Here is a 72,089-nt window from a genome sequence, read left to right as displayed (position 1 = left end):
GAGTCTTTTTATACGGGCACGAAGTTAAATCGACGTAAAATGCGTTTGGAATCGCGGAATTTACCCTCCAACCTCGTTTTATTGTATTTCCCATCGAAGAACGTTCCGTGTCGCTTCTGATGTCACGCATAACCTGAAAACATGTGAAACAGATCAGTTCACATTTGGAAAATTTATTTAATAGAACTGTAATTGTTTTACGATGAAATTTTCCCCATTATTGTGCAACAGAATTTATTAATTACTGGTAATTTGTAGCTTGTGAGTAGGGATTAGTTATTCAGCAAAATAAGCACGTGGTTAAGGGATCATGGGAAGGGAGATAGCACAGAAAGGTTTCATTGTAGGTCTTCTGGGAGATCCCTGAAGTATTCAAGGCTTCCGAAGGTGTCTTAATCCCGATCTCGACTCTAACCAGAATTGATTAGTTGTAGGTAACTGTGACGTAAAATTTCGCACAATTTCACAAGCAATATCAGTTCAATTCCGGCGGAATATTTCCCCTCCACCACGTTTATTGTATTTTCCATCGAATCGACGGACATTCCGTCTCCCGTTCCGCCACCGTTGTCCCAGCAAATGGCCAATGGTTCGACAATGACTGGGACACACCTCGATCGTCATCCAGGCATTTCAAATATTCATCTCTCGACGCTCTACGGGTACGTGCACCAACGGATTGAAAGCACGCGTGTAGTTCACTCGAAGCGGCCTGTTTTTCGGGATATTAACGAGCGCCGTTAAACGCGTTCCCAATCCCCCACCCTCTCGCAGGGCATTTGTAACCGCTCGTAATTAACACGTCGCGCGCACGAAACAAAGTGATACGCAAATATTTGCCAATTCTCCGGATATGATCGGGTCACGTGGTGTTCGGGCGTTAATAGGGCCCTCGACTATCGATATGAATCTGTCCATATCGATACTGGGACGACAAAAGGGAACATATCCCGTTGTTACGACAATTCCATCGTATTTTCTTGCCCTCCTAAACCCCCATCTACCGTCGTTGCACGCGATCTCTTGCAAGGGTCCAGTGTATATAGGGTGATACAAAAAAACAGGGTTCGTAACTACTGGGGTAGATAGTACTTACCAAACGATGAAAACAGGTCCAAATAAACATGGGTCGAAGAATTAGTGTGAGCCCCATTGAACCATTCAATTTTGTCCTTAGGACATTGACGTATCTTTAAAGACAACAAAGATATTTGAGGTGCAAACGTCAGGTGACTCAACCTGTATGTAAAAAATAAATCCATACAGGTATGATAGCTCCCGAAGCAACACCGTCAGTCGCTTCAATCAAAACCAGAAAATTGTTTATAACTTCGAAAATATTAATTTTTCGACTCACTTGCTCGTTGCTCGGCAAGTACTGCCCACCCTAGAAGATTTGGACACATTTAGTTTATTTTTGTATCACCCTGTACATCAAACTAGTCTCTGTGAAACTTTCATCGCGCAAACAGATCTTCTTATGTCGTCGAGAAAGTACATAACGTGTCGATTTATATACCGGAGCGCACCCCAGTCCTGGTTTCCTGTCGTTTGGAGGAACAGATATTTTCGTTTCTCTCATTCGGAAATTGACTCACCCCCTCCCCCCCTCAGAAGGTTGGGGGATGCAACGCGGGGAAAGACGTGTACCAGGGCCAATGTAAACCGATGTATCTAGGAAGCAGCACGCCCGTCCTGCTAGCGACGATACCAGTTCCCTCTCCACCACCCTCTCTGGCCGGAAGCTTTTTTATTCCTTCGCTCGAATAGTTATCCGAGCTGCTCTAAACATTTCTACGACTCCGTGAATCGAAGATTCAGATGGTTAGAGTAATTTGTAGTTTGCGTTTATCCGACGAACGAATCATGGCTCGATCGTGTCTCGATTCCGTTGATTCTGTATTTTGCAGGTATTCTTACCGAAACGTAAAATACGTAAATATGTGAACAGAAAAGATTATATTTCCGGTATGAAATCGTAAGACTGCAATAGAAGCTTTTGACAAGCTTTTGCTTATTTATGTATTTGATCGGCGACCGAATCTAAAATCAATTCAGGTTCACGGTTCTGAGTCGAGGTCTTTACCGTAGTACTTATAATGAATTATTAGTAATTAAAATTTATTTTAATAATTGATTATAAATTATACAAATTTCAATTGTAAATTAACGTAATTAACATAAAAACACGTTCCAATAGTCCCACTTATTAAATATACTTCTTATACAGTCAGATCGAACCATATGACAGTCTAAAAACAAATATAGAAAGATTAAAAAATACGAACTCAAAGATATACAGAATTATACAATAATGTTCAAATCATATATTCAATCATCAGACAAAAACACCGATTATTATTTTTCCCCCAAACGCCCATCTAGGTTGGATTTAGCATACTTAAGACAAAAATTGATTACTTCAGAAGTTATCATTTTTGTTCCCCAAATGTCCATCTACGTTGGACTTAGGCTACTTGGAACAAAAATTGATTATTTCAGAAGTTATGATATTTCTCCCCAAATGCCTACATACTCGAAACACTCTACAGTAACGAGAAGGGAAAGGGGATGTTAGCTTCGAAGCGCGAATATGTGCCTCGCGGATATTCTGACGCGGTTAGCCCTTTGGTGCGTCAGACGGGACGTTTTGGCGATCTCAGCACAGCCACGAACGTCGAGGATCGACGACACTCGCGCGACTTTGTCCGTCGACCTCTCCCCGGCAGAAGAAAGGAGGAGTTTATAAATATTTCGCTGTTTCGACGCCCTCGCGGGCGACCCTCGCGCAGAAGAGAATAACGCGTCTGAAGAGGCCCGGCTAGAGAGTCCAACTAAACGACGTCGCAACGTCTTTGGGAGTCGACGAATTGTAGAAGATCGATGAACAAAAATCGACCAGGAAGGAACACAGCGACCAATGCCGTGTGACATCCGTTCCATTGAATATTAAAACGGTGACGATTCAAGAACGACTTGCGTGTATACGAAAGTGGAAAGGAATCGAATCGTTGCTTTTGTCGTCGATCCTCGTTTTACGTCACGAGGAGCTTTTGTACTCAGTGGTTGCTGCTTCGTAGGCTGTTCGTGGAATAGGTGACGGGAGACCAGCGGACGGTCGTTCGATACAAGAATTATTTAACACCCCTGGAAGACGAACGACTTTGATGCTATTGTCATTCGTGAAACAACTCCGTTTGGACCTTCGTGCATCCATTACTTCTGAATGCATTTCTGAAGAAATTCCTTTGTGAATTGGCCTTCTCTTTGAATAACTAATTTTTGGTTTTATTCATGTTATTATTTTAATAGAAAAATATCAACAATTTTTTCATTTTGCAAATTTGAGACCCGGTGCAAGTATAAAAAAATTGGAAAAAAATATCACCGTTTTCAGAGATCTTTCCTCTTTTAAATTAATCTTTTCAATTCGCAGACACTCTATAATTGTGGCCAGGCCAGGCTAGTAACAGGAATGATTACAGAATACAGATATATTTACCCCAATTTTTTCATACTTGAACCAGGTCTCACATTTGCAAAACAAAAATATTTTTAATATTTTTTCATTACAAAAATAACAGGACGAATGAAACCAAAAATTAAAAATCCATCATTAAAATTTTAAAAAATTGTTAACACATCAAACATTGACAAGTTTTTAAAAAGTTTTATATGCATATTTATAATAAGCGACGTCATAAACCCCAGTGTATTAATATTTTGGCCAGAATACCGCGTTTTCCAACCACTGTGCAGCAACACACCGCTGACGTTGCCCCCCTATTTTCCCTTCTTCATTTTTAACATGTTCGCCGCGCAGCTGTGACGCGTTTAATTTTAATTAACTTCTCGACGCACGGACACACAATGTAGACACCTACATTTATCGGACACGATCAAATAAAATCGTATTAACTTCTCGACGCACGGACACACAATGTAGACACCTACATTTATCGGACACGATCAAATAAAATTGTATTTTTTTGTATCCTGTTACACTAGAATCCGCTGGAACCGAGATCGTTCAACACAGAAATTGATTCCACGTCGCCCGTACACCTCGCGTCATATTATGGCCTGGTGCATTAATATCCGGGGAACAATTGATCAGAGTTGAGACCCGAAGTTTCACGCAGAAATTAACGTAAACAAGGGTGGTGGTAGCACGTCGTTAATAGTTCATTACTTTCACGCAGATTCAGTCGCGACTGTAACCAGATAATACAGAAAATTTAATATAAGAGAAACTTGTAGTCAGAACAGTTACAGTGGACCTTTAGTTTTTACCAAAAATTTTGATTATTTTACAATCATTGATTTCACTATACACATCCAGATTTAACTATAGAGACCCGATAAACAGAATTTCTAAGCAATCGAACGATTATAGCAACCACGTTGACTTGTTTACTCTGAGTGCAAACGTATTTAGTTTTCTTATAATAGTGTTATTTATATTTGATAAGGTTTTGAGTTTATTAGGTAAATTATTAAATACTCCGATAGTTATTCTTTAACTATTATTATTATGATTATTGTTAAGTTTCCTCAGAGCTTTCCACCGGGATATCTTTTTATTTTACGGTTTCAAACCAAGTAAAGTAGAGGTTTACTATTTCTACATTGCTGGATTCATGAATTTCCTAACCTGTTCCCTCTTAAATTATTTTCATTATCCTGTTTTGCGATTTGCTACCAAATTCACGCGTTCAATGAGTAGGTAGTGAGGCTTCAGGAGGTTCTGGGGCAACAGGAGTTGATAGAGTTCCCCCTTGATTTTCCTAAGAATAAAAACTTACCAGAGAAGAAGCCTAATAGGGGTGGATTCTCGTCTGACGGCGCCCCCAGCTCGGCGTAAGTCGATCCACGAAAATCATCGGGCTGATTGGTCTCTATTTAGCCGATCCAGGATATATCGAGTAAATTCGGTGAATATCAGTTGGAGAAATGGCCGAATTCCTTGGGCATTTCCCCGGTAATAACTCTGACGCAATCACGACTCTGTGCGCGGTGCACGTCTCCGGTTTGGAAAAGGGGAACGGAAGTCGATTACTGAACCGCGGTGGCTGACGGTGGCAACGGCAGCAGTAAACCGAATGCTACACCGTATACGGGGAATCCGTACGTTAGTTTTGAACAGTCGTAACCGCACCCGGAAGCGCCGTGAAACCCGTGTACACCTGCGATTCCAGTATTACGTGACTCGTCCTCCCGATGCTTACGATACGATACGATACGATACGATACGATACGATACGATACGATACGATACCTCCGCAAGGTATGATATACGCTTCATAACTACCTTAGGCTGTTCGAGTCTCGTATCGATCATCATGACGTGATTAACACGTTTCGCAAATTTTTTTTGCAGTTTTTCCACTTTGAAAACATAAAATATTTATTTTCTCCATCTGTTGATAATAATATGATCAATAATAAATCTGTAATCTATCGTTCCGATGGATTTGGTAGTTCCAGTGGTTAACAATTCCCCACAAAGAATATCTCGCGATACAAACGCTTTATTCTCCTCTTCTCCTCCAGTCGAACAATTTCCCACAACTATAATTGCCGAAGTAATTAAATAATATTCCATCGTGTCGGTACTTGATTTCTGTCTCTCCCACGAGAACCTACTCTCGTCATCCGTTTTTTTTCCTCTCCCTCCCTCCAATTTTCTCCATTCATTCCGTTCGTTAGCAGCCGGCGCTGGTTCGTGAAATTTAACAATACTTATACAGGCCCGTGGTTCGTTTTATTTCACTCTCTAGCGCCACCCACTTCCTCGCTCTGTTTCCCTATTCCCTCCGTCACACCCTCTTGTCCTTTATTTTTCATTATACCGGAGGTGTAACCGGCAGGACCTTGAGGAACATTTTCCATGAAGTTATTTCGCCGGCGTTGACCGTAATAAATTGCCCTGTAATTGCGGGTCAGAAAATGGCGGCTGGTGCCCTGGAGGAGCGTGACGACGAAAAACGAAAAAAAGAAAAAAAAGAAGTAGATGAAAATAGGACGAATACCATGGTCGAACGCGTAAATCCGTCGCCGGGCCCCGTATTACCAGCGAAGGAAGTTTGCTTCCTTCATCCCCGGTATAATTAGAAAACTTACGTTTGCCTTGCATATTTCGTCGCGCAAGGAATTCCGTGGCGGCCGTAGAAAACGCTCTACTGCCCCCTCCCTTCTGTCTCTGTCTTTTTGCTGGCGGGCAAACGCGAATATTCGTTCGTTTCAACCCCTCCGGCGTGTCTTTCTATCGCGAAACTGAAAGTATAAAATTCTGTTACATCCCCGCCTGACCGAGTTGTTTGTGCATTCGGAAAATATGCAAATTAAACTCGTTCCAGTTTCTTTCGTATGCGCGGTGATCCGTTGGTTCTGGAGTTCCTTCTCTTTCCCGCCTCTTCTGCGAGAGAAACACAGAGCATCCTCGACGATTATTCGATTTTCAGTGGGGAATCGTTGAATGGGGGAGCGAGAAAGTCGTCGTCGTCGTCGTGGTCTCCAAACACACGGGAATCGGCGCTCCTAAATTCCGGGCAACAAGTGTTTTCCCAATCTTGTTTCTCCACTCTTGTTCACCCCACCCCCAACCCCTCGAAATTATCAACGACAATATTAAGGCGACGCGTATTGGTTCGCCCCTCGGAGAAATGTGTTCAGAACACTGATCTTTAAATACTAACTGGATGCAGTACGTGTATAGTGCCACTTCGTGTAGTAGCAGTTTCTCACTTTTTGCAGCGATAAATTTGAATTAGTGGTAAAGGATATTTTACCCACCGAACGAATGCACGTATGGAACACGGAAATTATTATTCGAAATGGAAGAAGTAATAAAAAGGAAACGTACAGGTGGTCTGAAAAAGAAAATAGATAAAGGACTGATTCAGTTAAATATAAGTATGAAAACAATTTTATTTCTAGCAATTAAAATACATGCTTGCATTGCTAGCTTTGGCCAGAGAATCCCTGCTTTGACGTGGCTTTGCAACTTTCTGCGTCGTTGTGTAACGTCACACATGAGAAATTGCCTCTGTGCAGAAGATGGCTTCAATTCATAACAGTTCGACTATCCATTGGCGTAACTAAAACTTTTTTCTGCGGGGGTGGGGCAGGACCACATTGGCCCCTACCTAGTTACGCTAATGCCCAGTACACCATCCACTTAGTATATAGAGATCAGTGGTTCAGAACCGGAGGTGGAAAAGGTGAAAAACGAGAGGAAGGAAGCGACCTAGCGGCGATTACGCAGCGAGCGAGTTAATTTTATTCGACACGGGCCGAATCCAGGCCGTTAACGCGGCCATAAAATATTGCTAATACGATTATCGATGTAACTGGACGTTTAATATACGCCCACCCACGGAATTATAGAGTATTGCCGTCTGTATTCCGCAGTCCAGGTGAACGGAATTTATTGCCCGGACGCGTTCTGTTTTGAAACGTTAATCGGGGATTTCGGCTTCATTTTCCACTCTCTTTGTGCCCGTCGTTGTACAAGTGTATGCATATATCTCTCCCGGCGTTTATTTAATAATAAATTCCGACACATCTACTCGTCGCACGAACCCCGTGGGTAGTAAGCCGCGGGAGCATGTGTGGGCCAGGGCGTGGCTATTAATTTATCATCTTGCGGATATCGCATTGTTCTCTTTCTCTCGTTCCGTTCTGTACTGAGGATAATGCTCATAAAAGTCCTCTAAACTAACGTAATTTCGGATCCGTTTACAAGTGTGTATGAGAATCTTCTCGAATTTGAAACGGTCACAAGGATTAACTGGCAAGCCTGTTGCGTGTATCGACCGACGAGTGTTGATTGGACAGTTGAACACATCGATGGTAGAAGATTTCGTAGGGGATGGTGTCCAATTTGGACTATAAATGTCGATTCGGCCATAATGAATTGTGGATGATTCTTTTTTGGGTCACCCTTTCTTTAAATTAGATTCATGTTTCAATTTAGGGGAAGTTTTGGTTTACTTTTACGTTAGGTTTAGGTCAAATTTCAATCAACACACGTTCAAAGTTCAAGCTGTTTCTAAAAAACCATGCAATCTGTCATTTCCCCTGAAAATACCCGAGAAAACCGTTCTGTTTACGACTGAGAAACATATAAATAAGATCGCTATGATTTTCAAAGCACGTAATTTACGGTTTCGGACCACTGGTGCGACGTGTCCTGTTTTTCCAACGGGAACCGCTCGCGACAGTACCGCCTGACGAAGATTCTTTTATACAACATAAGTCGTAGATACGGTGAACCGAACCGCCGTGTGCCACAGGGCTCCTCACCTGTTTCACTCTTCATTTTGTATCTATACTTATGCACAGAACGCTCAACGAAAAAAAAAAAAACAAAGAAAAAAAATGCGCGAGCACAATATCGGATCTCGGGCTGATCCGCGCGTGAGTCTTTCTCTCTCTCTCTCTCACCTCCTCGTCTCTGAAGCACGCGCTCCTCCGGTCCAGACGAGGAGACGAGCGGCGCCACATGGAGACGGTAACCCCGTCTCGTAACTAACGATTCCCCGGTAGCCGGCTACGAAAATAAACTATTTATGAATCATTCCGAGAATACACATAATTCCCTGGCTCCCTTCTACCAATCTTCTCCCTTTTTAAACGCCTCTGCCTCCCCTCCCTATTCTCTCGTTCTCTGTCTCTCTCCCATCCACTGACGTTTTCTCTGGCGATCCGCTTCGCGCGTTCGAACTTTATTTCGAGGTACCGTCCCTTACTCCTTCTCCACTTTCCACTCTCCTCGCGGTCTTCCTTTTCTTCTCCCCCCCCCCCCAGCTTTAATTCTCGTAAAATGCGGCATGAATCTTTATCATCGTTCCGATTTCTCACCCTCCCCCAACCTTCTCCCTTCCACGTCTCCCCCGACCAGCAGCCCCCGGGGCGTAAAAACCTCGGCGCGAATGATAGAATATTTGTTCGCGCGTCCGCGATCGCGGTGGCTCGGGGAGAACGGATGCAAATTGTCTTTTGTAAAAAGAACAGGTTCGCGATTATTGACTTCGTGGGATAGCGATGGGATTAAGCGGGCTGCGAGTAGAAATTGAGACAAGAGTCTGCGTTGGTGGGTATCAAAAAGTCTCGATAAGTGCGCGGAAAGAGGTCTACGTTAAATGCTTCTTGCCCAAGTACCGATAAAAGCAGCTATATACGCGTTGCAATATTCACCTGTATTTTATGTCAGTCATTATCTCTGTTTTCTGTATTTTTAATTTCTAATCAAGAAGATAAGAAAGGTCTACTGAATAGAATGTTGAAAATACAACCTAGTCTGTGACAAACATGTTCGAAATAATGTGATGGTAGCGAACGTGTTAATAACTCGGTAAACGAAGCCTCGAAATTTTTGTTCGATTCTTTACTCGATGATAAGTGTCTAACTTGCCCAAATTTATAGAGATTGCATTATTTGTGGAGTGAACCACAGTGATTGATGTTAGTTTGAATCGACGATACATTCGGCGACCGAGGGGTTAATAAGCAGATGCAGCGTGTTTTGTTGCGTCTGTCGAGAGTTCTTTCCACCGTCCCCCCGAGTCCATACTCGCTGGTGCTCTGTATATTTTCTTGGATTACTCAAACAAATCGTAACGGCGGGTTACGATTGTCAAAGACTCGTATCCAGGGAACCTTGACCTATGGTAATCCCTGTTTCATGAAGCTGTTTTTAGAATAGCGTTCTGTAATTTGCAGCAACATTTTCCTCATCGTCGGGGGCTAAATTTTCATCAGTTGCGTCGCGCTGGCACCAAAGATAGCGCCACCGGTCAGGGCTCTACTTGAGCGACTGTGGGAAATAACTGACTCGTTCTATTGCCGAAATGATTAACTCCACAATAATTATTACGGAAATTTGTTTCAAATACACAAAGTTAAGCACCAATCAATTACTTTGATCATATTAAAATTTGTAAAAAATCCAAATAGTGGAGTTAGTCTCTTTCACCACTTTTATTGATTTTCAGAACTGGTTGCTTCGTTTTCGACCCGATTCTACGGAAAAGTTCTTCAAAACATTCAATTGCAACGTCGACTACAAAAGATTCTTACGTTGGTTCACCTTTTTACTATCACTTGACGGTTCGACAATTACAATTGCTGCTAACCTCTGTCTTTCACGTCGGACGGTAAACGTTTTACTGGTAGCATCATCCACGGATAAAGTCGTTCAGTTTCGACGACGTTACCGCTCGGTGGAAACTCGTATCGCCTCGAACCAGCCGCGCACTCAATGAGTAGGTAAGACAGCAACTAATCGAGAGGAATCGAAGGTCAGTTCCGGCTGGAGGACCAAGGATAGTTGACCGATGATCGAGGTCGTTGACACACGGATAAACGATGACGCGTATACCATTCCGATCCACTGGCGACGAAAGCTCTCCACTCTTTAAGCCCATTCTCATTTTGTATCTATCGGGCGGTATCGATCAAACGAGAGAGATAGAATCAAGTGGTACCATTTTGTTACGTACCTATTTCAAGGATCGTCGTTTTTCTACATTCACACGATGAAATTCTCCTTAACTTTTTCTCCTAACGATCATTTGGACGGCCCACAAACGCAAAGAGATTGAAACTCGAGTCACGTTTCGCCGTCGTTTTCGAAATAAAACTCCATTTGGACACGATAACGATCCACGGACAACAGTGAGTACACGCTTGGGTATCGCGGGATCGGCGTAAATCACTCGGATATGGGTCCTTACCGCAGATGTTTTGGCTTGCGCCCTCGTAATTCAAGACACGTAATCCACGATCATCGTTCGCGTGGGTACAAGGCTGGGGTACATCTAGGAAACGAAATTTTCGTCGAGTCCCTTTCCCCCTGTAAACAAACAGAGCCTAGGTTTCTCAAACACGTCGAGACGGTGATTTAACTCGTTTCGTCGTGATAATTGGCGTTTCTTGATGTAAACTTTATTAGCGAACCGATCGTTAGCCGGTTACCGATCGACAGAACGTAAGCCGTGTCGCGTTCCCTCTAGGAACGGCTCCTTAAAGATCGTTTCGCATCCCCGCGAGTACTTTATAGCTGGTTTACACGCGACACACGGATATTTCATATCAAATATATTCCCCCACCCTCGATCGATGCTGGTACACTTCTTGTGTCTAGATTATGCATTAACTTTTCGACCTTGACGACCCTCGGTCGGCCTTGATGGGAGGACCGATTGACAAGAATCACCGATCATTAAAAAAAAAACCCCGATTCTGTGTTCACTCAATCTTGCCACCAGAGGTTGAACGAGTAACGGCGCGCGACGGTGGACACGGGAACACGTTTACGGAGCAGCGCTGGCGCATGTGCGTGCCTTGGCCAACTTCTTAGGACACGAGCGTGGAGTGGAGGGGGATGAAACTCGCGTGTGAGAGGAACGTGGGTTCGTCGGGTGCGTTCGTGTGCGCCACACGGCGTCGGTGTCGATGATTGTCTCTCTTTCTTCATTGGGGGAATTTTATACGTATATACACGTCTTCCTTAGAGTGAGTCGAAACAATTTCGAGTAAATCGCATTTAAATTGGAGCAAATCACCGAATGAACGAAGCGCAAAGCGGGTAGGGGGGTAGGGAGGTTTTCCGGAATGGAATGGAGCTAACTACCGAGCGAACCGTCGTTACAGTGTCCCAATTGTACCCCGCAAATTACGAAATAGAGAGAGGTATACAGGGTGTCAAAAAATAGCTTCGACTCCCGGAAATGAGGGGTTCCTGGAATGATTTGAAGCAACTTTTTCCTTAGCGCAAATGTTATCCGAGGCCTTGTTAACGAGATATTAGCGAAAAACTTCGACCAATCGAAGCCCGAGTCTGCCGGCCAAACTTCCGCGGTAGCGTTGGTTGCACGCTGCGATTGGTAGCCGACCCTACCGCGGGAACTCGGCCGGCAGACTCGCGCTGTGATTGGTCGAGGTTTTTCGCTAATATCTCGTTAACAAAGCCTCGGATAACATTTTTGCTAAGGGAAAAGTAGTTTCAAATCATCCCAGGAACCTCTCATTTCCGGGAGTCGAAGCTATTTTGGGAGACCCTGTATATAGTGAATTCGTGCGATTCCTATTATTAGATCTTTCCATACCATCGATTGAAAGGATAGGCAAGTCGAGCTCGCGGTCTCGTGACCCGCTCGAAATAAAGTCGATCAAAATTAATGCTTCCATTACTCGGGATGCTCTCCTCGTAAACTTGCCGCGCGGTCCGTTGATACGCTGGCATACGTGTTGCTGTTCTCTTTCTCTCTCTGTACCGCGGGGTTCAGCCCTCCGTGACTCGGTGGTTGGCATCCCTTCAAGCCTGGCCTGGAAAGAAGGGTGTGCAATCGAGCTCGCGGCCCGTCCGTTTCGTGCACTGGCGAGGTGAGCGGGGCGGGCGTCGTGGAGCGTGTGTGGTACCTGCCGCGAAACGGAGTAGCATACCACCCCCCTTTGAAAAACGATTATACGCATGCGTACGCCTCGTCCAACTCGCTGTGTGCCCGCCCTGCTGCTTCTGCACACATTCGCAAGTGAATACACACTACGCTAGAGGAGACACGTACGCGTTCTGTCTTTCACCGTTCCACACGTGTCCGTGGGGAAGTGTATCAGCTTGTGTGTGTGTGTGTGTTTGTATTGTGCGTGTAGTGCACACATCGGAGAATTGTGTATATGTACACAAACGCCGGCTAAAAACTCGGGAACATAGCCAGCCAGCTAGCGCCGCGCGCGGCTGGAACACACGGCGTGTCTGGAACTGGAAAATTCGACTAATCGCGCGTATATCCGCGCAAGGCCAATACGGGGGACACCACTCGTGTTCGTCTCTCTCTTTTGTTCCCTTTTTACGTCCCTTCCGTTCGTCAGATCGTTTCGAGATTCGGTCACTGGGGACGTATTGGCGGAATCTAGAAAAACTGACAGAGGGTTTTGTTCGGGAGGTAAGGAAAGCAAAAACGCATAGAAAGGGAGTAAAGAATCGGTGAAAAATGTTAAGGAGGAGCGTAGGGGGGATATGGCTGGAACGAAGTTGGGTGTGGGTACCTTGGATCGCGGTGGGCACACGATTTACGATGGTTTGGCGGGAACGTATTTGGGTCAACGTTTGTTATCGGTCCGTGCTACGGCGGAGAGAGAGAGAAAGCCTCCAGGCTTTTCCAGGACGCGAGTGCACGACGACGGCGGTGGTTACGTAATCAAAGATAGCCGATCGTGCTGGATCGTGACACGTTTCACGTATTTGGGGGGGGGGGCCAAAGGACGTGGCCTCTCGGACGTAGCAGTGATCCTCTGGATTCGTCGCCCCGTGAGGTGTTTGAAAGAGCCTGTTTTAGGATCTACGGGGCGGGATGGGTGGTTGAGAGGGAGGGAGGGTGGATGGCGAGGGGCTGAATCGGCGCGGCGGTGCTGCTGGTAGCAGGACGTTCGATAATGGGGGGTGGTTCCACCTTTCGACTGCTCGAGAGACGTCGAAACTTTCGACGGCGGTGTGTAACGTATACATGTAATCTGTGGATACTAGCCTGACCCGTTGTACACGCCATCGCGTACACTTTGTACACGAGTTACCCTCTCTCTGTTTCTATCGTGCGAATGAGCCTTCGACGCGATACTCCGGACGCGTCCGTTAATTGGATTAATGGCGCAACTTTGCACACGATCCCCCCCCCCTCCAAATTGTACATACATTCGGGCTCGAATCACCGACTCGTGTAACACGAGTGACGGAGCCAAGGTTATCACGAAGTGTGCTCGATGGAAATTAAAGAGCACGAGTGGGTATATACGATCTATATAAGGGGGCTCACGTTTCTTGTAAGTAGGACTCGCTGTCAAAGATGACTCCATAGCTCCGGAAGACAATAAAAAAAATCATGGAAAACGAATCATCTCCCCGTTGTCCAGTCGTATAATTGAACCAGGGTTGAATGATCAACCTAGATACCTCAATAGGTAAAATAGAGATCCTGCTCATACGTACACTAAATCATCAATGAGTGTTCGATGGGTCCTCGGCACAGAGTGTTCAGATGTCATCCCTATAACTGGGCGTTTGATTGGTTCTACGGGGGACCCCTCCAGTGGTGGGGATGACGTCTGAGATTCAGTGTTGAGGAGCCTTCGAACTATAAGTGAATCTTCAAGACTTTTCTTTAAAATGTTGCACTTGATTCCACGACTCGGAATCATCCTACAGGGGTGGTTTCAGCCGAAACGCTTTATCTCGTCGAATCGTGGGGCAGCGGTAAAGAGTCGGTCCCCTCCTCTGTCACGGTGGTGTCCAACTCCTCTTGTCGCGAACTTGACGAGCGAAAAAGGTAACGTTTCTCCTGGTCCGCGGTCGATACCGAGAATAGACCTAGCGAAACGCTGGAAAGCCAGGCCGGCCGATGGCCGAGATTGCCCAACAAAAGAGACGTCGGACAGAAATAGAATAGGGGAAGAGGGAAAAAAAAAGAGCAAGGAAAGTTACGAAGTTTCGACCAGTCGATAAATCTACGTCGCGGCGGCGGTGGTTCTCGGGCCGCGGTAAAGCTGGAATATAGGTAGAGGCGATACAACGATTCTACCGTGGAGGGAACGGTTTTCGAGTGGTGGTCTAGCGACTGAGCGCTTCTCACGGTGACCTCGAGGTTGGTTGTCATTATTTTTATTGCATCCGTCTGTCTAACGAATTCTTGTGAAGATGGAGACGAGTAATAATTACACACCGGGACCGATGGAATGATACACTCCGCCCGTTGGGCGCTTCCGATCTCCTCGGCGTAGTTAGTATTTTAAGACCGTTCCTCTCGTCTCTAACCTTGCGCCTACGCGACGTAACGACGTCGTAATACCCTCCCCATTCCCATCCCGCGGTATGTCGGGGTATAACGAAAAAATTCTCCCGTTTGGTACTACAATACGAACTCGGGGCTGAAGAAAGTAATGGACCTCCAGGAGGTCCCGTCGAATCGATGCTATAGATTGTAAGTATCAGAACCGATGTATTTCCGTACAGATGGATACCGTGAACTCACCCCTCCATCCCCCGATACGAACGACTCCGTTTTAAACTTCCGCTCCGTTCAACTGGAAAATCGTATATACGTTTTTCCTTTAAGCGAGTAATTGCGTTTCGTCGAACGTCCCCAGAACGGTTTTGTTGTCGTTCTCCAAAACCGACCAAGTAGGTTAATCCTTACGATTAATGCCCTTGTCGTCAGTAGGCATGGACGATAATTTACTCGCCAGGAAAGGTATATGCAGTAAATCATCGATGAGTGTTCCAAGACTCCACGGTCAAAATCAAAATTTAGCAGCTCGAATGGTCGACAAACAATTTTAAGGGAAAAAAAGGGGACCCCCTAGTGGTGGGGATAACGTCTGAAAAATTAGTGTCGAGGAGCCTTCGAGCACTCATCCATGATTTACTGTATTTTATACATCCACATCGTCATCGTGGGACATTCTTGTTCAACCTGAGAGGAAAAATTCGCGGGGAAATAAGCGCCCCCATGACACTGTGCTCTATTCCAAGGGGGGTGGGGGGTTAACAGAGAAAAACGGGCAATGATAATAAATCGAGGAGAAGGAACGTCGACAGGGAAGAGGCAATATGGCTGAATTATCGCTAAAATTGTGCACTCGCCAGGTGGCAAGGGGGCTAGCGTCGTGAGAGGAAACGCTTTTCTCTCCCTCGCGTGTCGGTCCAGGCTGGAAAAACGGCGACGGAAAAGCCGCGGAAAGGTGAAACGAGGCGAAAGCTCGAAAAGTCCCCGGCGATTCTCGTCGGTCGCTAATAACCGTAACGACCTCTGGGAACACAACGAACCGCCCCTAAGGAGGACTTGGAGGGCGCACGAGGCCCAAGGGGTGTGGACAGTTTCCGAGAGGGGGGGGCAGGGTGCGCAGCTACATTTACCTCAGGACAAGGTTCCTCGAGATACATACACACGTACGTGACTGCGTGAGCTTTCTTAATTTTTTCTTTCCTTTATTCTCGTACTTGGGTTGCCTGCGGGGCGTCTGAGTGGGACAGAAGCCAGAAACAGTCTTGAGCTAAAAGAAAAAAATAGTAGTTGTGTAACTAATAAATATTATCAGGGTGTGATTACATTATCGTGGAGATTGGACGGGTATTGGTACCCTACAATTTTTAACATGTTGACTTCCGACTAAGAGATTATTCGTAGGTGAAGCTGATCCTTACGATGAACAAGACCACCCTGAATATTTGTCTCTCATTCCACTGCGAATATTTACGAAATCGTTAGCCTGGTAACGTTTAGAGACGTCGTCGGGAACACGAGTAGTAAGAACGTACGGCGGCACGATTATGGTTCTCGCGAGGTCTGACGAGAGGAATGCGGCCAGCGATACTATGCTCGGTGGTTTCGCCTTATTCGAGTGTGCTACCCATGATTACAAAGTTTCCGCTAAGCTCGCTATTCTGTTGTCGTCGTTACGGGGCGAGGAGGGGGAGGGGGAGTAGGAACGCGTTGAATTGGATACGTTAAGTCGCTCGTAGTAGAGGTACGTGCGATAGCTGCCGCGGGTAATTAGTACTTTTACCAGGTGACAGTGGGTATTATTTCAGCGATCGTATCTGATCAGAGAGATTTATGTACTATAACTAGACTGCGGATTTTTATGCAAATATAGATTTTTATGGACTGGTTTACGGGAATTGGAATCCAAGAAGAATTCGTTGTTATTATTCTGTAAGGTTCTAAGTAAAGTAAACATCTCATTAATTTTTTTTGTACATCTTACAATGCTGGGTTTCAGATAATCGTGTATGCTACAAATGCATAAAATCCGCAGTATCGTTATGTATTATAATAGTCTAGTATAGTATCAATCTTTAAGGATTTGTTTATGGAGCCTAGAAACAAGCAGACATTTTTAAAAACCCTTCCGAAAATTTATTAAACTTCTTACTATACTATAAATCCGCGGTTTAATTATAACGATGCGTGGAACTTTATCGTGCGGAATAATTTTCGAATTCGTATTATTTTACGGAACCTCGACACGAATTGCTGGAGTGTTCGGCCTCTATGGAAGAGATCTCGAGAAAATTTCTTTTACTCGTAAATAGAGACTTAAAAGTTGGACCGTTTGCGAATATAATATCGAATTAGGAATAGGATAAAAATAATGAAATAAAAGAAAAACGTGAAAATGTCTGTATTTTTAAGAGAAATATGTTAATTTAAAATATTTCAAGGTATTTTTTTACGATCCCCGGAAAACTTGTAAGGTACTATAAGGATTAAAAAGAAAAGAGAGGGAACATGTAGGTCGAGTTGAAATTTCCATTCACTGGACTAGAGAATCGCGACGCAGCCTTCGTCATTCCCTCTCCGCTCTTCTTCGATCCGCGAGCACACGGTTCGCGGGGACGAAAGGATTGCCAGAGGTATCTTGAAAGGTTCCGAAGAACTTGGATTCGATTCATCGTGAGGGACCGCGCATCCAATAACGTCGATGGACGAGGGTGAGTTCCCAGAAACACAGAGTTGGATTCTTCCTTCAGAGAACCATGTGAGATCCCACATCCCGTTGGAAGACCCCACAGACGATACGATTTGTCGTACAACCGATCGTATAACCTAGGTGTCTTCGACCGTCTGAACGACAGTTTCAAAGTTTGTCTGTTCCTGTGTCAAGTCCTAATCTGTCCAACTCCCTGTGCAACTTGTATCACTAAAGCTGCGTCTAGACTATATAACATAAAGTTCTCATTCAATTCTCTGTACTTCACATCGGCGAATTTTATTCCAAAATTACCAAATTCATTACAAAAGGATAATAAAAGTTACGACAAGAAGAACATATAAATCGAAATTGCATAAAAGTTTCGGCACGTAATTGTTATTTTAGAAGTCTGCGAACGAATGTCTGAGTCACTGTCTGAGACACCAACACTCGGCATCGGTGTACAGAGCCCACAACCGTGAGTCCTGTTGTGATCCTCGTTTGCGGGGCACGGAACGAAACGATCGGAGCGCCGACAAGCGGGCGAACGAAAAACGCGGTTTCGACGACTGTACCACGACACCCGGTATATACGGTGGTGTTCGCGTAACGTGGACTCGACTCCTCCGATATCGAGCGGGAGGCCCAGCGAGGGTTGCGCGCGCGTACTCGCGTACACACGTACATACACGCGCGCGCACGCTCTCGCTTCGCCAGGAAACGTGCACATACGATATGCTGGAGTCTATGTGTGCGCACAGGCAGCACTGCCTCCCACCTTCGCGACCTCTACCACCACCTAGCGGCCAGGTGACTGCGAGGGACGGGGGTTGGAATTTCAGTGCAGGGGACAGAGACGAGAGGTAGGGTGCGCAGAACCGCCTGTGTGCAGAGGGAAACGGATGATGTCGACGGATCCGTTGGCTCCTTCGCTGTCGGCGGGGTGGTATCGAGGGAGGGAAGGGTCAGGATAGAAGAGAAAGGAACTAGAAGCTAGAAAGAGACGAACGGTAGAGAAAAAGAGCCAGCGGCTCTTCTAGCCGTCTGGCTAGAAAGAGAAGAATCGAACTTTGGGGCGGGTGGATGGGGTGGAGTGTGTTGTCGAAGAAGAGGGATATAAGCTACCCCGGTGGAACAGAGACTGTGCACAGGGTGTGGAGTATAGAGGGTGAAGAGCGAGAAGGAGAACCGATACGATCCCATTCGTGGTTTTGCTCCAGGTGGGAGGAAGACGACGACGGTAACGGAGCGAGAACGGAGAATTGGAACGAAAGAGAAACATAGATCGAAGGTGGTGAGGGAAGGAGGACAGAGGATACATTCAATGTTGGGCGATGGGAAAGAGATGGAACACTAGGGTACGGAGAGGAGACACGGAAATGGGAGAGGGAGAGAAAGCAACCGAGAAAGGGGGTTGAAGAGAGATACAGTGGTGGGGCAAGGTGGTAGGAAAATTGTTGGAAGGGGGTGGTGAGAGGAACGGAACGGAACAGGGTTGTTCCAGTGTGCAGCGGGCGGGCATCGCGGCGGGGACGCCGTTCTGCTGCTCCTGTATATCCATCCAGGGTTATATGCACCATCCACCGCATCCTAGCGACCACGACGGCGACGACGACGACGACGACGACGAGGACAGTGACGACGACCGACGACGAAAACGGTAACGACGACGGCGACGACGCCGCCGGGTAGCAAGGAGGAGGAGGAGAAAAGAGGATATCCCGCGACATCGCGATCGCTCCCGCAGAGCGGAGCCAGCGACTGCCTTTTCATCGTGCGACACACGAGAGCAACGTTAGTAAATCGTAGCGTACTATAGAGACCGTAGATGTACGATCAGAAACGTTTTTAACGCGTTGTTGTATCGGTGAACGGAATAATCTACCAGTGACATTGTTCTCTCGGGGAGGAGGAACGGTTCTCGAAGGACAGCGAAGGAAGTGTGGCATAAAAAGAAAATTTTATGGTTGCATAAAACGGGAAAACGTGTGGGGGAAAAAGAAAGGCAGACTTTGAAGAGTGTCACAAACGAAAACCAAGAAGAAGTAGAGACAGAAGAGGGCCAAGGGAAAACAGAGTACCAGAGGTTCGAGTGGCATAGGCAGGGAATAATAGAAACCAGAGAGTGGAAAGGTAGGTCCACTCGTCGGAGGGAACCATCGAAGGTGGAGGAGCATGCGAGAGCAGCTCCTCGGTGTTCCAACATGACCCAGCCTTAGTAGGGTACCTCCGTTGGCGTACACCCTCCGCGCCACGACACGATACGACACGCAGAAGGAGGTGGTGGAGGAGGCGGAGGTGGTGGTGGTGGTGGTGGAGACGGAGGAGGAAACGGCGACGGAGGCCAGAGAGGACGAGGTGGAGGAGGGGGAGGAGGACGGAGACGAAGAAGAAGACGAAGGAGGCGAAGAAGGAGGAGGACGGAGGACTGCTCGCTAACGACGGCGAACGTCCTCGAGGGTGCGATACACCAGCACCAGAAACACCACCGACGACGATGATCGTGACAAGCGTCGAACGGCGTACATGCTGGCGGAGGAGGCGGCGATTCGCGGCTGCTATCCTAGCCTCGGCGTTGTTGGCCCTAGCGATGGGTCCTGCCGCCTCGATGGGACACAGGCCAGCCCCAAACAATCCGATCATTCTTCAGACCAGCACCAGCACCACAGCTACGCCCTGGTCGGTTTACACTGTGAACGGTAGTGTTCTATCAAATGGCAACGAACTCGATCCGTATACAGATGACGGTTACAACGCGACCGTTCATCATCATCATCATCAGAAGGTCGGCGGTAACATGACTGAGGAGAAAGCTCCCCTGTTTCCCGAAGATCTGTTCACGATCGGTGAACGTCGTCGGGGTGCCGTGATACTCCATGTAATCGGTGTTGTGTACATGTTCGTCGCGCTGGCGATCGTGTGCGACGAGTTCTTCGTGCCGTCGTTGGACGTGATCATTGAGAAATTGGAGATCGCCGACGACGTTGCTGGCGCCACGTTCATGGCCGCCGGTGGTTCCGCGCCGGAACTGTTCACATCGATAATCGGTGTGTTCGTGTCATTCGACGACGTTGGCATCGGCACCATCGTCGGTTCTGCGGTCTTCAATATCCTCTTTGTGATCGGTATGTGCGCGATATTCTCCCGTACCGTGTTGTCACTAACATGGTGGCCGTTGTTCCGCGACTGTTCGTTCTACAGCGTCAGTCTGCTGACGCTGATCTACTTCTTCCGTGACAATTATATCCACTGGTACGAGGCGCTGGTGCTGTTCGGTTTCTATTTGGCGTACGTGAGCTTCATGAAGTGGAACCAACCGATGGAGAAGCTCGTCAAGAGAGTGATATACAGGAACAAGGTGACCCGGGTGAGGTCCACCGATCAGCTGATGCCCTCGGTATGTAAAACGGTGTATATGTGTATGTGAATACGGTACGACACAACCCCCGGACAGGGGTATGCGCGACATACATACACAAATTCGCACACACATGATTACAAGCCTCGGGCGCGATCAAACCACACCGATACCCGATCGATTTTTAACTGTCGGACATCGGATGGTCAGACGGCAAGCCGGGAGGCGGTGCTGGGTCATTTTTCACTGAAACTGAATTCGCTTGCTCAGACATTATTAGATAAAGTGTAGGAGATTTTATTATTACATATATGAAGGAAGATTGCTAAGTTTGAACCATGGCACAGTCTGACGAGTGTATATGAGTGTTTGGGACGAAATTCGTAGCTTCCAAACTAATCCTTTCTGTCCTAAGACAGTAATTATTCAGCACAACATGCACACACATTGACAACAATGACGGCCACGTGACTATTTCAGAGAACCGCAAATTTGAAGTTCTAAATAACAACAGGTTTCAATTTAAATAATAATTTTCCTTGTGTTTTTATCCCATTTTTGAGAAGAATCTACCATTGTGCGTAGTTGTCTCGGTTTCACTCTACCATCCGATTCTCACCGATCGTTTTATCATCTCCGAGGTCGTAGTGATCCTCTGTATACTTTAAGTTATAATAGAACAGGATTCGCGAATTGAGGGGGCTGTTTTATTACCGTTTTGTCGTGAATCGAAGGACGATTTACTCGCTGTTCCATCGACCACCGTCGCCGTTTCTTCCTGATAATCGCTCTGTATTTTCAATCGGGCGAAAGAAGCTAACGGACTCGGGGAATCCTCTTTCGGGGAAGAAATTAGAGGTGAAAAACGGGATTTGAACCGGGACGTAAAAAGTATAAACCCAGCTAGTTCTGAATCTACAGTAAATCCCCGATGAATGTTCGAAGGCTCCTCGGCAAGTGAAGATTAAATATTTTATAAATTACCAAGCTCTATCACTGTGCTAAATAAAAAATTCGAGCACTCATTTAGGATTTACTGTATTTTGTGCTTTTGACACACCAGGGCGTCGCTCCGCGCAAGATCTACATCTTGATGAACAAATTCAAGCGAAAAGTACCCGTTGCCCCAATGATCCAATTAGACGCGTTCTATCTACTGGCTCGGTTAATTGGTATACTAGACAGCCTACCTACGTTTGGCATCGATGATACGCGACCCCATCATCGACCTAGCGGAAGCGATGCATAGTCGTCCCTTTCACCGAAAAGCTAATCAAAAACTTCGTTATGATTATTATTTGTTATTATTTATTTATTTAACGAAGAATAAGCTCTTTCGTATACATTGTGCAGGATGGGAAATGAAATCACAAAATTATAAAATGAAGGAAATGAACACAAGAGTACTGATTTCATTCGATTTTCATAGAAATCGATATTCTCATATTTCTGTCAAGTCTTTTCAATAAAAACTTAATTCACTCGTTTTTATATGCAATGTCCATTCACTGGTACGTGTTCGTTTATTGGTGCATCGAACCTATTTCAAATTAAGCTTTTGAACTTCTAAAACAACGATCCGAATCACTCTGCGACGTGTTGATTCGCTTCAGTTGCTTTTCTCTCTCTCTGAGATTTATAGGACGTGTTGCCCCGACTCGAAATCCATTTCAAAGGAACATTTACCTTTAAATTCCACTCTGCTCGTTGCGAATACGACAGACAAACGTAAACGTTCAGTTCGATGATCGTGGTGTACATTCGGATTCCGGAAGTGTACCTTCGTTGGAAGCGAAATTTCGGTCGGCAATAATTTTCTTCCACATTCTCGATGCAACCTTTTCGCGAAGAGTATATCGAAAGCTCACTCCTCCTCAAATCGACTGGCTTTGTCCCTGTTTTTCGGGTTATCTTCCGCGTCCATAGACAATCGGGTCGCGGGAAAGTGGCACGGAGGTTCGCGTACGGTCAGATTAGTGTGCCGATGTCCCAATTCTCGGCCGCCGGAGAAAACGTGTTCTCCGATCCATATTCTCCACTATAAGCACTCACGAAGCTCATTTTGATCCGTTCGGCAGTTCACCAGTTACGATTCCTTGAAAGAAGATTACCACTATATTTGAAACATCTGTGGGATCAACAATTTTAAAAATTTTCAAAAATCCTTCAAGATCTGTTCATATATCACTAAAGACTCCACCAAAATAAATCCTTCTTCTATTCTATAATATCAAATTTCCTAAACTTTAAACTCAGTTTTCTCCGTTTAGAAACTAGCAGAGATACAACAATTAAGAACTAGAGCGTAGATTGGTCGGCCATTGCATCAATGGGAGGGGGGTGGGGGATCTTGAAACGATTCGAGAGAAATTCGATTGCAGATCCAATGGACACTTATCCCCGTCTCGATGGTCGTTACGATTTTACTATTCTTTTAACGTTAACCGAAGTACACTAGGGGGGTGGGGGGTGGAACGAAAGCTTTAGCGGCCGCAATAAATACAGGCTGCAAGACGATTTCTCGAGGGTTGTATCCAACAGTCCTTAAGGCCGATCAATCGCCGCGCTTCATCGGGAAAAAATAAAAGGAAATAGATCCCACCACCCCTCGTCGAGATTCGACGTTCAACCCTCCCGCGCTCGTGGCCACCATCACCCTCCCTCTTCGAATTTCTCTTCCGGGGTCGCGATTGCGGCGAAGCGTGTCCTCTCGATAACCAATTTTCTCCCCTTCGTGTTCCTCTCTCTCTCTCTCTCCCTCTTTGTCGAATTTCGAATCGATCGGCAGCGAAACGCGCGACGACCAGAAGGCCGGCCCCGAACACGTCGCACGGAATGAATCGATCTCTGTTGGGGTCTATTGTCCGGTTAGAGAGGGTTCGCTGGTACGGATGAATCAAAATACCGTTCGTACATTAATGCATAAATTAATCGCTCGCCGAAAATTCCATTTCTACCGGACCCCTTGAACCCCCCTGGCCAATTGATTTATGCTTGTTTACGTTCCGCCGATTGAGCCTATAAATCCTCTGTTCCAGCTGCTTGGTCGACGATTGTTTCTTCGTGACGAATAATTAACCGATTGTGTCCGCTAGGGAATCTGTTCGATTGGAAAAGTTTAATTAAAAGCGGAGAATTATTCTGCGTGGATGAAAGAAACTGGTGGCGATAGGTTCTTTATTTATCGGAGAAGTTCCGCGGCGCTGCTCTCGAGACTGTTCTATTGTTGTGATTTTTTTTTATCACCATCAGATGCACGCCTTAAAACCATGCACATTCTATTTAGTCATTTATTCTTACTTTCAATAGTAGCAGAAATAATTTAGGTGCTCGAGTTGAAATTAACACCCTGTATATCTATCAGTCTCATAATTTTGAAATAACGATTTCAGTGTGTGACCGTTAAAGGGTTAACGTTTCATGTGGAATGTTGAAATGCTAGATCATCCGTGACCAGTTATGTCCCATAATGCAAAACTGCGTTACATAATACTCCGGCACGATTACGTTCTCACTCCTGCTCTGGCCGCGGAGAGAAAATTTTTATTCACCCACTACCAACGGGAGGGTAGGAAGATGGATCGCGTCGAGGGACGCGTCGCGCGACGTTAATTGCGTTATCCAGATCGCGGCTGATAAATCAACGAGCCGAGAACGAACACCGTCGGATAACGCGGGTAAACTTTCGGATGTCTCTCTTTATTATTTCCTCACCCTTTATTATTCTCTCTTTATTTTTAAAATAACAGTCACGACTCTGATAAAATTATCGGAATTCTATACTGTTTTTAGTTGTACATACATCGGTAGAAAGAAATTTTCAAAAAAATTATTTAGCTCCATAAACAAACGTATAAAGTTACAGAAAGAATCGGCATGTATCACTTCGAAAACATCCCTCAAACCTCGACATTTAACAACTATCTGCGACGATCGACAAAGGTTTTGTTCGCCGATATTTTAATTTTATCAGTCCACCGAATACAGATGTAACGAACACGTTTCCGAATTTATCGGCGAGTTTAAAGGGGTCACGAGATTAGATTTGCACCGCGCGTATATCGTGTTCCAGGGTTAATATCGCGAGAACCACCGAAAACCTCGCTCTGTCAGTCAGACCGCGGGCCGTCGAGGGCGTGAAATATAATTCTCTCTTATTGACACTGATTAGTGACCGCTGAAAACAGAAGGCCGTCACGCTAATGACTGCATAATTGTGTGTACAGATAGAGGAGCCCGGAGGCACCCGATCGGAATTTATGCTCGCCTCGACAACATTTAATTCTGTTACGAGCACCGTGTATGTACTGTGTTTGTCTCTTTGTATTCAGGGTGGTCGCTGAATGAACGTAATTCATTCGACCCGCCTGTAACCTTTCCGTAGAAACAATTATCGCAAATTTTCGAAGTGGTCGTTTCGAAACGTGGGCACATCCGTGCTCGAAGGGCGCCAATCGTATACAATGTATCTCAGGTCAAGTAGTACAATCAGGGGAAGGCAGGACATAATTCTATAAGAAAAAATAAGTCGCAAGAGAAAAATAAACTTTTTTCTTATAAGGCTTCGTTTTCGAGAAGAACAACTTCGAAATTTCATCGAGTGTTCCCACGGTGTATTCGTGGTGACGATAAGTAGAAACAGAATGCAACGAACAGACGCATTAGCCAAGTTATATACGATAACTGCGCGCGTATCCAGCAGATTTTGAAATTTGATTATCTCGGAAACCAAGCATCGTAGGAAAAACTTTTCTTTTATATTTTGGACTTGCTTTTGCACCTAGAATAACCTTCTGCCCGATTGTAACCGATCTGAGACACCCTGTACGCGTGGTGTGATATTATAACGATCGAACTGTTAGCAACAAGTCCATCACGTCGGGCCCATTCAACATAGAGAAATCGCACCGAGGATGTTATGTCGTTCGTACGTCTTTGAATCACTGGGGTATCCTGTCGGTGTAAACCAAGGGCAAAGACCCGCGATATTTATTTAGGATTGGTCTGAATGGGACACGGTGTAGCCATCTGAGGGTCGTGAGGATTTGTTTGAACAGGGATATCACGATCACGACGACAATACTTTGACTGCCATGTCATGAATACTGACACGAATATTGCAAGAGGGTCGGATTATTTAAATACCGTTACAAAATTATTGCGTAACATTAATATCGTAATATAATTTAAAACAAGACCAACAGCCTGTGTTAACTAAACGCACATATTTTCGACGATTTATGACTTAAAAAACGAAATCAAGCGTGTCTGGCTAGGTACAGCCTTTTCCACTGGGACAGTCAATATTTTTGGCGGTTTATAGCATACTCACCAAGAGGATTAAACGATTTCTAATCAACATCGGTCCCAAAATCAATCCTATCGGTGCAAAATTAACATCAATATTTACGAGCATTTGCTAAGTAAGTCTCTTCGCCAACCCATTGCATGTAATCTGGAAAATTACTTTAGAAGTATGCATTAATTCAAGGTTGTGAGACAATAATAGATACAGAAGATTCCGAGTTTTGCATAGTAAATAAGTACAAAAGACTCACGGAACATCCGTGACAAAACAAACTTTAATATATTCCTTCGAAAGGATCGATTCTAGGACCAACAGATCGATTAGACATTTTTTTTACTCCTCTAGGCAAGCACTATAAGCCCCTTTAACTCTTCGACCCTTCGTTCGATCAGCCTGTATATTTCCTTCCGAGTTTTTAATATGAAGTCGCGACCTCTACGAGACGGAAGCAATCGAGAGATTAAAGGTCCCGTTAATAAGGACGAGTACATATTCGGGGGTTACAGAGAGAGAGAGAGAGAGAGAGAGAGAGAGAGAGAGAGAGAGAGAAACTCCAAGAAAATCCAATAAGATCTGGAAGAAAGGTTCGTTCAGCGATGCTCGAACCGGCAGCGTTCCCAGGCACATATACCTATCCAGTCTCCACCTCGTCCTCTTCTTCCTCTCTTTCTATCTCCATCTTTTCCTCGTCCTCGCCGGCGGTGGTTCCGCCTCGTGAAATCTTCCTCCTCGTAGAAGTTACAGCATTGCAGTGTGCAGAGGAAGAGAGAGAAAGAGAGGCCCACCACCACCCGTAGTTGAATCGATTCGACAGAGAGGCCCTTCCACGTTTAACCGCCGCCACGACAATATATACATACCAAAATATAGTTAAATTCTTTATCTATATGCTAAAACAGAAAAAATTTACACTTCATAATTATTTATGTCATAATAACACCAAAAACATAAAATATCTAATTTCTCCATCTGATCGTAATAATTTGATCAGCCACTGTAGAATTTCAGGGAGCAGCTCGTTTGTACCTCCTTCCACCTTTTTACGTATCCATGTATCTATACATACACACACATACGTTACATAAAACGTAAATGCACGCCCGACTCGACAGCGACCCACCCGATTGACCGGATCGACTTGAAACGTTTCGAGAGAGAGCTCCCCAGGTGCCCTACAGCTAGGGGAGGCTAATAATATAATTAACCCTCGAACCACCCCCTCCATAACGTCTTTCTGAACTGTCTGGGGGAACAAGAATTACCGTAGGAACTCACGAAACCCCGTTCTAGACTGATTCCGAGAGAAATTCAACGGGATATTGACTCTGATTAGGACTCGGGGAGGCCCAACTAATCGTAATATAGCCTCGGTGTGTATTAGAGGCTGAGTTCTTGGTCGTGATATTATCCAGGGAGTGCTTCATTCCCAGCTCGAGGGACTCGACGTTTCGATGGTGATCACTTGGGCAACCTTAACCACCTGCCACGGTCCACAGTTCAGCTACATTACGTTTGAAAGTGATGGCGAAGAAGGGGAAACACGTGGATCGGTAGCAATTTTCTTGGACGTATTGGGAACCTAAGAACGTGTCTGAGAGTTGGGATTATGATTAACCCTTTATGTCCTGAGGGTGTAGTTACCATTTATATTATAATAAAATGTTGTCCACGTACCAATATGGCTTAGAACCTGACTAGGATTTGTAAGTGTTTGCTACTTCTTTGAAGCCCTCTGAGATGCTATAAAATGGTGTCAGAATTCAGAGATACCATATTAGCTGTTTGAATGAAAATGTATAAAGTATACATTTTTGAAAAAATTTCAAGTAACTGGAGCAAAAATTGTGGTAAAGGAATTACGATAATAAGGTCCAGGTTTTACAGGGTTAACCCCTTCAGTGTCGAATTAATTCTAAAAGATAGTAAAATATTCTTTTAATTAATTAATTAGTTAATTTCAATTTTATTTTTAATACCCTAAGGCTTGATAATTTTAATAATTACATAATATAAGAGTTGTTCCGTGGGTGAGTGATTGTTTGCAAAGTAAAGATAAGAAGATTGGGGTATTCGTACTGTGTTTAATTAATTTTCTCTCATTTCAAGGTTCGGTAGGTTTCTGTATAACTTGGCCCGATTGTAAATCAGGAAACGAAACTATATTGAGCAGAACGGGCATAGATGGTGTGAGCAAGTGCCATGAGCAGGTAGTTACTCGTGCCTGTCGTGTCTCTGGAGCCCCAATCAAGCTCGAGCCCACAGTGTTTCGTTTACTTATCCTATTCCCGAACGAACGTTCTCCAGGGAGGGAGGGGGCGAGATTACTCTTCGTTTTCGCTGAAAATCGCGTGACGATTTCAATCATGAACGCGTAAATGTTATAACCGTTCGCCTTCGAAAGAAGACGACTAGAACTTCTCAACACGGACTGTCCCCATAAATTTTTTCTTTTTTAGTAATATAAATCTTCGAAATATATTTACTAAATTTCCATTACAGTCTCAGATAAAATAAAATGTAAAAAGCGATTTTTGCTATTTTCATCACGATTCCGGCCAGTTGCAACTTTTTCAAAAATTTTTTTACACGCCATTTAGTAAACTAATCCTTCTAACTTTACAGAAAAAAAACTCAAGTCACTTAGTTCCAATTTTAAAAACGTAGTTCTGTTTTAAAGAATGTTCGTATACTTTTTTTTACACAGTGTACCTTGTCAGGAGTTCAAGTAGCGGGGCATAAACGTGGCTAACGAGAAGAGAAAATTGTTTCCATCTAGACCGTGAGAGGCGAGCATTTTCGTTTTGGCTAACGATAATGTGGGGCGGTTTCTGGGTTCTTTTGTTGAAATATCGATCCCCCCGTGGGCCTGGAAAATTCGTCCGGGTTCGCCTTGACCAATGACATTTCCGTGGCTTTTTAGTGATAACGACGCGCATTTCGGACGACTATCTCTCGTTTCAGGAAAAGCATCCCCCCTTTCAGACATTGAGCGAAACCGTTGCCACAGGTCGATAACGCTCGCGATAATTAAACGCTCACGGTGTTACCGAATTCACGTTTAATCCTATTAATGGACCGATGGTTGCGTTAATGGTAACATTTTATTTGCAATGTTTCTTGCAAGTTAATTTCCATTATTGAATACCATTTATCTAACATTGTGGTGATAAAAGGAAATGTCCAGGAAGTTGCTTAAAAATCATTTTTTCATCGTTGTTTCTTCTTCCACTTAGGTACCGTAAGTCAGAGTTGGGCAAATTGTATTCCGAATAACGAATAAATCATTTCAAGATTTATTCGGAAGTAACGAATAACAATTTTATTCGACGTATACCACAGTTGTCTTACGGCACAGTATGTAAATTTACAAAAAAGAAAAGCATCTTATGTTTAAAAATCGTATTACTTCGCTGCTTGGTCCATAATAGGTTCATCCACCGCTTCGCGTGGATGGAACCACGAAAGCTAAGAAAAAGTCCCAGGAAAAAGGGGGAAACATTTATGCACTTCCCATCCCCCCATATCTCTTACTTTTACGGGAAAAGAACTTCCCTCTTCCTCTTACTTTTTACGGAAGACAAACGTAGGTCTCATAGGCGATTCGTCTCTGTGAGGGTGAAACGATCGAGGTCTCGACGACAGGTATGAAGATCGTGACGACAGTATGTGATCGTACTCGGTGTTATAGATTCGAACAATAATTTCGCGGAGTCGGCTCGATCGAGCGGAATTATCGCGGTTGGACGCGGAACTTCCCGATTAGTTACAGTCGGTTCGTGGAACGACGAACGACGAGAATCCAGGTCAATCGTCCGGGTATTAGTCTTCCGGCGCCATAAGAACTTAATAAAAATATCATGGCGATTAATATCTTCCAGCGGGAGAGGAGATCTCGTCGAATATACTCTACAATGGTTTCAGATTGGACGATTTATCGCAATTTAGGCGACCATTGTAACTAAATCAGTGACTTCTACCGAAACGAAAATACCGATATTATCCACCCATCCTTTTGTTTCACTTTAACAACGTTTTTGATTCGTTGTATACCCACGCGTCGAAGATTAAACCGTGCAGAGGACGAGTCGTCTCGAGAGCGCAGTGTTCCTCGAACATGCCACCGCGACGAAATCGCGGCTATGGCGATCGTGTGCCGCCATATTGGTTTTGCTTTTAATTGCTCGACGTCGACGGTTACGATCGATCCGCCATCGAGGGCCTCGGGAGCCAGCACGACCAATCATCATCATCCAGCCTCGTAATTACTACGGGGGTGAAAAAAAGCACTTGTTAACCCGCGCGACACGAGCTTTTCCACCCAGCTTTCCTCCCCTATCCCCTCCCATCCCCGCAAGCTTGTGAGAAAAAGACAAAAAAAAAGGAAAAACGACGTTCTGCAGATTCGCCGGAAGGAGATGGCCAACGTCGTATCGATCGAAGGTCGCAATTATTCGCACGATTGAAAGTAAGTTTCAAGGATTTCGCTTTTTCTTCTGTCTCTACGTTTCTTTCTTTTTCTTCCTTTCTCTTCGTTCCTGCCTCGTTTTTCTATCGTTTCTTTTTTCGTTTTTTTATTCACCGTTTTCCATCCATTCGCTCGTTAATCGAGCCGTGCGCGACCTTCGACCTTTTTCTACCGAACGCGACTTGCGATCTGCCACAGAGTGATCGATGTGAAACCACAGATTTTTGTATTATACAGGGTGTCCCACCTAACGCGAGCACCTTCGATCTTTCACTTGTTTTTAAGGAGATAAAAAATAATGCGAGGGGAATGCATGTATTGGGTTAGAAGAGGAAAATACAGTGATTCCTCGATGAATGCGACACGAGCAACGGCGTTACTAGTTGAGGGTTGGTAGCTTTCTGCACAATTGGGCCCAATTACGGGTTAGAATAACTCTTTATGAATTAACTATATCTATCAGGATAAGACACTTTGTACATATTTTTTTAACAATCATATTGGTAACATAGAAGTCTGTCTGTGAAACGCTTCCTCCTCCACCCCACCCCCGCGAGCATTGCATTAAACGTGTACGAGTCTATACACGCGTGTGTGTGTAAAAATTGTGTATGTGTGTGCTGCCTGGCGAAATCACGAATCGTGAAGAAAATCAACTATCTATTCGATTGTCGTTTACTGTGATTTTGTAACTGGGTGTTTCTTGCTTGCAGCACCAGAGCGCCGCCCAGGCATTGGTGAGTCGCATGTCCCTATCTCTTTTCTCTCTTTATTCTCCTTCTATCACTTTCTGTATTTTTTCTTTTATTTCCTTTTCTTCTTCTGCGTTCTTTATTGGCGATCGTTTACAATCGCTGGTTGCTAAACTTATGCGATTCCCATTAATCATTGTTTGTTTCTCGTTGTCGCGCGAGACGACTATCCGCCATAGCTTTAGCAACCAAAAACACAAACTTGCATGTCTATTTTGTGTCACGTACATGTACTTTGCCATCTCATGTGCCTTTGATCGATGTACATACAGCAAATCCTTGATGAGTGTTCGAAGGCACCTCTGCACTAAACATTAAGTATTTCATAAACTAATTTCCATATGCAGCTGAAACAAATATCATTGGCTTCGGAATTCCAAGCTCTATCACTGTGCTGAACCTAGTTAAAAACTCAACGCTACACCTGAGGACCTTTTCTTGTCAGTGCCGAGGAATCTTTGAACACTCATTGAGGATTTATTGTACTTATTTGTAAAACAGATACCACGAGGTGTTCCAAAAGTTTTTTTTTGTCGCTCGAATACTCGACCGAAAGTTTCGTTCGAAGAATATACACTTCGACTTTTGGTACACCACGTGCACTAAGCCCCTCTGGTACAGTAATGGCGGTGTTGTAAATGGGCTAAGACGCTTTTGAACTAGCTTTCGTTCGTATCCAGTCCCCTATGGAACTTGGACTACTCTCACGATACCCGAATACTTAACCCGTTGACTGTATCTTTTACTTAAAATACCTCATCATAGTTCATTAAATATTTTTGTATACTAAGATTTAAATAATCAGATTCCCTATAAATGCATAAAGCCTGCAGTCTAGTGATCAAGTAGGCGTCCACTGTAATGGAAAAATGCAGTTAGCGGGTTAATAATAAGTCAAAGATTTACAACTTCGCATAAATCACCAGTCCCAGACGTGTAACCGTCTCGGAGGATCTTTCTGTTCGAATGGTTCCTTTCGAAAGAAATTAAATCACATATATCATTAGTAATCTGAATATATCTTACTAAACCCTGTTAAAATCGAAGTCTGACAGTTGGGTTTCTTCCCTTGCAAGAGTCGTATTCGACGAAAAGTATACATATTCAAGGGGTACAAGACAGCCTCTGTATTCACTACCATCCCTTATTCTCCAGCTACCGTTTTCATTGTCACCTTCGACTTTAGCCTGGTGCAACTCTGATCTATCTCTATCTTTCTCTCTCTCTCTCTCTTTCTCTCTGATCGAGCACCCTTCGTTCGGGATGCACACCGGTGTGTGCAGCCGAGTAGCGCTCCGCGCACGGGAAGTGGCAGCTGTGACAAAAAAAAAAGAAGAGATCGTTTATCCACACCCTCAACCCCGTTTCCGCATAATAGATACGTAGATTCACATATACACACGCAGTATACTCTCACGTGCACATATGTACGTTCATGTGGAGAGCAAGAAAAAATCTAGTGGGATTCGTTAAGAGTGCACGTCTAACAATCCCTAGTGGTTCCCTGAGATGAAATAGGCTCAGATTCGTCCGCAACAACCTATCCTAGTTTCTCCCCTGATGAAACAGTCACAGGTTCGTCTACATAAAAAACTCGAAACGAAAGTCGCCATTCCTCGGCCTTCGCAGCCGGTCGGACCTGATTCCTCGTAACAGTCCATTGATCGACACATTGTGCGACGGGGAGGCGAACTAGGTCGGTAGTAAAAGTTGCGTAATTGCGTCCGTATCGGTTCCGATAGCCGGTCTCGTGGAAGCTCGCTGGAAGAGACAGTTTTGGCAGAGGAAGGGAGAGGGAGAGTTTCAGCGAGCATCGGAGTAGCCGTATTTGCCGGAAAGTTCGCAAGCGCAGACCCTCGAGTAGCTTTCTCTCTCTATCTGTCTATCTATCTATCTTTCTCTTCGATCTGAATAATGTTACGCGGCTAGTCGCGATAAGCTCTATTATCGTGGCTCGTCGAAACGTGTCTCGTCGTCGTGAACGGAAATAGCAATCGGACTCGACCCAAAAACCATTCCTATATCCTTTCGAACAACGGTCTCTCGATTCGCCATTTTTGTTCCAATGTCCTCGTGGATGCTTCGAGAAACGTTTTCTCTTGCGTTCTTATCCTTCGTTTCCTTAAACACAATTCGACGAAGTTCACTCGACGTCGGGAGTTGTTCGCGATCTGTCTGTCTTTCTGCTTTTTTGTTTCGTCCTTTTTTAAATTCTCCTCGAATCGCTTCTTGACCCCTCTCGTTTACTGAATCGACGCTTTTACTGTAATATATGCATATCAGTCACATTTATCGACGCGTGAGTTACCACCTCCCGGAATAGAACGCATTCGACCAGGGATGGTAAAACCAGCACGAGCCATCAAAACGCCTACGCGGGATGACAATATGAATTATGGATCAGGATATATACAGTACCTGACAAAAGTATTCATACACCCTTTAAAACGTAACAACTTTTTTAAAATTGGTACAAATGACTTAAGTTCTTTTGTGAAGTTAGGGACATTAGTTTATTAAATGACGCTCGTTTCTGTATCAACCAATTTCAATGAAAATTTGAGTGTGTATATAACTAACATAAATCTTCGATATATATTTATTAAGTGTTCATTAAAGCCTCAGATTAAGAAGTAGTAAAAAGCAACCTTTACTGTTTTCATCGCGATTCCGACCAACTGCAGCTTTTTCAAATTTTGTTACACATCATTTAATAAGCTAATGTTCCTAACTTCACTAAAAAAACTCAAGTCATTTGGAACAATTTGAAAAAAGTTGTTCCGTTTTAAAGGGTGTACGAATACTTTTGTCCCCCACTGTACATACATATCGCAACCAACAGTCTGTTAGTGGCCTAGTCACAGCCGCGCGAGCTTTATGCTATACGTCGAAGTTCTGTCTGAAAATAAGAACAGCAATTGAAGACGTGTAGACATGTGTATCAGCCGCGTGCGTTAGTGGCCTCAGGGATAGAAAGAGAGGGAGCAGAAAGCAGTGAATCGGAGCCAGTAGTAGGCTGGTCGATTATTTATTTACGAATATATTCCGGCAGTCCACGGTCTGAGCGCATGCCAAACCTCCTGTCGATGCACGGTTATGCAGACATACACATAGAGCGTGCATTCGTGGCTTTAATATTAGCTGCAGTTGTGTTCCATTCATGCCACCGGGAGGCACACTCCGATTCATTGGCCGATCCAATGGACCCGTCATTCTCCTAAAGACGGTACCAACTCGAAAGCGTTTTCCACTCGTACGTGGAGATACGCTCCAACGCATTCATCCCTGCAACATCCACGGATAGAAATCGCGTGGAAGTATCTCCATGGTGGATATTTTCGAATAATTCACAACCACGAATCCAATATACACTGCATGGTGTAACTATCTTAAAGTTTTCAGTCATTATAAATTAATAATATTACACACTGTTAATTATGCCATTAGTACATTTTCGGTAAGTTAAAAAAACACATCCTTTCACGAACATAAAAAAATTACAGATGCTTTCTGGCCCCGTGTACAAGCTCTCTTTCTCTGGCTTTCCTTTGCAATTAACAAAATTTCACGTCTCGTTCACCGGCGACGCTATGCACGAAAGGGGATTGAAGAACTCGATCAACACCCCCTTTGACGTGAGGTTATCCCGACAAAAGTGCAAACTTTGCTCTGTAAATATCTCGAGGGGGTCGCGACCAGTCGAAAACGTTCGTCTGTCCGTTTATGAGCCCAGCGCTAAAATTTCGCGAAGTGGGTGGCCGTCTGGAATTGTTTTTCAACGCTGAAAGTCTCTCCCCTCCTCCCTTGCGAACAAACACCTCGTCCTTGGGGCGAGTAGTTAGCTGCAAAATATGTAGGTGACAATCGAGTGACGAGAGGCTGGGCCATTGTTCGTGCGCGACGACGAAGAAATCGTCGACTTCGGATGAATCTAACCCCACCACACTCTCTCACTTGGCCTACTCGTCCCGTTTGCCTAAAGGCTCGTTTACACGTTTTCAAATAATTTCCGCGAATTCACGGCAATATATCGGTTTCGGTAAGCTTTCGTGGCATAATACCGGTATCAAAATCATACCGGTCAGACACTTATGCAGTGTACAAAGTGTGTCAATAAGATCTACTAGTAGAATAAAGTCTGTTTTTTTAAATTGTGCGTTTTTGAATGGTGAATCTAGTCACTTGAGACAATTAAACGAAAAATTCCAAAATTTTAATATACTATTTAAAATTTGAATAGGGTTCTTCGCTGTACAGACGAAGAAGTCAATAACTTTGAATATATCTGAAATGTATCAAGTAACATTCACGTGACCCCAATTTTCCGTCATCGTTCGTCATTGTGTCGATATCGAAGACCCATCAGGGATGTGTAGAACGCTGAAAGAGGGAACGCTGGCTGGGCGAGCGCGAGCCCAGGGTTAATTAGTTGTTCCCCCGTTAATTGGCCCCAGTCCCGCGGAAACTTTTTATTAAATACGCCCGGAGGATGAATAGGGGACGCAAAATTATGGCATCACTGGCACCAGAGGACTATATTTCTATTCCTTGGCACCGAGCGCGCGCGCGCACACACACTGTTCTCCATGTAGCTCCATCCCTCCATCCATCCTGCCATCCTTTCTCTCGGGCTGTCCCATCTCGCCCTTCCGGCTAATGAATGGCCGACTTCGCGTATAATTAACTATAATGCTCTTACCGATAACGGGCCATTAAGTGCTTCTTCATCTAGCTGCCGACTCTTGTCCACGGGCATCGACGTTCGTCACAGGGTTTCTCCTATATTATACAGGGTGGTCGGTAACTGGAGGGTACAACCTGAAAAGGGGATGATTCGACATCGAAAAATAAGTCGAAAATATAAAATAAAATTTTTTAAATATTAATTAGTATTAATTTAATAAGTATTTCTCGTAGCCTGGGTGTTCGCGAGTTTTGTATAACAACGGTGATTTACGCTGCCCCCCTCGATTTATATTCTCCATGGCTGTTAAACGACACGGGGCCTGCGATTCAGTGAATTTCGCACCACGGCCGTATATGACATGGCCTGATTAGAAAGTTCAACGATTGTTCCTCGCGGAAATTCGATTGCCTCGATCGGGCACCTGGCAGCTGGCGTATCTGCATACGCAGAGAAGTCGTTGGAAACTGACGATTACCATTCGCGATCGCGCTTGGGGTAACAATAGTTTGAAATTTTCATGGACTTTGGCATCGGGCGATCACCGAGTGTTAGACCTATGCAAACGGTATTGCAAGGTTAAGCTTGTTCTCCGGAAAATCCTTTGAATTTATGCTTGAAACTGGCAATTGAACCATATGTACATACTACGTACACATTCGGGCCTGAAAGTTTTCGAAATGACATTCCAACAGTAGTTTCGACGAAAATTGTGATGGTCTTGATTCTTAATAATTTATTCTAAAACGATGATGGTCTTCATCGTCGAATTATTAAAAATCGGTTTCTGTTAATACTGGAACTACCAAAGTGGTCGAAATCATTGGGTTAGTACAATCATGAATAATCCGTTGGTTTCGATTCAGGCTCCGATACTGATCGTTTCCCCCGGAATCGATCCCCCGGATTACCGGACGAGAGAGGCGTTGCGTCAAGCGACGATCTTCGCTACGGTAATTAAATTATTCCCAGTCTAGCAGGGGAGGGAATCGAAGCACGTGGCTTGCAACAATCGAGCCGACTCGTATAAATTTGTCAGCCGTTCAACTAAGCTGCTTACCTCTCATCCGCTCCGTTGAACACGCAACCCCCGGGGAGCCGTTCTCTCGCGACAGCCTTAGGCTTCCTCCTTCGCTCGTTTTGCAATCAACAAACGGTCCGATTGGACCGTTTTTCTTTGGAAAACCAACGGTAAAAGCCACCGAAACAGGAAGGAAAGTATATATACGAAACAATTTTGTCAAGTTACACAGTTTTAGTAAAATGCAATGAAAAGTGAAAAATAAGTTTTTCAACTATCACAATATTCTTGGTCGTATGTGAATAAAATTAAATAATAACATTATTTTACTACAGAAATTGGTATTTCCACGTTTAATCAATTGAAAATGGCGAAATATTCGTCGTTTCTAGATTACGAATTTGCTCATCTCTGGTTGTTTCTGAATAAAACGCGTGTCACGTCACGATACACATTGATGGAAATATTATTCCGCTCTATTTATTATTCTCGATGCTTTCTACCAATGTGTGTGAGTGTATGCACGAGAGTCGTTTTGTCCCCTGACATGTTTGCGATTCGACGTTCTATTTCGTTTTATTTCGTCGTTGCTGGCCGTGTTCGCTCGCTCCCGTCGATATTTTCGCGAGCAAACACGTCTGCATCACGGAGTTTATAACTCGAAGTGTACGTCACGGTATATGTACACTCGGCCAACTGCGAGTAAGACGCTGGGATTTTTCTTTACCTGTCCACGTGGAATCGATGCCGGATACAACGATCGCGATAAAGTACAATGATAGTGGCGATGATCGCGGCACGAAGAAAACGTGTTTTCAACGGAAAATTCCGGCCAACAATGGTAGAATGAGCGATTGAGCACTTAACGAGTTTTTTCCCCACCCCCCTCGAAAACTTGGAACCCTTTGACGGATATACTGTTGAGCTTTTTACTGGTTTGCTGCAGAAATGAAAGAACACCTTATTACTTGTACCAAATCCATCGACATACGTTTATGTGTCACCAAAGAACTACAACAATATCCAAGTGTCAATGAAATCCGAAACGTTACCCCAAAAAGTGTCCGACTTCTTTCAAGTTGCGGAATCTGTACATAGACAAATCATTTCCAATCAGTCGTACCACCTTAACCTTTAACAAATCTTCATAGAATAATATTTCTCTGTATTTTTAATTAATTATTAAAACTGGTCCCATACTTTTATCCTTGGTAGTGTATCTACAGAACCACTTCCGTTTCGTTATCTTTAGACATACCAGAGATTCCACTACGTGCAAACAGCATATAAAGGGGTAAAAGACGATTTTATAAGGGTGGCAGTCGACCGTTTAATTCTTCTCTGGACATCGAAGATTTCTTTTGAACGCCACCGACAGTGACTCAAGAGCACTGAGAAAGAAAGAGACGGAGAATGGCCTTTATATTCTGCAGACGCGGAAATATGCACGGCTAGGCGTGTTATATACATACATTATTATATATATACAGCAAGCGCAGGAGTTCAGCCAGTTTTTGGCGACGATCCCCCCGAAGGCTCGACCCACCGTCTCCGTGTATAGGCACTTCCACCACTCGACCCACTATCCGACTCGGGGAATCCTTTAACATGCCCCCCATCCATCCCCCTTGAACTCGCGAAATTTTTATCAACGGAGAGCAAATACCGCCCGGAGGGGAACAGTCAGCGGAAATCGAAGGACGTCTCTTGGCACGAACCGAGCTACGAGAGAAATTTCGCCCGTCGAGATCGTTAGAACCGTTAGTTGTTCACAGGACTTCGATGAAACGATTCTCGATGAGTGTTCGAAGGCTTCTCACCACAGAATATTAAATATTTCATAAACCAACGGCCATATGCGACTGAAATAACAATCACTAGCTTCAGTAACCAAAATCATTCACACAAAGATATTAACTTTTATACCATCACTTTTTAAATTGTGGTTATAACAGTTAGGGTTTCTGGTTTGAACGAATCCCTCTTCTACCGTCCTTCATCATCGTCAGCGCGTATCGTCGTGATTGCGAAAGTTACGAGCGGTTCGCTGTCCAACGCGCGGCTGGGCCACACATTTCCACGGTTATGCTACAGAATTCTCGGCGGGGAACGTTAAATAATTCCACCGTCAGGGGCTCGCAACTGACTCGGTTCATTTAATTATTCCTAATCCAGACTGGAAGTTGCGATTCCAGCGAGCACCGACCGTTCGAAAGCCTCGACTACTCCGTTTGCTCCTGTTTCCTCTTCGCGATACGAGTCCCAGACGATCCCTGTAAGTACATTCCAGCCGCGAAAATCCATCGACCCGGAGAAAATTTCGTAAACACTCGGAAACAGAAACTCTGCTGGGTCGACACGTGTGGCGGTCTGGTTTCGAATGATTCGCGTTTCCGGACGACGGACCGCTTAACCGTTCCCGCGGAGGATCGTTATTGACGAAGCGTACACACATAGATGCCATAGTTGGCGAACCGTAGGAAATTAGCACTATTTAAGGAAATTACAACTATAACAAGTTACACAAACGTATTACATAGCAAAGTTATATACAACAAGTTGTTATATAACACTGTTTAAAATCAAAATAAAGTTTGTCTGGCTACGTACCGCCTTTTTCACTGTGGCAGTCGACGTGTTAATATTTTTGGCCCCCCTGACTGATAACCTAGCTACGCCCATGGCTATGCCCGGATACTGGACGAGGCCGTGTTGTCCGTTTGGTCGATTCGTTTCGTTTCGTTCCGATTAGATTTGCCCATCATGCAGGCTATCAGTAAGAGAAAAGTCGAGGTCGACCGTCTACGAACAATAGATCTCTTTCTCTCTCTCTCTTTCTCTCTATCCTTTCCCTCTGGTTGCACACGGTGAGGCGTAATTGGAAAACGTGTGCGGCGGGATGCACTCTGACATTCCGGAATTACGAGCGTCCCATCAAGCTTATGCATCGTGAGTACATACACCGTGTCGTTATCTCCTGCTGCTAGGAGAACCCTTTCCCACCCCTCCGTCCACGACGATTCTATGCAAATGACGACGCGAGTAGTACGCGAGGAAGAGGGGAAGTAACCCCTTTGCGAATTCGCAAACAGCTGCTGGGTATAGTATCGTCATGGCTCGTGGCAATCGCGGAAAGTTCGGTTAATAGGGTAGTCTATACATATAGACACTTGAGACGTATGTACTATCCACACAATAGGTTCTCAATGTGGGCCCTAAGGAGATTTGGGGGGCGTTCTAGTTATTCTGGTTTCTTTATTTTGTGTCTAACTTTATACAATATAGAAGTGTGAATATATCGCAATTTAAAAGTTTTGTTCAATTTTTATTCCCCATCTTTAAGTTACGAATTCTGAAGCAATAGAGTTAGAGACCTGGAGCTCCTCTGGTTGGAAAGGACGTTCCTTTTACAGCTTTACAGTGCACACGAATAATGCTATAAAGTCTAAATTCGCCTTTGACCTATCTTCTCGAGCACGTCTTCGGTCATCCTATCCTCATCGGGCACTTTCTGCCCTCAGCATCTCCCCCAGTCGTTAATTTCCCAGGGCACGTTACTTCTCAGAGAAGAACCTTAACGATCGTTAGGCCCCGTTCAAACTTGCCGTTGCTTTCAACCGCGTTGTCTCCGGCTCCGGTTTAATCAACCGATATCGTTCTCAATCCGCCGCTCGAGATCCGGCTCTCGTCGTTCGTTCGTTGTACGTTCATTGTCTCGTTCCCGCTTAAAGCCTGGCCCTAGCCTGGTAGCCCGATTCATCTGCATCTAAACGAACAAAAGGGAGGGATGGCCTCGATGTGTTACCGCGGAAAGAGATATATAGTTAACCGGCCGAGAGTCCAGGATCCGTGACCAAAGGCTGTTGCACAAGAGGCTATCCGGAAACGACCTGGAATCTAGGGGAAGTGCCGTCGCTGTCGTCGTCGCCGCGTGGGCGGACGCCTTAACGTTTCATGCATAACGGATGAGGCCAGGAGGAGGGAGGATGATCTTCCTCGTCATTTGTTTGCCCAACGTAGAGTCTGGAGAGGAGATAAAAGAAATTACGGGACTGTCTGGGTCGGTTCTGGGTGGGTAGTGGCTCCGTACGATCAACGGAGATCGTTTTAGCGTGAATAAAGCTGCATCTACACTAACATAACATAACACGCCATATAACAGAAGTTACACCATAATATTGTAATATTATACAGTAAGTTATATATTATATATCAAGTATGACGTTATTATTAATAATAAGATGCAAAATGTTTTACAAAAGCTTGTTACAGATTTCTCCAAAAGGTATAATCTTGTAACAAGTTATTAAAACACGTTGTATAGCAAAATTATATGTATAACAATCTGTTACATAACAGTATTTTACTATATGTATAGTGTAGACGAAGTTTAACGCGTTCGAATGTAAGTATCGCTCGAGTTGTTTCCTGCGTAAATACCTTCTCTAAAGGGCTCGATCTTACCCCCAACCCACCACCCCCTCCTCTTACCCCCATTAACGGAGTCCGTTCCAAACAGAGCGCACGTTTCCGTCGACTGATTCCATTAACGTCAAACCATTCTCACCGCCAGGACCATTCGAACACACCAGGTTTATGCATTCTTTCCGTATTCGTCGGATCGAATCTCTGTTACCCCTTATTGGATAGGGCTGCGATAACACAGAGAAACACAGGGGGAAAACCCCCTTTTAGTGAAGAACAACACAGGACCTTTTAACGAAATTTTCAACGACCCGAATGTGTCGAGACAGCGGCGGCTTGTTGTCTCGATTCATTCGACATCGGTGAATCCTTCGATGTGCCTATATGGGTATATCGAACCGTTTCTAGGGGCGGACAACAGGCGTTTCAGTCTTGGACAGAAGCGAATAGAACGCTAGTCGAGGGTAAGCATTGTTCCAAACTGGGTACGATTCACTGATTCAAGCTTCTGTTTACTTGGCGCGACAGGGATGCCAACCCTGGAATGGAAAGGGGTTGTTCTACGATCGGATTTCATTGCTGAATTTTTTCGCTTCTGGTGTCTGGGGTCCATCGACGAGTATCATCAGTCTACGGAATTCAGGAGGTTCGACGATGTGGGGCACCAATTGCTGTTCACTGACCGATTTATTACAAAAATTCATTAAAAACATTAATGATTAGGACAGTATACTTCGAGCTTCTTACCTCGTAATTGCTGTTTAGTTTTCATGATCTAACTGTATCAGTTCCAGGACCTGTTTCACTCTTGAATAAACCACGGTACCGTGTCCTCGACCGCCGCTTTTAGCTTCACACCAACGGTCATAATACAGTAAATTCTCTATAACTGCTCGTCAACAGCCCTAGGTTAACTTCTCATGCCACTTGGAACGAGTCGAACTAGTAAGGTAACAAGGCCAGCAGTTGCGAGCTTCTAACAAGATTTTACTGTACTATACACTGTGTGGCTTAACTATCAAACCACCCTACAATTTTCAATCTTTATGTACTCTGACTGAAATCAAAAGGAACCACTTTTTTCTAGGAAATATAATCTATCCTTTTCTACTTGGTTCGTTTTTATTTCAACCATGCACAAGAATGGCAAATTTTAGGATGGTTTTATAGTAATTTTTTCCACCCGGTGTTCGCAAAACGAGACCATACCCGTTCCATCTGAAATATTCTTTTCGGCAGAGAGAGAGAGAGAGAGAGAGAGAGAAAGAGACAAAGACACACAAGAGAAAGAAAACAAGGAATGGGGGGAGTAAGATACTTGATGGGGGGAGTGGATTTTGTAAACGAAACTAGAGAATGATGTAAAGCATCGGTTGTGGAGAAGAGAGGTGAAAAAAAAGACCAAAAAAAAAAAAAAAAAGAAAAAGATCGATGTTGTTGTATTGAGAGACGAAATGACGTGTGTGTTCCAGCAGCATCCGAACGCGACGAACAGTAGCGAGACGAGCGTGGGTGGCGTGTCGGGTGCATGCGGAAGCAGCGGCATACCGGCGGGCGGAGAGGCCGGGTGCAGCAGCAGAGGTGGGAACAGCAGCGGTGCCGGTGGCACGGCCGGACAGGGCTGCGAGCAGGGAGCCCACGGTGGCTCCTCGTCTCATTCCAGGGAGAGCCACGTCAAGTTCAGGCACGGCCTGCTACAGCTTATGATCCACACGATCGATCCGCTCCACGACGGTCAGTCCCGCGCCGGTATACCAACTCCACACTCTATCACTCTCGCTTGCCGCTTTGCCTTAGCGCTGACAGCACGCTCTTAGAATATATATATATATATATATATATTATATACATGTATATATACGTATGTATGTATACATATACATAGGATGTGTGAAAATATTCGTAAGTCCTTGATAGGGGTGATTCCTGGGGTGATTTGAAACAACTTTTCCCTTAGCGAAAAAGTTCTACGAAGCTTTGTTCACGAGATATTAACGAAAACTCAAGACCAATCAGAACACGAGTCTGCAAGCTGAACTCTGATTGGTCGGGTGTTTTTCGTTAATATCTCGTTAACGAAGAAAACGTTGTTTCAAATCACCCCGGGAATCACCCCTTTCAAGGATTTATAATTATTTTGGGACACCCTGTAGAGTACCAATTAAATTGAATCCACTGTTCGATTTCGGGAATCCACGCAACGAGTCGTCGCGTTTGTTTGCTTCTTAGATCGTAGCCGATTAGCTGGATGACACATCATAGTTTGTTTTTAGAGCGTATAAGCGATCGACTCGTTGCTCCGTGGTTATTTTGTATCATCTAACGGGGCAAAGTATGGAGAGCTCGATCGAAGAATACGATTTCTCGTATATGTATACCAGTCGTGGTCTGCTTTAATGACATTGTTTCAGAGTATTACCACGAAGGCGTTTAAAACATACCGCGATCGATACCGTTAGACGTCTCAGACCTCGGAAAAAATAATAATAATCATCTATAAAAATAATAAAATGTCGATCAGCGCGCTGCGTGTAGGTACTTTCACCTCGAGATTCCGGTTAAACATGTTTTTGGCTCGACGACCTCACGGGGAGTCTAGTCGAGCCGTGTCGTTCTCACTTCCGGTCGCCTGTAACCACGCCAAGAAAACCCCTTGCCGGCCGTGACGAACCGCAAAACTTCCTGGAAAGCTCTATCGAATAAAGTGCTTTTAAATGTAGAGTCACGGGGAACACTTATTACAGCCTCCACCTCCTACTACGCCTTCTCTGGCGGTAGGGGATGGGGTTGGGGAGGGGTGGCTCCCTCGATCGACAGGCTGGGTCAAGCCTGAGACTCTTAACCCGCTGGAACATATCGGAAAACGTTTCCCTCGGTCGCGGAACCTTGGATATATCGTTGATCTGAAAAAAAACTTGCATTCAGCCCCCCTCCCCCTTATTCTTGCTCGAATCACTGGGTTGAAGAGATTCTGAAGGGATACATATCGAATTCTGAATAGTTGGAACCGTATGAAATTGCCGTTTCTGTGAGTCGAGACGGAAACGTTCATTTTCGAGGAGAACGGTTAACCTCTTCAGGGACGAATTTATTAAAACCACAAAGAATATTTTTATTATTTTTCGACTGTATTTAATGCAATATATTTATAAATGTTAACAACTGTCAATTGGAAGAATATCCTTTTTTGTTGGAGAATTTCTTGAGAAATATTTAATTTCCTGGGTCGATACTAACTAAATTCGCCTAAGATGGCCGAATACTTTTCCGACCACCTGAACTGTACAATAATTAGCCAGGTTCAAAGTAACATATCATTTTCTTTCTGTGAAAAAAAAATCGTAGCCACGTTCAAACAGCTCGCAGATGAAAAATACGGTAAGGTCGGCCGGGCAAAACTGAACGCGCGCATCGTGGCATAGATTCCACGGTAGAGTATTAATAGCTCGGTCGGAAGGGAACAGTTTCGCACTGAAAACCGAGTCCTGTTAATATTCCTCCGTGAGAGATCGTTCGGACGGGTAGACGGTCGTTACGGTTCTGCTCGATCGAATTTAAAATTCCGATTGAAATCCGCTCGTTTCACCGAAGCCTATATATCCGTCCAGGGCCTTGGATTATAACCCAATTAACCTACATACAAGCCGACCACGAAACAGTCGAATATTCTTTCTCTTCGTAGCGCAGCTTCTTCTTCGACGGTTGATTTCACTGTTTGGTAAACCAGGCGGAAATTTCGGTTAGCAATGATTCGTTGATTCGCGTTCAACGCTCGTCGAGCCTGCTGACTGGTTTTGTTGCATGACCGATGACTGTATGTGTGTGTGTGCCGGTTGCGTCGGACGTAGTAATTAAACGGTGCGAGGCACTCGACGATAACGAGCCCGAGAAGTTCAATGTCGTGCACACGTTGCGACGCCAACGGTGCCTGACTGCGTGTAAGATCTTCGTCCTGCTCGACACAGTGTGGTCCAGAATGAAAATTTAACTTTTAGTCGAGCAATCGAAAATTTGGAAGTTTGAAATTTTGATTTAAATACAAGTAGATAAATGAAAAGAGAGAAAATAATATTTTGTCAACGTTAGGAAACCTCTTGATTGAAATTTATTTTGGACCGTTTGTGGTCAGTAGTGATAGTTCCGAAATCAGTAGAACGTGTCGCGCTATGGTCAGACGAGCTCGTCCGTGGACGACGATGAGCCTTGTGAGCGCTATGAACGCATCGCTCGACCTACAAACTTCGACTATCGTCGCTGGAAACGTTGTTAAGTTTCAAAATTATTACAATATTCCTGTAAATCATTAAAATATTTCTTCGGTAATTTTTTAAATAATTTTGGAATGAAATGGTTAAACGAATTGCCAACACTCCGTGTATTTATAGATCGACCCATAGACTCATTCTAGAAAAAAAAAGAACCTCCACGAACGTTATTTTTCATCTGGTGTTGCAAGGTCTGACGGGCGATGTTTGCACACACGGACCTGGCCGATAATAACGATAAATGGGACCGATAAACGATAAACTTCCACCCCTCACGTCCCTGTTCCAGACGTGGACTCGGTCTTTATTGTCCAGGCCGATAGATCGGAATGATATTCTCCGAATGGAAAGGAACGATCCACGGTAATTACTGTTTTATGAAGGTAAGCGACCACCGCGCGATTTCTCGCTGTCCACATTCCAGATATCGTTTCGACGCCCCTTTGGTCTCTGTTCGTCTCTCGAAGGACTGTCGATTAAATGGGAACGCGACGGGTCGAGAACGATAATTTTATGGGGGGAGGGCCGATCGACGTGGAAAATTTACGACGGTTACGTGCTCGATTCGTGGGGAAATACGCTTCGTGAATGTAGAAGGGAAAGACACTTGGAAAAAAACATATTATTGATAATTCTTTCTTTTTAACTCTCTAGTGAATTTAATTTTTTCTAAAATCTTCAAAAAGAAATTTTTTACGGAATAATTGAGAATTGGTGAAACACCGAAGAAAGTTTTGTTTGCGCCTATTATGGAGTGTCTTATTAAAAGTATAATATTTAGTGTATATATACAGGGTGAACCACAAGGTCACTGACCCGACTCGTTGTATCAGGTATAGAAGTATTAAACCCGACCTTGCCTTCGCTTAATAATAAGGACATTGTTCCTGAAGGATCTGACCACGGAGTGGGGGAAAACAGCGGTGCCTTTTGGTAGGAGAACTGTGATTCACCATTCAGCAGTTACCCTACAACCGTCAAAGAGTGAACTTTCCGATCGTGTAAGATTTCCAACGTACTTTCTCGCGAATAAGCTCTGCCTATGTTTTCTAATTTCCATATGTGTGTGTGTGTGTGTGTGGTGCTCTCAGTTGTTGCGATGGAATTTGTACTAGCTGCTAAGGAGACGTTCGTTAACCGAGCGTTGAACGAGGCGCAGAGATCGCGGGTGGCGTGATCGATAGGAATCTTAATCCAGAAGGTAACTCTCCTCCTCTGTAATCTCGACGTTGAAATTGATTTCGGAGCCAATGTGTGCACGTTTCGTTATGTGTGTATCGTGGACTGGGTTATATAAACGGGTCAGGTCACGCGCGAACGGAAAGAAAAGGACGATCATCAATTAGACAACTGTTTCGCGGGGATCCACAGCTGGGCGGCCCGGTTGCACGCGAGCAGAGAAGTTCAGGAACAGAATTACGAAATGGAATTTCTTTTCTTCCGAAAGAACAAGGACGATCTGACGTCGCGATTCACGACGACGTTGCTCAATGATGTTATATCGCTTTGTGATCGATTCGATATTCTACCATAGATCGTGATCCTCGGTCAATCCATGCCATTCGATCTTCTTTAGACTTTCTTTTTTTTCCTAATTTTTCTTCGCTTCGATCCACACGCCCATGTCATTAATCTTGATCGTGGTAGGAACCCATTTGATACGCGATTTCGAGAGAACTTCGACGCGCGAAACCTAACCCAGACCTACTGCGACCACAATTCTGATGCTTCCACGAATTATAAGAATGAATTTTAAAGAGGAAATATCACTGAATACGGACATAATATTTTCGAATTTTTTCAGTCTTGAACCGGGGGTCAAATTTAAAAGATAAAGATTTAATATTTTAATAAAGTTTTAATATTTTTGCATTGCAAGTGTAACTTTACGTGTGAAATAAAAATTCAGTTAAAAAGAATGATCCTTTATGATTATAATGAAGGAAGAATCAAGTTCGTGTCTTTAATAGTTGCGGAAATAAAAATTCTTTTGCGAAGATAGATTTCGTAAAACGTGTGTGCTCGAGTGGACTCGTCTGAAAACGAGGGAAACGTTTTTTTTCCAGCCCCAGAACGACCACCTATTTTTCTTGTTCCGAGGATTCGCTCGGTACACTTTCCCACCCCTTCCATCCACCACGATTTTCCAGTGCCAACGGTGAGTTAGTGGGACAGAAGAAAGGGAGATAGGGGGAGATAGGATGGAGACAGCGTCTTTTCTATGGGAACCGGGAGAGGGTGGTCGGATGGTTGGGTTCGAATGAATTTTGCGGTACGCGTTTCGAGCCACATATCCGCCGAGTAGCTCGGTGAGTGGTGGCGAGTATGTATCGGGACCCTGACCTAAAAACGCGCGCCGTGTATCGATCGATAGTAACTAGCGAATCCACACTTGGGGGTCTCTCGCCTCTTCCTTTCTCCCCCCTCCCCCTCCTTCTCCTTTAACACTCACGGCGTTTAACGTCATCGTGTGGCATCACCTTACACCACTACTCGAGATAATATCGAGGACGAACGGATTTATCCGCCTCGGTGGAGGATCCTCCAGCTGTCCCTGGATTCTCCAGTTGTCCCCTTCACCATTCATTGGAAACGCAAGACTAACCGACGAAGCTCCTAGGCGTTGGTGAATAATGTTGAAAAGGGTTATTTGAACTGATCCACTTTGTGAGATCGATTCGTCTTCCTCTATTAGCTTCTTTCCTAACGGTCTCCGAAGTCGGAACCTCCGTGAACCGTAATATTTACCTTTGAAGAAGATTTGGATACGGGTTTCTCTCGATGACACTTGGGATCGATGGAATGTCGATGGTAAACTCGAGTTGATCTCCTTCATTTTATCTCCTTTCGAGTTTATCATCTTTGGTAACGTTTAGGTCAAAATTCATGCCTGTTGGCGATTAGCCAATAACGATTACAGATGATGAAGATACACACTTTTACAATGCGGCACCACAGCTAAGAGGTTAAGATTACCATTGCACGGATGCAATACTGGTAGTTACAGACTTAATCCAGCTGATCCTGCCGAGAAGCTCGACGGAATGCTTTCAAACCCGCAACCCCGTGTATGTGTTTTTGTTTCATAACAATTTATACACCGTGTCGTGCGTCACTCTTTCGTCGAATACGTCCGATTTGGACGCGTTTTTTTTATAATGAACATGGAAGAGGGGAGAAAATAGGGGATGCAGCAATTCGTTAGGTTTTTTAATAACCTGCAAGAGAATACGAGGGAGGCGCGGATGAGCGGCCATTGTGGTGGAAGGCCAATCGAAATCCCCGGGTGACGTTCGCTATATAGACAACAGAGATAGAGAGGGAGATAGAGGAAGTCATTTTATCGAAAATCCCCGTCCCGTGGTGTTACCAGTCACGATTACTCGGCAGCGTCCCTCTGGGGATGATATTAACAAATTGGGCCGCGTTGCTTTAATTCCTAGTCTTCGCGCTGGAGACTCTGAGTCGTGCCACAGTTGGTTAACGGCTCCCTCCACCCCTCCCAACCCCAAACCACCCCTAACCCACCTCCTCCACTCGTCCATACTTTTATTTAATTCCCGCCGCCTAGTTCGCGAGCCTCGTTCTATTTACACGGAGAGAGAGTAACACTCGAAGTTTGTCCTAAATGTCACTGGCTCCCCTCGATTTTCCCTCCTCTGGCTCCTCCTCCTTGACGTTGTTTAAAGCTGCGTCTACACTATATTACATAACATGTTGTATAGCAAAGTTACACAACAATTTGTTGTATAACATTGTTTTGCTATACATGTATAGTGTAGACGCAGCTTAACGCGTACAGTGCCACAGTGGAAAAAGACCGTACGTAGTCGGACACGCGTTACTTCGTTTTTTAAGGCATAAATCGTTTGAAATATACAGGATGAAACGAGAAAAGGGTTTATAACTTGGGGGTAGATGGTATTTTCCAAATAGTGAAAAGGAAGTGCTGATAAACATTGGTCGAAAAATGAATAGTTTGAAAGTTCTAGACAATTCTGTGTTTCGATTAAAGTAAGTGACTTTCGGGACGTACCGTACCGTATGTATATTACTGTATTTCATACTAATTTCTTTCAAACATTTCAAAATGGTTTTTATTGATAGAAAGAAAAATTGGGTTTCATTGTGTATAATAACATTACAATAGGGACTATTATACATATACACACATATAACAGTACTCACAAAATTACAACGAAATATTTCTTCAGCAATTATTAAATAATTTGAGAAAGAAGGAGTCAAATAATCCATCCCCTTGTACCACCCATATTTGGATGACCTAGCAGTCAAAGCATTGAACGAAGAGACAGACACCTTTCGACGCAAATGGTGTGTAACTTCCATCTCGCTCACAAACGCCTGTCCCTGTGAAACTCTTTATTTCTTTCTTTTTTTTTCGCACTAGATCTGAACAAAAAAACGAAAAGTACTCGACACAGATACGAACGGGATTTAACGCGAAAGCTTCTACTCGGGGAACGTGGAAGCATCGTGGGTGGTCTCGTTTGACCTTCGCCCCACCGATGGTAGACGAAGAGGGGGAAGATGGGAGGGAGGCGAGTAATCAATCACGTCGGCTTTTGCATTAGAATTAGCTGGCACCCGCGTCTAATCGTTTACACGCAAGAACCCCACGTCGTCGCTGGAATCCGCCACCCGAAAAGGGCTCGGAGGGTTGGAAGGGGAGGGGGGCTGAAACGGAATATCGATCGGCACACGCCTCGACGTTGTGCTGTTTTTCGAACGATCCAACCACCACCTTTCTCCTGCTCCTCCCTTTTCGTTTAATGCATCCTTCCCCCGAGGCGCTGCAAGCACAGAGATCTCGACAAGACCGCGCCGCGTGTTCGTCGACCGACGTGTTTGACGCGTTTGCTTGTAAAGAGGCGAAAAAAAAAAAAGAGGACATTGCAGGGTGTATGAAAACATAGAGGGGCAGAATTTTCAGCTTAAAAGTTTCAGCACATTATAGCTGAAAGTCGCGACCTCGAGTGGAGGACGAGATAGGATCGTAATTCCATCGGGATTGTAGGGTAGATGCAACAGTGAATGAACGTTGTAATAATAATAATTTTATTTATAAAGGGTTACAGCGTGAAATAAAATTCGCATTTTCGTAAATAATTTGGTCAAATACAGATGATAGTGAACAAACTTGTGTGTCACTGTATATATACATTACATAAATTTTTGTATGCATAATTCATTATATGAATGTATCATACTAAAAATGGGCTTTAAAAAAATCTGGCAACACTCTCACCCAATGTCCTTCCCCTTCCCTCATCCCATCTCCTGTTTTTTTATTGTATTTTTCGCGATCACCTGTCAACCAGACCGAGCTTGTTACCCCTTTTTACTAGACGACAGGAGGGGATCTTGCCTAGTGTCGTGTATGCGCCTGAAATTCCCGTGTTCTCCAGTTTCGTTCTCAACGAGTAATTATATTTCGTCGATCTTGATGGACGCTTGTCGCTGCCGAGCGTCCCAGAAACCGGAGCATGCTCGCCGAATAAACATGGCCTGATCGGGCTTTGTAGGTTAATAGGTGACCCATGGAATAGGCCAGTATTCGTAACGAAAGCAATTAGTAGAATGCGGATTTTATATATTTAATAGCGTAGAGGCGTGTGTGAAATACAAGTTGATTACGATTCTATAAAATCGACGCTATATTGATTGGTAAAAGACAAATTTTTTATGGCTTTTTATTTTCTACGAAGCGATTCTTCGTGAAAAGATAAGAAAAAAATATAGAATAAAATTTGTTTATTTCAAACTCCGTGTAAAATTCTAAGAGACTTCATGTACACAAATATGGCCGCCAGATCTGAAAGGGTTAATATTTTACAGATCGATCGTATCGACACAAATATCCGCCGAGAATCTCAAGTTTCATCGTTTAACCTGTTTCTCGGGGTTGAAAGTCACCGATAGCTAAATTGCTCGTCGCGTCTGATCCAATTAGGTTTATTGCTCGCCGATCGAACCCCCCCCCCCTTGGTCTGAATCCGTAACTTTCTACTTAGACAGTAATTTACTGATTGTGATAAAGTTGACTTCTTTTCTTTCGTTCCTTTAAACGGCCCCCCTTGATCCACAGGGCCGTTGCTAATTAAGTAGATGTTCTACCTTTGTCTCTCCTTCTCCTTACCGCCCTCTTATTCCACCGTCCCCTTCTCAACGCCACCGTAAAAAGACGTAACACAATGGAAAACCGTGGAATATTTTACCGAAGCTTAACAGCTTAAGGGGTCTCCCTACTGTGACGGGTCAAAATATCGATTTCTTCTTTTTTACATTTTGTCAAGGCTTAATATTTCAAAACCATAATGCCAAAAGGATTTCGCTCGATTGGAAATAATCATCAGTTAAACATCGATATGCCTCATAGTTTTTTCAAAAAAAATCCTGAATTTTGCCTAATTTTTGACACAGTAGGAAGACCCCTTAAAACCCCTCCGTTGGCCCCCGTCTTTTTCCACTTTCCTCCCTTTTTCTCTTGTTCCACCTCCACCAACTAGCATAGGCTCCTCTACCATTTCGCGTGTTCTCTTATGCCGTTCCATCCCGCTCGAGGCGGCTTAGGGGGTCGATACTTTCATCCACGGGTCCGACTTCTCGCACCCACCCACCCCCCTCTCCCTCGACACTTCGTCTTTCCTTTCTCGCCTCGTTTCCACCTTCGGGGAATGAAGGCCACTCTCGCCCCACGGCCTTTTCTCTTTGACCCAACGCTGCGAACGGGCGCGCGGCCCAGCGATTGGTCGAAGCTAATCGCCAAATTACACTTCTTCCTTTCTCTGCCTCCACCCCCCTCCATCCCCCTTTTCCAACCTCGTTTACATACGAGGATTATTTTGCTCTGTCTTGATACAGCTACCAGCGTACTGCAATATTTCATGCTAGTTCGTTTCGAATAGCCTAGGGCGAACGTGATTCTGGTTATGTTTGTACAGAGGACAGTCGGTGATGAGACTGAACGCGTGTTAGGTTGAATATTGCCGAAGAGAACCTTGGAAGGTATTTGGACGATATATTTGTGGAGATGATGAAGGTGACATTATGGTCTGAAGATTGTTGTTTTTTCTTTCGAGGAAATTAATTTTATACGAGGCGAATAGGAATCCCCTTGAGCCGTCTGACCATTACTCGATGTTACTACTTGCAGAGATCGTACGCACCGTATGATGTTTTACGGCTAGTTTGGAGATAGCGTCGAAATTCTTAGAAAGAAAATTTTTTAAAAGAAAGGTTGAAATCCTTTGGGTATCGATTTATTTAAACAAATTTTGCATATGGAACAGATTTAATTTTTGTTATACTTGGAATAGTATGTACGAGCAATAGATTTGATGTGAAAATTCATTTATTTCTGAAAAATAAGTGACACTTAGTATCGAGATGACTTCAGGTAATTAGAATTGCGAAAAACATTTTGAGAAAACAAGTATGTATATATTAAATATTATCTCAACTCGAATGACGAGTTAGACTCGCCATTTCGCACTTAGGCAAAACGAATGCGTGACAAGTCTCAGTCGTCAAACGTACCCAAGGGGTTAATCGTACAATTGTAGAACTAAAGTATTACACAAAAATACGTTCAAATAATGATTTCCACAAAGTGAAGAACATAATTTTTCTTTGACAATTCTTTTTCAAAAGAAAAACGCCGCGTTAATGGGTAATAGTGATCGCATGGCAAATATTTACGCTGTCCCGTTGGTCGCGTCGTTATCTAAATATTTCAGGCGACACGTTAAATAAAGCGTCTTTCTTTTTTTTTATTTCTTTCTCCCACCTCCATCGCGCCTGTGGTCGGGGGTGGGTTGATCGATAAACACGACTAATGATGCGCGTTAGAAGACCTCGAGGTGTGTTCCAACCAGAGAGCACCACCGCGTGTGTATGTACATTAAAAAAGAAAAAAAAGAAGCGGGAAGGTGAGATGAGGAAAGGAGGGAAGGGGGGAAACGAGATAAATAGGAAATGAGGTGGCCTCCGGCTAGGCGGATACTGTCGTATCGTTGCCAGCCTGCGACTTCTTCAGTGTTCTTCTCGCCATTCTTTCCCGTTTCCAACCCCTAACCCCCACTTTTTCCGCGTCTCGAGTCTCCCTGTTTGACCTACTATCGCGACGGATAACCACTCTTCGGTGGAAGTTGAAACGAGTCGCGGACGAATCTCGAACGTCTTACGAAGCTGTTTCTCCGCTGGAATTACCGGCGTCACTCTCTCATTATGACAGTCGGCGAGGTTGCGCTACGAGGTTGAGGTAGAGGACGAATTCAGTTCTCAAGAAACTTTGAACGAGATATTCGGAGACTATCTTGTCCTTTTCGTGGGACAGGAAGATAGTAAAGGCCTGTTTACAGTAGAGGTGCGACTATCGATAAAGTTATCTTATATATTTTAACCCTTAACCGTCCCTCATTTTTCCAACTTGGACACAGTGGTAAAAATTACTATAATGAAGGCATAAATAGTTAAATTTGCAAATTCTTTAAAATAAAAATAATGAAGTCCTAAGTAAATTCATCTACACATGACAGAATATCATAATTTCTTAGGAGAAAAATGTGTCAAATTGATAAAATGAAAAAAAAGTAAATTTTTCTGGTCTTAATAAATTCATCCCCGATTGTGGTTCAACTGGCAATTTCAAAATGTCAAGTGCAACTCGACACAGGAGTACGTGCGAATGAAATCGATGTGTAGTCACACTCGACATTTTGAAATTGCCAGTTCAACCTCTGCAGGGATGAATCTATTAAGACCAGTAAAATTGACCTTTATCTTTTCAGTTACATTTATTTGAAATATATTTATGAATATTAACGACAATCATTTGGTAAAATACCTTTATTTTCGTTGGGAAATTCCCTAGTGGATATTCATTTACAGTAACGTTAATTATACCTTGAGAAATTATACTTGAATGCGACAGAGGGAGTTTAAAGGGTTAAAACACATCGATAATTTTTCACCAGAGTACCCAGACCCTGAGTCTTCCATCTCCTTTTCCGTCTTTACTATGTCACCTGCCTTCTAATCACCTTTTCAAGCCCCTCCCCCTCTCAAAGGATTCCTTAAATCTTCTTTACAGCCTAGCGAAACACGCGACGACCCCAGTTAGGCTAAAGGGATCTCATATACCTTGTGTAATCGGCTCGCAGTGATTTTCTTAAATACGATTACTATACGATACCGTTCGACGCTGATAATCCGATTGGTCCGACAATCGCGAAGACCTAACCCAGACACAGCTCGAAGCACTCGTCCGTGTGAAAACGATCCCTCGTTGACAGGCAGTGTCGCGTTGTCTTTCGCCCGTTGACACGTCGGAAACTCGTAAGCCTTCTACCACTTCAGCAGGCGTAAAATTCAATCTGAGAGGTGTCACCAAAAGCAGACGCTTCTCGAGCTTGCGAACTGGTCATTGATTTTGGATCAGTGAACTGTACCACTCGATAATTCGTGATTACCGCTGGGATCGTGTCCTTAAGGTGGTGAAAACAGCTAAAAATTAACGAATTTTTGGGAAATTCTTGTGAAGAAAGTATGAAAGCAATCTTTTTGAAAATTTTGAAAATTTACAATAAAAATTACAATATAATTGCAATTGCAATTAAGATATTGTACTTAGATTACACTTTGCCCAACTCTGGTGGGGATGATGATTGACCACTCAGTGTCGAGGAGCCTTCGAACACTCATCGATGATTTACTGTATTCCTTCTTCTGTGGATTTCAAGTCTTACCAGTCTCACAGAACTATAGAGAGAATCGTCTTGACTAAAGTACACGTGGAACACCGTAATGAATTGGATCGATGGGGGGGGGGGGAGGGTTCGCAAAATAGACCGGAAAATGGCAGCTGTTTACGTAACGCAACGGCTGTTTCGAGGCAATCGTGCGCGAAGTAAAATGCAGGCAATGGGTGCGCATGGGTGGGTGGGAGGCTTGAATGACCCCCGTTGTTCATAATTATTTCGTAGTTCCAGCTTTAGCCAGATCTTAAATGCACGCTTAAATGGAACTACGGGTGCATCCTCTCTGTCGAGGCTTGTGCGCATTTGTGACGCTTGGGAATGTTCTGCGCTCGCTGCGTCCTCTCCTAAAAGAGAGAAAGACGTGGTCTGCTTGTCTCGCGGCAGCGATCGGAGACAGTTTACTTTTGCTCGACGCATCCCGCAAGGCTTTTGCTTCATTCGAGCTTTGTTTGAATATACTAACGACTCTGTTTCAAACTGTTTAACCATTTTAGCTACCAGGATGAATGCACCAGGGAATAGAAACGTTTCAGTGAATGAACATTATATCGCTGCTTGGCATTTATAGTAACACAACGCGAAATAATTTTATCATTTATTATAGAAATGTAAATTTTAACAAGACTCTAAAGTTTACCATCTTTCGAGTTGTGCCACTGTCAATGCCAAACAGCGATATATAGAAACGAATAAATTAAGTTATTGTAATAAACAAATGATTAAGTATTGAGGCTTTTCTATTCCTTGTTTTCTATTCAAACAATTTTCACGCCATAGAAAGAATCAAATAACGTTTACGGTAGCTAAAAACGGTTAAACTTATAGTGGTGTTCGTTGTTCTCGATCGAACAAGGTTTAACATCGAGAAGAGCCCTGATAGCTCGCGTAAAAATACCGTTTGCGGTAACAATAGTCTGTCGCCTCGAGCTAAAGAGACAAGTATGTAGGTGATTCGATCTATATCCGTAGTATATACTTATAAATAAATCTTAGCATAAAAATACACACCGGATGGATAATATTTCTATTCATACAGAAGATTCAATCAGCCATTCAACGAGCCATTCGTAAAATTTCGGCTTTTGTCCACCCACAATCCTACATGGATGATGTATATTTACTATGTAGGTGTATCGGTAGAAAAGAAGTCAATAATTACACGGCTATTATATAGAAATCGTATAATTAACCTCTATTCACACCAGCGTTACAAACGTCTTTAACGATCGACAGCAACGACGTCTACAGCTGCTTGCGAAATAGTCGATAGATGATCGAGACATAGAAGTTCAGTGACTCACAAATTTGTTCACATACTTTCGCAAGAATTGTGAACTAATTTTCATACCGTTCTTACTTATTTATTCGTGTCACCCTAAATTCTACCATTCATTCATAATAAATTATTCGGAATTATAAATGAAAAATTACGGTTTATAATTTTTGTGTAAGTAGATTGTAATTCGGTTAAATAAATATTGCAGTCTTGCGTGAGAACAAATTTACGTGTCACTGTATACACAGGGTGTCCCAAAATAGTTGTAAGTCCTTGATAGTGATGATTCCTGGGGTAATTTGAAACAACTTTGTCCTCAGCGAAAAAATTCTCCGAGGCTTAATTAACGAGATATTGACGAAAAACCCCGACCAATCAGAGCTCGGCCGGTAAACTCTAATTGGTTGGGGTTTTCCGTTAATATCTTGTGAACGAAGCCTCGGAGAACATTTTCGCCAAGGAAAAAGTTGTTTCAAATCACCTCAGGGATCACCCCGTTGAAAGATTTACACCTATTTAGGGACATCCTATATAGGTAGAAAGCGCGTTTTGTTTAGTCGACGCCCATGTTTGTAACTCTTTCTGATCAATCTGCATGTCGTACGGTGCTGTTCAGGCAAGGTGGACGAAAAAGCGACGCAGCTGCACGCGATAGCCTCGCTGAAGGTGCTTTTGGACGCGACCAAGCCTCACAACGGGGCCGCGACGTCGACCGCCGCCCATTACTCCGGCAGCGCGTCGAAAGAGACCACTCTGCAGTTGCAGCAAAGCTCGCAAGGCACCACCACGACCACCACGACGACGACCACCGCGGGCACCACCGCTGGCATCCAGGAACTTCCGAACGGCGGTATCGCTGCTGGCCTCGACGCCGGCCTCGAATCGGTAATTGTCAGAGATTCGACGAATACCTGAACCAAAACCTTCCCACCGTCCCCCCTCCTCCTCCCATAGCTCGATTATTGCGGTCGTATACAGGGTGTCCCACTTAAAGTGAGCACGATTAAATACCTCACTTGTTTCCGATGGTAGAAAGAAATTGTGAGGGTAATATTATTTTGTCAAATGGGACAAATACAGTGAATCACTTACAAGGAGAGGTCCCTAAAAGTAAGGCTGACTTTTTAATGAGGTTCAGTACAATGACAGATCTTGGAATGTGACTATGTTTAAAGTAGGACTAGGTTTTTCTTATGATTTCTATCATGATGTAACTGTTGAGATCAAGACCAACCTAATGACCTATAAAAGTATGTCCTCCGCGTGACCTTGAGTACAAAAAGGTGACAGATCTATGGGAATAGATTTAAATGATAACGTTTTTGCTAAGGAAAAACTTGTTTCAAATCACGTCATGACTCTTCCATTTCCGGGTCCTCTAACATTTTTGTTACACCCTGTATATCTGCTGACGTGTGTTTACGCATGTTCCTGCCCGCGAGCGTGAGTATCATTCGTGACACGGATCAGAGGACGAGTGAAGACGCGTTTAAGGCTTAGCTTTGTCGAAGACTCGAAGTAACATTACTCACAGTGGTATCTAAGAAATATTGCCAAGCCATAGCTTCAGGCAACAGGCCTGAAAGACTCGTACTCGAGATAAATCCCGACTCTGAAACCGCGAAAGCCTCGAGACTCTAAGTATTTCGATATCGACAGTTCCGTGAGTGGCGTAGAATGTACATAGTTAGCACCGAGTGTAGAATCTCCGCCAACTTCCGAGTTACGAACAGTGTGGCCCCATTGCTACGACGAAGAGTGTCTTCCCGTGAATTTCCATGTAGATCAGCCACATAAACGCACACGAAAGCTTCCTTGTAAGATTTACTGTATACAGTAAATCCTCGATGAATCGTTCGAAGGCTCCCCGGCACTGAACATTAAATATTTTATAAACTAATGACCATATACAATTGAAACAAATATCATTGGCTTTACAATTCCAAACTCTATCACTGTACCAAACCTGATGAAAATGTCATTAAAAGTACCAAGGAACCTTTGAACACTTATCGAGGATTTACTGTATTCGATAAGTGTCACTGTCAGGACAGAATGAAACGTGTCAGAGAAGGTTCGAATCATCAAAATTACAGTCTCGATCCTGCCTTTTTCCCGTCGTGCCATCAATAAGATCGATCGCGATCAGAGAAAATTCTATCGGATCTCTGCCTACGTGGGTAGGGCATACATACGTACGATTATCCGTGTAGAATTAAGGGCATGGATCAATAAATTTTTATCCCCGTGCCACGAGGGACACACGAACCGTGGAAATTTTCCTCGTCGATTTTCCCTGGAGAGAGAGAGGGGGAAACGAGACGCGACTCCGACGCGGTTGTCGCTCAACGTGAAAACGTAACGAGCCATATCGCCGTTTCCGTCGTTGACTCGACGTTTCTCCTATCTGAAATTCCCGTCCATCTGGCCCGCGGACAGAGATAGATATTTGATGACTCGGCTGGACGTGCCGCGGCGATAAGAAAAATGAGATCCGAGAGAGAAGAATCTCCTTATTTCTCGGCTGGTCAACCTCTGACAAACGATTCACACCCCCCTCTCCACCGTCGATTTCTCAATCATAAACGACAATACAAATTCTTGTCACTCAGAGTTGCCCTCTAACTATCCCTAGCTGCATTTGAATCATGAACTTATTCAAGACGTATACGCAAATTTCGAGGAAGGTTCCCCTTACCGCATCGTACTCTTCGGGTTCCTACTGATGGATGGACCTTTATTTCTCCTGACGTTTTCGTTGCGGAGTTATTTAAAATAACGAATAAAGACTTATTCGTGAATAATGATTAACAAATAACGATTTATTCGTGACTAACGAATAATTTTTCGTCGAATAAAATCGTTATTCGTGAATAAATCCTGAGACTTTATTCGTTATTCGAAATAAAATTTGCCCAACTCTGGCGACACGAATAACTGATTGCCTCGAGGAAAATCTAGTGTGTATACCCGCAGCTAGAGCAAGGCCGCAGCAGTGTTGTTGCCATTCGTCCTTTCGCGTCGTCAGTTTCTGGCTACGCCCACGCGCGCACCGGTCTATCTCTCGACCGTTCGACGTAAAACAGGCATTGTATTCCTCGATAATGGACAGGACGTTCGACAATTGGGTCGTTTTCCGTTCGCGCGGAAGACGACCGGCCTGGAAACAACGCAATCGCGAAGAGTGGCTTTTTCCTCCCTCCTCCCTCCCCCACCCATCAAGACTTTCGTTTTTGAATCGTTCGCCGTCAAACCCGGAGAGGCTTTCACCTTAATATCTTTTGTGGACCGGCCAGCCCCCCTCTGTTTCGTCTGAAGAACTCTTTCTTTTTCTGGGGAACTTTTCCCTCCCTCCGTCACTCCTGACACGAACGTTTCGCTGGAAGATCCAATGGGAACGAAACGGTCCCCATTTTTCACGGTCGTGTGTTCCGAGCAGTTCGAGGAAAAAAATCTATGAATTGTCGAGAAACTATTTTCTATTTTTTAAGTAACAAATCTTTTTTTCGTTTGAAACAAATCTTTTTGAATTAATCTTAATAATAACTTGATGTAAGATTCTTTAGGAAATAAAAAAAATTCGCTTTCGACAATTTCAGCTGTTAAATTTTGATTCGGGGCCACTTTGATTCTTTCATGCAAACAAAATTCCATAGTTCGGCAAAGTAAAGTTCAACCACGGAAAAAAAAATCGGATGTACACGATTTGGATCGGTTCTCCCCAGGTGACGAAGAATTACGCGATCTTTTCCGCCGATATTAGCTCGACGGTTAAAGCGCGCTCTCCCCGTGTAGATCGCGAAGAGGATGAAGGGGGGAGGGGGAGGATTCTCGAAGCTCTTTGTCTTAAATGAGCGAGAAGGCCTCTTTTCATTTTGAATGCACCCTGCCGCGAATCTGGGTCAATTCTAGCTACACACACACCCGGCAGCGTCGTCGGTGCGAGCTCTGCACATTGCCTATTTCAATCCCTCTTTTTACCTCCACCCCCCTCCCCCCTCCGAGCATAATCGAAGCGAAGCTCACCAGCCCCCCGATGCCCGAGTTCCGTAGTTTTCTGACACGCTCTCCTCGCGACATCGTGTACTTTTCCGCTCGTCAAGGTCAATTTTTTTTTCTTCCACCTGCGCCTCGATCTCTGTATCCGTGCGTCCTTCTCTCCGGATGATCTGGAATCCTCCAATCAAGATACGGCAAGTGAAGTCCACTTGCGACGTTTCTATAACACATGCTTAATTCGATTCCTTATTAGATCGAAATCGTGTGTTATATAAGATATAAAGTCATGCAAAAAAGGGAGATACTGTTCCGTAATAGAACATTTCTTATGTTCCGTAACAAAAAAGGGTTTCAACGTTTTTCGTGTAATGGTTCGAACGTAAATTAAACGGAAATTCAACATTTTTGAAAAATTAAAAAACTACTATTTTTAGCAATTATACGGACTTGTTAAAAATCAGACAGTTTTGTTAATTTCCATCGTAATCGTTATACAGTTAACACTCTCAACAAACTTGTCGTTCCCCAGTAAAAAAGCCACTTTCTGGTCAGACATTCGCCGCCAAGTAGAAGAGAACGCGCGAAGACGGCCTCGAACCGAGACAGGACGGATTTATCGGTGTGCGTTTGTGTTTGTATGTGTGCAATTCTGACGGAGATTACTTGCGACGACGGCCTTGTGTGTCCCGCAGCAATTATCACGGGACGGAACACGATTTCCAGCTGGAAAATCCAAACACCTTGAGGCCATTGTGTCCCCCACTTGCGGTTAGCCGAGGATGAATAAGGATCCCGGTGCTTTGTGCACCTTCGTCGAGCGGCTCGTGGTTTTTAGAGGCATATATGCCTTCGCCGCCGCGAGCCTTTATTGTGTTTCCTAATGATATACAGGGTGAGTCAATAAGAACTACTACCGAAAATGACTCGTTAATTATTGATTGTATCAGAAAACGTTTTAACGAATTACATATCATTTTAAGAGATTAATCGGTCAATGTATATTTTTGTTAATACTCACCCTGTATATGTATACGGCTAGCTCAGATTTGTGAAACGAATCAAGCATAAGCCACCTGTGATAATCGGTGAAATGTTTATTTTATTCTTTTTGATTTTTCTCGAATGGCTGAGGACTAGTGTCTTTTGATAAAATCACGGCCTGTGTTCCAGGGAGAGGAGGATGAACCTCCGGAGGCGTTGGACATGGGCTGGCCCAGCAGTCCCAGGAAGAGGCTCACGTATATTTTAGTCGCGCCGATTTTGTTCCCCCTGTGGCTCACGTTACCGGACACGAGGACACCTAAGGGTAAGTACTGAAAGTTTTCTAGAGAATCTTATTTGTCACTCCCTATTGGAATTTTAGTAGTACACCTTAATTAATTAATCCGTTCACACAGGTTAATACAATAGAATGTTTTGTTAAATTTGCAAGAATCACGAAGGCTCTTTGTTCGATTTACCGTGGTAATTCTGACCTCGCAAGTACCTGGTTACAGTCGATTGCTGAGCAAATATTAGACTTTGTCGTGGTGACTAACAATATTCTCCAGCCCTCTCGAAGGACAAATTAATCCGGCCGGCTGTCCTGCTAGCGCGAATCCACAAGCCTCGCGGAACGGCGCATATATGCGATTCCCACGGTATGCTTGCTCTGTCGCGGCATTAACAAGAAACTACAGCGCTAAAGCGATCCCGAACACGGGCACCGTAATCTTTGCGGGCGAGGAGCGGTCGCTCGATTAGACCGCGGGCGGGCTCGGTAAATTACGCTCGAAAATCGCCGTGTGTGTTATACAAGGCTGAAATGTTCATTCAACGGACGGTCCATTCCCCTTTTGCTCGGCGATTTTCGTCTCCTCCATTACGAGAATAATGGGTAGACTTTGTACGGACGGAAACAATTGTTTTCGAAATTTCATTGCGACACCCTTTTACACAGCAAGAAACTACTACAGTGTTTTTTTAATATTTTTAAAATATATTTTTGGGATCATTATTGCTTATACATTGACATTTTGAACAAAAAAATCGTATTACACATTCACGTTCAACTCGTTATTTTAGAAATGAACAAACTTATATAAAGTTGACGAAAATGGCACTTCTAAAAGAAAAATGGTATTAATGATCAACTACAAATTCACAAGAAAATCGGGTTCTGAGACCAACCTATCCTCCCTTGTAAGTCATTTATGCATAATCATTTCATAGATATGTTTATAGAAATTCCCATTCCAGACAAATTCATCAACGTACACGTTCCGTCCCATTCAATTCCAATAGGAATGTAATCGACGCAATTGAACGAGCCTCTAAGATGTGCACGGTGACGAAACACACGTGATCGTGTGTCTGTCTGTGTGTCTATTATTCAAAACCGTTTCCCAGCCGCCATCAATCACGGAATCGGGCTGCATTATCACGGCCTATTAACGGCCCCCCTCCAGTGTTTCGACGCGACACAATGCCGCCCGACGAAAGATGATATTGACACGCTAATTTCGAATCGACGACTGATTGTCGCCGGGGTTGGGCGCATTCACACGCCGCTTTTCATTGTTACGGAAAATCACGGTACTCGACCCCCCACACGAGAACTCAATACAAACAACGTGCCACCTCGCGGGAAAATTCGTTTGCAAAATGCGTCGATGAATCCTGTTGCAGGACCAGAACTCTCAGCCACCGTTCGCGAGCAGGCATATAGTTAAGGAAACTTTTATTCCTCATTTTTCAAATCACCACGATCGCACACGGTGCACGACGTCCATACAGGTACGAAGCAAATGATTAATTGGACTCGCGATATAACGTCGACCATCGCACAGGGGGATAATTGACGGCCGTTTCGCGCGGCCGCTCCGATGAGAGCTTCCACCTCTCGCCATCCCCCTTCCCAACCCCTAGTTTCCAGGGGCGCGAATGGGAATTTTTTTTCGTTCGCTCTACCGGAAAGGAGTTAAAGCCGAACAAACGAGAAATTCCCCCTTGTTCGTAGAGCCTTGGGCGTGAAGTTTCGCGGTCTACTTTCGCCACTGACAGCTCGCGGTTTTCACGATCCTCCGAAGTTGCGAATCGTTTCAAATTTTTATAAAAAGCAAACAATACTCGTTTGTCCACGATTTGTCCACGTCTGTCCGCCCAAAATTTTGCCTTTTCCATCCATAAAAAAAAGTTATAAACAAATTATAGAAACTTAAACCCTGGGCGTGGTACATTTATTCTGTGTACGGTGTGATATATGCTCGATCCATTTCCCTTTGCAATAGAAACAGTAAAACAAGGGAGAACAGGGTCTTTGGATAGGTTTTTTTCCGTAATAAGGGATCAGGATACGGTTCACGGTCGAGTATTCTCCCATAATAGGGTTCACCGTTGCTCGAGCGTACGAGAAATCTGAATGTATCCATCGAATTCGAAATCTCGACTATCTAAGAGAAATTCGCTACGAAACTCGATGTCGCCCTTCCCACGCGCGACAGACGATCAATTTGCAAGGGGATATGGAGAAGGGACCAATCGAAAAAGGGAATATCCTATTTCGCGTATACAATTTTTCTGGCTGTATATATATCCTAATCAGGGCACAAAAGGAGGAAAAATCAGCCAGAGAAGGAACACTGAAAATATTCAGTTCGAAATGTTTCTGTTCCAGGGAAGAAACTCTTCGCGGTGACGTTCATCGGGTCGATCTTCTGGATAGCGGCGTACTCGTACCTGATGGTGTGGTGGGCGAACGTGGCCGGGGACACGGTTCGTATACCGCCGGAAGTGATGGGGCTGACATTCCTCGCCGCGGGGACTAGCATCCCGGATCTGATCACCAGCGTGATCGTCGCGCGGAAAGGATTCGGCGACATGGCCGTGTCGAGCTCCGTGGGCAGCAACATATTCGACGTGACCGTTGGGTAAGCAATTTAAAGATCCCTTTCACGTGTATTTAAATACAGGAAATCCTCGATGAGTGTTCGAAGGCTCCTCGACAGTGACAAGGAGATTTGTTATATTATTAATAGATACATTTTTTTTAACAATACTCATGTCGCTAACTGGAATGTATTAATTAACACTGTATTTGTAATTTTCGACCACGTTCATGTTTATAAGGCAATCACGGTGTTTGTTCTTTTTTCGTTGTTATTTGACACTAATGGAAGTGTCTGTGGTAACAGACATGTAAGGTGTCATGTTCATCGGCACGTAGGGGAGCCGTACTTCGGAGCTCACGAGAAGCACTCCAACCAAATTCGTTCGTGATAAAAAAAACGGGACAGACATTTTACGTTACGTCAATAACATAAAAAAAAAATGATCCCGGGTAATCCAACTTTACAATCGTTTACAAGCCACGTTTCAAACACCTCGCCGTGGTATAAAAGCTATTTGCGTTCCTCGAGCTATCGAACGAAATGGAATAAAACAGGGTGGACCGGAAACATCCGCCGTTGGCGATCCAGGAAGGGAGGAGTTCTCTGGACAATAAAAGCAAGAGTTCCGCTTTTCTCTACCGCGTACGGCGATAATTTATCGGTATTTGTTTTCCAACCAGCCCACCCCCTCAACAGTCCGATGTAGGTCGCGTATGGATTTACGCGAGGCTCCGGTTATAAGCGGCCATCGCGACGCCGTTATCGAGGGCATCGGTTATGGCAATTTTCACGCGACAGAAACACGCACAATCTGATCCCCTCATCCCCCTCTGTGGGGGTATATACGAGCCTTGTCGCTAATGCCCGCGAAATAAGATACGTTTCGAGAAAGCCGCTTATCTCACGAGGAGATCGATTCCCCGTCCTCGTTCGGAGGAAGAATCTTTTGTTTCGTGAGGGCGTCTTCCCCACACGGAGGCACGTGACGAACATTGGCCAGCCTCTCGAGAAATATTCTTCGACGATCCGAGCTACGTCCACGAGAGAGTTTTAACCCCGTCGTGTGGGTCGTTGACCAATCAAGCGAATTCTCATTGTTCCCGGACTTTGCTTCGAACTTTTATTTTTTGTGAAAAAAGTTTGAGACGTTCGAATTACCGAACGATTGTAGAATGTAGTAGAAGAATTTGCGATCAATTACCTTTGACAGGTGTGTCAGAATTTTTTCAGATTTCTTTGAAGCTGGAAACAGTACAAAATTAGGCTTGGATATAAACAACCCAGTTTTTCTATGGAGTGGGGAGAAGTATGTTTGTCTACGATGAAAGTATCTCTACGATTTCAATAATTGTAAAATAAAAAATCTGGAATTCTTTTTGATTTTATAAAAGGAAAAATGTTGTACAAGATACCAAAGAGATGGAGTGAGCGGGTTAACCCCGTCGATTACCAAGCATATTTCACTTCGTCCGTCTCGTTTCGTAGGGAATTACGTAAATTCACGTTATAACCGAGGATCGAAAGATTGCTCTCGGGGACAGGGGCCACGGGTTATTCTTCCGAGGGCGGCGAACGGTCGAGGCGCGCGATTAATATTATTACGTCACTTTGAGCCGGTGGAATCTCTCGTTAACCCGGCACTCATCTCGTCGGGACATGGCCGACGGGGATCCTCGCGGGTCCTGTACACGACGGCAATTATTTCCAGAGAAATCATGGGGAATGGCTTCGTTACGCAGGAAAATCACCGTTAAAAGCTCGAGGATAAAAATTACTCTCGTAGCTCCTCGTCATCTCGAGTTGATCCTCTAGTGACAACGTCGCGGACTGTGTTTTAGGATTGGGAAATTGTGAATTGTGAATTTATTCCATCCAGTAGTGGATCGAGAATACAAAGAATAAAGAAGAATAAATAAAACTACTGTTCAATCATACGTGCATTATAAAAAATTGTCCAGTAACTTTGAGTGCTCAATATCTTCGAAAATCGCCGAAGGAATCATGATCGCAAATTCTTCTGTTCGTTCGCTGAAATGTAAACGTATTAGAAAGAGGTTATGTGTTCAGGAAATTGTGCAACAGAAGATTTTACATTGAATTTTCCATATATGTAATTATTCTTCCCGAGAAAAATTACCGAAATTGATTTCGACTGATTCAAGGTGGCCTAAGCCCTTGACTGTAAAGACAAACAGTCACAGAGTCGTAACCTTTCCGATTTTAGGATCTCGACGCACACAGTCTATCGCCGAGACTTTTCCCTTTCGTGTGCGCGGATAACACGCAAAGTTTCCTTAAGGCTTTACGATATCGATCGCCACGACGGAGAAGGAAGGGTGTCTTCGGTGAACGGAAATTGCTGAGACGTCGGGAACGATTACTTCTTGAAAGCAGCTAAAGAAACGGTTCTCGTTCTCCCGCGGCAAATTCGCAATCGGGCCGCTATTGGAAATATCGGAAACCCCTGTACTGTGGACACAATGCATTTAATTGGATAATATAGATACGTACATCGTTCCATTTGTCGCGTTAAATCGCTCGCCTCGTTTTTCTCTTAAAAGGAGTTCACGCGAGGACGGAACGTCGTTCGGGAATTAGAAGAACCATCCATATAATAAGTTTATTATAATAAGGGTTAACTTCCATAAAATTACTAAATAATTATTAACTCTTCTAAAATTAATACGTACAATTTGTTAGCTCAGAGTGAGATACAGATATATATAATTTAGGTGATCACAAATTGCTCTCTTTTCATACTTTAAAAGTTAAATATTATTTTAGTTGTATTACTATTTCTGCACATGTGTTAATACCAATTTAAAGATAAATCATAGGTTTATTTGAATAACGTTAATTCAACATTTGAGGTTTCCATTAAATTATCCCAGCAGCAGTCTATAAACTGGAAAGCAAAATCAAACCGGGGTCGTAACAACGTTCTCGTGAACTTATTTAATCAAGTGCAAATCCCCTTCTGTGAGATACTTAAATGCTCGACGTTCGTTGAAGTTCGCATGGCGCATTAAAATTCGAGGCGATTAAACGAGGAGACGGTTCCAGGTGTTAGAAGACTTATCGTGCTCCCGAGAAAGTTCCCGAGTCCTCCGAATGTCTTTAAGGCTATTAGACTCTTCCAAGATTTTTCCCCGCGATTCTCACGGACGCTTCTCGACCCGAATATAACAAGATCAGGCTGGTGGGGTAAAAACTCGAGCACTCGAAAGTCGCGGCCCGAAGGGGACCCGAATCAATCACTGGCCCGTCGCCAGTTATTGTACGAGCAGCAGCAAGCAGCAGCATTCGAGCTACCGCGGCGTGAAACGTATAAATTGGAATCTTCACCGACGAACGGAATCGCCCAAAGAGGAGAGGACTCCGCTCAGGAATTGCTCGTTGCGCCCTGGGGACCATTCAACTATTCTCGATATTCCCCGTCGTAATGGCGTTCGTCATTCGGTCGTTCCCCTTCGATCCTGTATTATTATATCGGTTGACGGGTGAAATACCGAAAATACCGTGCCAGACGCGCCACGACTCATTTCCCAGGATGATCCATTGAGGGTAAGCCCAAGGGAGAACCAACGCGTTGGATCCACGGTGTGCTTTCGAATGCTACGAAATGTATTCGTACCACAAAGCCCCCACATTGACGTCCCTAACTCCTCGGAACGGTAGGAAAATTCTTCGAAGATCGTTGAATTTTTAATAATAGATACAGATCCGTGATCTCCACGAATCTAGGGCACAGCAAAGTTCGAATGTTGCAGGAACATTCGGGAATCCCTGGAGAAAAATGAAGCTTGGCCCACGAAGGGGAGGGAGGGAAGCCCGCAGAGGCCTGGGAAGCAAGTCGTTGCCAGTAATTAGGCTAATTGACTTAATTAATTTAATCGCCTTCCTATACCGTGCGACGTCTCGATAAATCTTGGCGCCCGGAGGCTCGTTCCGAAATGGGGTACGGTAATAACCTGTACCCTACGAGGTGATTTTCTTCACTGAAAAATCGGATCACGGCGACACTTACAAGTGATAGAGTCCGACTTCGATTTCAACTGGGTTTTGTAAGATGATAGTATACAAGTTCCGAATGATATACGTGAAATATTAGGTATAGACTAAGCAGAGACTTCGGGCAAAATCAAATTTATGAGAGGCAACCTTTTGACAACCTTTTCGCCTTGCCGTGAATGCTCCGAAGCGGACTCGAGTTCGTCGCTCTCATGGAGGTCTTACTGTACTATGAATATAAGTGAAACTTATCGAAGTATAAGGTCGTTTGACTGGTAAATCATAGGTCCTGTGATCGATTCCCGTTCACCGAAATATTTTTTTTTTATTTTGCCAACGCAACTTCGATAATTTTTACTAATATTCATAATATATCTCGAAGGTTCATAACATTCTATACCTAATATTCCACGTATATCATTAAAAACCTGTATACTATCATCCTACAAAACCCTGTTATACCTCCACGTCACGTCACCTTATCCCTAACGATAAGGAATCCTCTGGCAATCCTGTTGAAGGGCAAAACGACATTATGGGGCAGCGAGAGAGTATATATCTGTGGTCAGGGCGTGATAAAAGCTGTGGGGCTTCGTTTCGTTTCGTTTCCGTGCGGGGACTGGAATTTTTCGTTGACGACGAGAATAAAGTAACGATGGCCCGGTTCCACCCCGTTCCAGCCCGTGGCTTCGTTCCCCGTGTTTGCAGACGCAACACAGCAGGCCGTGTGTGCGCGCGCAAAAGCGAGAAAGAGAGAGGACGCGACAGTTTATTCGACGAATCGAGATCAACTCGGGCCGATCTTCCGGAACGCGGACACACTCCCGCACAGGCAGAAAGCACACACACGGACCAATACAGAGATATACAAAGATATACAGGGTGTCCCAAAATAGCTTCGAGTCCCGGAAGTGAGGGGTTCCTGAGATGATTTGAAACAACTTTTTCCTTAGCAAAAATGTTATCCGAGGCTTTGTTAACCAGATATTAACGAAAAACCCCGACCAATCAGAGCGCGAGCGTTGGCTACCAATCCCAACGCGTAGCCAACGCTACCGCGGAAGCTCACCCGGCAGACTAGCCCTCTGATTGGTCGAGGTTTTTCATTAATATCTCGTTAACGAAGCCTCGGATAACATTTTTGCTAAGGAAAAAGTTGTTACAAATCATCTCAGGAACCCCTCATTTCCGGGAGTCGAAGCTATTTTGGGACACCCTATATAGAGCCGCATACACAGGCACGCACGATTTCCTGGCAGCGAACCACCCTTTTCGGCAATCGACTCGATCGAAGATCGATTCGGTTCCACGCATCCGTTGTTGTCCGGCTGCCAGCTGGCAATCTGCCCGGTAAAGAAACACCGACGCGAAACTGCTCTCTCGCTTCTACTCACCTCGCCGTAGCTCTGTTCTGGGGGCTGTCAGTTGGGGTGGAGGTGTGGCAAAAACAGAAAACCGCATACATTTCGCGTAAGACGCGATTGCACCTCGAGGATTACGATTAGAATTGCATCGAAGAGAAAAATAATGCGCGAAGTAGTGTTGTGAAGCAAATGCGGGATCCTCCTACTTCCGTTTGTCGAATACGATTTATAGTGGATTTGTTTTATATCGCACAAGGTAGGATGTTTCTTGCTCTGATCTTTTGCCACCACGTGTTTGTTGTGGCTAACAAAAATTAACTTCTATGAAAGGAATCCCATTAAGAAGGATAGTGCAATTGTTGACTCGATTTTACGGTATGTTTCCGTGAGCAAAAAACGAAGATGTATAGGAAATCATTGATGAGTGTTCGAAGAGTCCTCGACACTGAGCCTTCAGACATCATCCCCACCACTTGGCGCTTGACTGGTCCCACTAGGGATTCCCCCAGTAGTGGAGATGACGTCTGAGCACTCAATGCCGAGGTGTCTTCGAACACTCATCGGTGCTTTACTGTACAGTGGACTCTTACAATATTCTCCCGACCAGGGTTCTAGGAATCATTTCATACTACACTTGATCGACCTACTGAACCTATTCATAAGAATCCGACATTTCTGCTTCGCAGGCTTCCGGTACCGTGGTTGCTGTACGGGCTGATCTACGGACGACCCGTGGAGGTGAACTCGGTGGGGATGGTGTGCAGCATAGCGATACTGTTCTGCATGCTCCTGTTCGTGATCATGAGCATCGCGTGCTTCAAGTGGCGGATGAACAAGGGTCTCGGGTTCACGATGTTCCTCCTCTACTTCGTGTTCGTCGCGGTCTCGCTGATGTTCGAGTACGAGTTCCTTGTCTGTCCGGTCTAGGAACGGCGGGAAGCTAGCACGCGCGACGCGAAGTGGTCCAAGAAGAATAAGAAAAACGATGGATGGACGCACATATACGGGTCTCGTCATCTCGTCATCATCATCGTCATCGGCGAGTATTTCTCGACCGACGTGTTATACAGATCTTCCTCGAATCGATCGGAAGAGGAACACGCGATAGGACACACACACACAGCCTTCCCGAGACACATACATACACTTTAGACAACTATCGAAACCGTTGGACACACACACACACACACCATCCCCCCTTCCAATACCTCTTTTCCCCCCTTACCCCCGTCGTCCCGTAGAACCTAATCTCCCATTCGTCGGTTCCCGACGATCACGCCTCGATCGAGATCGGATTCTACCAACGAACCGCGCGTGTTTTTTTGTTTACATCTATTTTCTAGTTTTTCTTTCTCTCTTCTCTCTGTTCTACTAGTCGAAAATGCGTGTACATATTGTGTATAAACCTTGAAATACCTGAAACAAAATACTCATCTCGTTAAGGTAACTATATATGTATAGATACATACATACATGCATATAATGTATCGCGGTCCCGTTGTCCCGGTGAACGATGGTTATTTAGCTGCCCAGCGAGCGAGATCGGCGGCCGATCGTGCCAACGATCGTGACGGAACATTATCCCCACCTTTCTATTAACTCTAAGAGAGAGACTACACACACACACACACACACAGTCTTGCCACTGCGTCAATACACACCTTTTTATCTCCTAATTCTTCTTACTATATTCTCGTTATACTTCTCCTACTTCTCTATTCGACTATTACCACTACTATTCTCCTCTAATGGTACTTAACCTAGCTCTAGCCGCATCGACACAACGGACAAACGTTGCGGATCGTCGACGCCGCCTTGTGTAGAGGTTCTCGCGGCGCGAACGAACCACGAAGAGGAAAAGAAAAAAGAAAAGGAAAACGTTAAACGACAACATTCCCCGATGCGAAAGTTGTGTGTCACGTCGAGGAAACGTTTCTTTTTTCGATCCGAACCAACGCGAATAGTCGATAACGTTTTTCGATCTAAACTAGGGCGGGGACTCGACCAATCCCCACCCTCGGTGTTCTCACGCTTCGAT

At 44.3% G+C, this 72,089-nt stretch overlaps 1 protein-coding gene across 1 annotated transcript; it reads left to right on the top strand.

Moving 5' to 3' along the window:
• The first annotated feature begins 19,899 nt into the window (after positions 1-19,899).
• On the top strand, positions 19,900-70,978 carry LOC107190950 (sodium/potassium/calcium exchanger Nckx30C). The gene is made up of 7 exons (XM_015579863.1): positions 19,900-20,869; positions 31,317-31,340; positions 42,958-43,234; positions 57,425-57,693; positions 61,978-62,113; positions 64,463-64,715; positions 70,738-70,978. Exons 1-7 carry the CDS (start codon positions 19,970-19,972, stop codon positions 70,976-70,978), a joined length of 2,100 nt encoding a protein of 699 aa, XP_015435349.1. The 5' UTR covers positions 19,900-19,969.
• The last annotated feature ends 1,111 nt before the right edge of the window (positions 70,979-72,089 follow it).

This window comes from Dufourea novaeangliae, unplaced genomic scaffold (genome assembly GCF_001272555.1).
Source record: "Dufourea novaeangliae isolate 0120121106 unplaced genomic scaffold, ASM127255v1 scaffold208, whole genome shotgun sequence".
In the NCBI taxonomy this organism is placed as follows: domain Eukaryota; kingdom Metazoa; phylum Arthropoda; class Insecta; order Hymenoptera; family Halictidae; genus Dufourea; species Dufourea novaeangliae.
Note: the sequence above shows the minus strand (reverse complement) of the source record. Positions and strands in the feature narration are given on the sequence as shown.

What these genes read in the sequence shown, in the direction of transcription:
- LOC107190950 (XM_015579863.1), top strand. Translation starts at nt 19,970, where the DNA reads ATGATCGTGACAAGCGTCGAACGGCGTACATGCTGGCGGAGGAGGCGG. An exon ending in TCGACGCCGGCCTCGAATCG is followed by an intron (nt 57,694 to 61,977) that starts GTAATTGTCAGA and finishes CCTGTGTTCCAG; the next exon opens with GGAGAGGAGGATGAACCTCC. An exon ending in GGACACGAGGACACCTAAGG is followed by an intron (nt 62,114 to 64,462) that starts GTAAGTACTGAA and finishes TTTCTGTTCCAG; the next exon opens with GGAAGAAACTCTTCGCGGTG.